Source organism: Camellia sinensis, chromosome 1 (genome assembly GCF_055761805.1).
Source record: "Camellia sinensis isolate YWXY chromosome 1, ASM5576180v1, whole genome shotgun sequence".
Classification (NCBI taxonomy): Eukaryota; Viridiplantae; Streptophyta; class Magnoliopsida; order Ericales; family Theaceae; genus Camellia; species Camellia sinensis.
Window position 1 is genome coordinate 70,775,314 of NC_138961.1, and position 72,089 is coordinate 70,847,402.

The following is a 72,089-nucleotide window of genomic DNA, read 5'->3' on the forward strand; positions in this document are numbered from 1 at the left end:
CCACGATCGGAGTGAAGTTAGCTTTGTCATAGTGTTTGAAGCCAAGGTATGATGGTTTCACACGGTGGACCTCGCTTTGGTTAGTACGGTCGTTGCAGGCCGTAGATTAGCCCGATTTCAACAGGCTACTGAGGTACAACTGAACGAGAGCCAAGCTAGCTTGGCGTTGTGCATTGGAGCACCAAGCTTGGTTAGCTCGGTCTTAAGTTAACAGCCCGGTTGGAGTATGCATAACCAGGGTACAGGCACTGAAGGGAAGATCTGAGCTGGGTTAGCTCGGTCGTACTGCCATCCAACCGGGGTAAAACCATCTCACTTGGTTTAAGCAGTAAGGGGGGTGTTGAAAGATAAGCATTATCTTTCAGGAGTGTGATTCCTAGGAGGACTTTGCATGGAGGAATAAGAGTCCTACTAGGATTATGCCATGCGGAACCTATAAAAGCTCATAACATCACCTATGGAGAGGTAACACAACTTTGATTCTCGAATACACAGAGCTTTTGTCTATTTGTCTATTTTGCTGACTTAGGCATCAGAGAGGTATCCGGCACACATCCGCTGGCTAGCTCATGTTTGTGGTTTCAGGAAGTAAAGCGACGATGTTTGGAGGAGCGCAGACTTGATCAATAGAATTATACGAGAAGAATTATTTCATACTCGTACAATTTCTATCATATTTTAAAAAAAAAATTTATATATATAATATATATCATGTTATAATAAAAAAAAAAACTTATTTTCTCGTTCAATCCACTGATAATAAAATTCTAATTCCCTCCTTATTTCGCAGGAGCCGCATGGACCACATTGTTGCCAAAAAATAATATTAAAAAAAATAAAAATAAAAAAATTGACTGGCAGTTGCATGCTCTACTATCATTTATCGTTTTGAAAAAGCTAGAGCACCTGCCTGATAGGGACAAAAAAGTATCAAAAAAAAAAAAAAAAAAAGTACTTATATGTAAGTTTTAATAAGTGAATTTATTATCTAATAGGTCCTATAAAAAAAATTTGTTATAAAAAAATTCAGTAATTATAAATTTTAGCAATAATTTATAAAAATCATAACAAAAAAAATCACTAATTATCAATTTTTAATGACATATATAAAAAATTATTACAAAAAAAAAATATTTAATTATAATTTTACCAAGACTTATTTTCAATAGGACTTAATGAGAATTACGTCCAATTATTAGGACGTATTGATAATTTACCAAAAATAAAACAAAATAGTGGCTATACTTTGTCCAAACGATAGGTAATGCTATCACACGCCTCGCAAAAAAAAAAAAAAAAAACCGTGTACAACTAAATTATAATATTATAAATTATCTCAACTAAATTATTTTCTATCATAATTTAGGTTTCATTTGACAATTACATATTTTAACTAAAAAATTAAAAAATTATTATAAGTAATCACATCATTCTCTCTATATTTTGTACATTTTTGTATAAAAAAATTAAAAAATTATTAAAATAACTTGTGTTCCTAAATGAGGCATTGATAGTTTATAATTAAAATTATAATATAATGTGTATGATTAACTACTACATGAGATATAACTTGTTGAGATTTATATTACATCCCACCAATATGAATGGAAGCACATCATGCAAACAACAAGGAGAAAAAATCAATCATTCACGTATTTATGTGGTTTGATCCAAATTGTCTATATCCACGAGAGAGAGAGAGAGAATTTGTACTATAAATAAAATAGAGAATATATGTGAAATAACCAAAATACTCAAAACTCACACCATTACCCGAACCCCATACGCCAATGATAGTTGAGCCCTCGCTCACCCCATGCCCGTGGGTATTTTTTTTTTCTCTCTTACATTTCTATTTTTTTCCCTCACTACTCTCATAATCTCTCTGTCGGAGAAACTCTATGACTATTTATAATAGTCTATCCATGAGAATGCTAATTTCATACAATTAACTAACCAAATCCTACCTATATCAAGTTTTCTAGTGGATTCCGAACTGTATTATCCTAACCCAAATATATATAAAAACCAAACTAATAATTATATGAGACTCACACTCATCACATAGGTGACTAATCCTAATATAACTAAAAACCTCTTTGGTCATAATTAATCAAAATAATAATCACAATAAGTCATAACTAAGTTATAACCAGTACCATAATGAGTCATAATAACAAATACCAAAATAGGTCATAATCAAATATGCTACCCGCCCTTTTCAAGGGATATATTATAGAAGTTTTCCTAAATAATACAAAAATTAAACACAAAATTAGACACAAAATACACATAGATAGATAAGATTTTACCAAATTTGTTGGTGGAATTCACATTTAAAAAAACCTTATCCCCCAATTTATTTTCTATGTTTGATTTTTGTGTTCATAATTTTATTGTTTTCTAAAATCAAAATGTTACCATTTATTCTATATTAGTTTTCAATAAAGAATATTTATCAATCAGTCATATTAATTAAATTATTTATCTATAGATTCTGATTTATAAATTTAACATTGTAAATTTATTTATAAAAATAAAAAAAATATTTACTAAAAAAGCATAAAGCTTAATGAGTAATAAATTTAAAAAATAAGACTTATTGATAATTTAAAAACCTATGGTCTTTCCAACTAGTTCTGTCCAGGTCGATGGTTGGGGTGCCTCTATTTACACACCACATTTGGTCTCAAAGCACATCACTACTCAGTTCACACATTTAATAATTTGAAAAAACATAATTTTTCTCAACACACACCACAACGTTCCATTTTTGCTCAGTCCCACACCACTTAGTTCACACCTCAAATTCTATAAATAAATAATAAAAAAAAAAAAAAAAACCTAACTGTTAGACATAATTTTTGCCCCAGCCCTCCTCCTCCTCCTCTAAGCCCATGACGACTCTCTTCCTCACCGACCACTAGCTTGAAGCTAACGAGAGAAACTAGAGAGAGAGAGAGAGAGAAAGAAAAAACAAATGTCTCTGCTTCCATATTCGATCCACAAACTTTGATTTTTTTACACAGATTTGTTTGGTTACTTAGAAAACTCTAATGTATCTATCTTAATTCATCCAATCCATTGATTGGCAACAAGAATCGTACCCAGAATATGAAGATTTCGCAGCTCTTCCATTATTTGCTCTGTTCTTCCCATCTGTTCGTTTCTTTCTCGACAGATTTATATTCAAAGTACTACATATATATATAAGTTGTATAATCACACATGATTCGAATTGGGTTTTTGACTGTATCGCCGCGTTTGAAATTTAGATCATTCCACACACAAAAAAAGCTAAAAGATTAAATTTTGTGTTTCAAATATATAGTTGTGAATGCCTTTTTAATATGGGTCAATCTTCAAAGCATTTGCTCTGTTCTTCCCAGCAGTGGTGGCTAGGGCTAAGGTTTGGATGTGTATTCAACTAAGGTGTGTATTCAGTTGTGGTCATTTTAGTCATTTTAAGTAAAGTCATTATTGTAATAAAAAATAATTGATTAATGGTGTGTCTTGAGACCAAATATGGTGTGTAAATAGAGGCACCTCAGTGGTTGTCTTGATCAGACAAAAGCCAAGCATGAAATTACTATTTTGCCCTTAATCGAACATGAGAGCACCCAGATACACCATGGCTAAATAGTCCATATGAAAAATCATTATAAAAAAGAAAAATGTTGCACACACCAACAAACTTTACAATTTTATTTTATTTTATTTTATTTACTTTTTATTGATATTTTTGTTAAGTAAGGATACAATATTATTATAAATTTAGACTTAATTATTCTGAAATTATTTAGAATTATCATTTTATAATTTAAATTTATTCTACATAAAGATCCCACACTATACAAATTTAATTTTCACCACACAATCTTTCACTTAAAAAAATCTAAGTGGTTAAGTATATGACTCTAGACTTTTCTGTAACGTTATGATTCTTACACTGTCATATGAAGTGACACACTAGCTTGGGTATGGTCATTGCTCTAATTGTGAAGAATGGTGACACCCCTGAGACAAGCATGCTCGATTCGTCGGCTTACATGCCTATTTTCCGTTCTCCGTACTCCTCATGTCCAAGCTGCACTTCCTTCCGAATGACCTGAGAACACAAAGATGGTGAGCTATTTGGCGGTGTGCTGCCGGAAAAACCCTCCTACTGTCAAGTTAGCACACTGAGAGAGAAAAAGAGAGAGAGACAAAGGGGGTAGGTAGCTCTGATAACTAGATGTTCCAGACCTGTGTATGGAGGCTCAATGCCGTTTATATAGTTTTTGCGCACTCTTCTCTGTCTACCCTTCTTCTGACGCATGGATATGTTCCCCTTTTACATTCCCTCACGTGTAGGTGCAAATACTACCAAACACCAAATGACAAAACTTCTGAACGATATTGACACGTACGGACGGCGGAATCTTCTTCCTGCGGTTCCATCATGCTACGTAGCACTTCCTACCGAGCTATGCTCAGCGCGGTGCCGTGCTACCTGTCTGATCTCATCCGTCAAACTTGGACGTGGGCTCAACTAAGCTCCACAATCATGACCGAGCTTTTGCCCAACTTAGCAGAATACACATCTCTACCGAGCTAGTAGCCCAAAGTTGTTGCCAACTTGACCGAACCAACTCCTCGGCCCAGTGCGCCCCAACATCTAACCAAGTGAAAACCTCAACCTCGGCCCAAACTAGCTCGGCCCATTGTTAGGTCATAAATCTCTCTCTCATATAGTTTCACTATCTTCCTATAGACAGCTTCATGAATCAAATGTTTTAGATTAAAGAATAGCAAATGAAATAAGAAAACAAGCAAATAGTAAATACAATGTAGACCCAAACTTCCTAATTACTATTAACCTTTTGAAAGGGAGTTGCATGTGCTCTTGAGTATTGATTACTTTGTGTCATGGATATGTTCCATTGATGTAGAAAAAGTAGCTAGAAGATGAAACTTGAAGATAAGATCAAATTGATGATCAAGGTTAAAAATGTAATTTCAATGGACAAACTCGGATTTGTTTCAATTATTATTATTATTATTATTATTATTATTATTATTATTATTATTATTATTATTATTATTATTATTATTATTATTTTTGATCGACGAAAAGAAAATATATCAATCTGTAGTACAATGTTCAAAGCTACATCAGAGGGCGAAGGGGGAGAAAGCATCATAGCTTGAAGAAAATGATCCCAACTAGGTTAGCACCCAAACACAAGCACAATCATATGCTAACCTAACGTGAGAAAAACATAATAGAACGCAAGATGCCAAACTATGAGCAAAGAGATTGAAGGAGAAAAACTACTAACGGAAGAATAAGAAAAATAGGCAAAAAAAAAATTAGCCGATGTGAGCAGATTGGCGCCGCTTTTTTGCTTTAATTTTTCAAATCTCATGGATGAAGATGGAAATCCTAAACTGAAAAACCAGAGAAACCATAAATGAATTTTGACCAAAGGGCCACCTGGGTAATGATTTCATCCACTAGTCTTTCCTAATTGGCCTGAGAGTTGCTAAAGATAATACTATGTTTTGCCAACCATATATTCCAACAAACACAAGGAAAGATAGCATGTTAGATGGACTTCTTTAAAAATTTGAATCTATGACGAATCCACCAGGAGTAGAGGGTGGTGATTAAGCCAAGGCTAAACCACTATAATCCCCACCAACTAAGAATGGATGACCAGATGAACCAAGAGTGGTAGCACAAAGGAAGGAGGTGATTAGGTGTTTCCACCGATTGATGACAGAAAACACAAAAATTATCAACATTTTGTGGAAGAATATATCTTTGAATTAAAAAAAAAAAAAAAAAAACAGTTGCAATTTTCCCCAGTAAAGCCAACCAACAAAATATTTTCACCTTAGGGGGGAGCAACTAATTTCCAAGTAAGGGCAAACGATTTAGAGTCATTATTTTCGGGAGAATCAAAATGACTACAAAAAGATTTGACTATCAATCTCCCAGAATTGTCAAATTTTCAAACAAGCTGATCAACAATTTATGGAGGAAAGGGGAATTGTTAAGAAGAGAGAAGAGTTCATTTAGCTTATCTGATTCCCAAACTCAAAGAGTCCTATGGAATTGTAAATTCCAAATACGGCCACCCTATGCAAGAGTAAAAATATCTGAGACTGAGGACTACTATTAGGTTGAGAGGGAGAACAAGCATGGACAAAATTCTGATAAGGTCTGGGAATTTATCCATTGGTCATGCTAGAAAAGAATATCACTGCCTAAACCAAGTTATAAAATGAGATTGTTAAAGAAAATTGACTTTAAGGTCTCACCATTAAAAAAGAAGTTAAGGATGCCCTTCCAAATATTTGAACAGTTAGATGAAGGAAGGAAAGGAGGGAGGGGGGAGGAAAGCTAGCGGTTGGCACGAATTCCATATTACTGAAATATGACTTTTCTCCAAAGAGATTGCTTTTCAGAACCAAAACGCTACCACCATTTGGCAAGAAGAGCTGCATTTTTTATTTCAAGAGATGGAACGCCTAGACCACCCATTTCCTTTCTTTTGGTGGTTAAATTCCAAAAAACCAATCTGATTTTCATTTTAACCATGCTATCTCCCTAAAGAACTTTCCTTTGAAGCAATTCTAATTCCTTGCGTACATAGACAAAGAGTTTAAACAAAGACATGTAGTAGATGAGAAGGTTCGAGAGAGTGACTTTAAAAAGGGTAAGTCTGCCACCAAGGGAAAGAAGTTTGTGTTCCCATTGAGAGAGATGCAATTTAAACCTTTTAATCATTGGTTGCCATGTACGAGGGGATCTTAGATTTGCACCCAATGGGAGACCCAGGTAGGATAAAGGTAGGCCAGAGATTTTACAATTGAGTAGGGCAATAGCTTGGTTGAGGAAAGAGGCATTAACACCAATACCAGTGACTGAGCTTTTAGAGAAGTTTACCTTTAGACCTGATAAGAGCTCAAAATTGAAGAGAATGCTTTTGATAGCTAGAAGCTTATCCAGATTTGCATTTGCAAATATCATTGTGTCGGCAAATTAGAAATGTGAAACAATTAAGCCCTCATAACCAATTGCAATACCTCAAATGAGATCTGAGGCTCTAGCACTTTGAAGGAGGCAATTCAGACCTTCAACCGCAATTAAGAAAAGGATAGGGGAGATGGGGTCTCCATGCCTGAGGCCTTTTGACATATAAAATTGGGATGTGGTTGATCCATTAATGAGGATAGAAACAAAAGCTACAGAGAGGCACCTGCTAATCCACTTAATCTAGATAGGACTGAAATTCATCATTTGCATCATTTGAAAAAGGTACTCCCAGTATATAGAGTCGAAGGCTTTCTCAAAGTCAAGTTTAAGGAGGATACCTTTCCTTTTTTCTGCGCTTCCACGTGTCAATAATTTCATTAGTGATAAGAACACCATCAAAGATTTGTCTAGCTCGGACAAAGTCAGTTTGGCACTCACCAATAACTTCATGAATAACAGATTTGAGTCTATTGGCAAGAGTTTTAGCGAGGATTTTGTAAATAGAACTCACGAGGCTAATGGGTCTATAATTGGAAAGTGAATTAGGAGAGTCTAATTTTGGGATAAGAGTGATGAAGGTGGAATTCAAACCTGTCACTAACTTTCCTTGGGAGTGGAATTCTAACATGAATCACATGATGTCATTTTGTCATAATGGGCCAGAACCTTTTGATGAAATTAAAGTTAAAACTATCCGAGCCAGGGGCTTTGTTTCCTTCGCAACTCCAGATAGCAACCATTACTTCTAACATGGTGAAAGGTTTAACTCATGAAACAAAGCTAGAGTGACGTAGCCTGAGAGCAAGATCTCCACTCAAGAGAGGATGGCAGTCCCTGAAGTAGGGTTAAGAAAAAAGAAACTACTTTAGCTTTGATCTCGGAGGAAGAGGAGAGAATGCGATTTCCAGATATGTAGTTTCTCCTGAACCTACTTTTCATGACTTTATGAAAAAATGAGGAACTTTTATCTCCATGTTGTAGCCATAAAACCCTAGACTTTTGACGAAAGAATTGTTTTTTTGTTCTGTGGGCATCCCATAATTATGAGATAAAAGACCTCCTTTGGGTCTGAATGCTTGGGGAGATGTTGTTACCTTCAAGTAAGAGATCAATTTGGTGAAATTAATCTTCAATTCCCCCAATTATGTCCTGAATATTTCCAAATTCATTCAAATTCCACTCATTTATACATTTCTTCAAATGAACTAATTTTTGGTTGAGAATAAAGCCTCCCCAGCCATCTACAGGTAGAGAATTCCACTCTTTCTTAACCAAAATAATCAATGAATAGTTTGTTAGCTAGAGATCGAAGAATTTGAATGGTTTTGGGCCTTAGTCAATCAGCTCATCAGATAAAAAGATGGGACAAGGACCAGATAAGCCTATAGGCAAGCCACATTGATTGAAAGAGAGCTCATCAGACCATAAATTAGAGATGAGGAAGTGATCCAATCTCTACCATTTTTAAGACTCTTAGTTGTTGGACCAGGTGAAATTTCTTCCCATCGGGAGGTCCTGAAGATCCATATTGTCAATGAAAAAGATTAAAGTCATTTATATCCCAACATCTACGAAGACAGCCTTTTTTTTTCTAAGACGATAAACTTCATTAAAATCCCCACCCAAGATCCACGGTTGAGAAAATAGATGCTTAAGTGCTAAGAGATCAGCCAAAGTAGTTCTTTGCCACTTTCAACAATTGGCCCATGAACATTTACAAAAACACAAGAGGTAGAGGCAAAGGAACCTTCCAGAAAAATAAAATTAGAGTGAAGAATCTTAGTTGAACCCTTCAACTAAGTTATGAGACCGCCAGAGAGACCTGCCGAATTGACTGTTTCCCATGCGAAGTCAAAATTTCCCCAAACTTTTCGAAAAGATGGAGCTAAAGGTGTGTGGGGACATATTTTGTAAATAACAACACGTGGCCAAGGTGGCATCGAAGTTCCAGCCGAGGTGCCACAAGTCCTAGTCATGACGCCGAGATGATCTCGGTGTAGCCGAGGTTATCTGCGAAGATGCCAGAATCCGGGATAAACAGATAAGCTATAAGAGTCCTAGAATGGGGGAGGACCTCAACCTAGATAGGGATAAAGATCTTAGGGAGTTTATCTTTATCTATTAGAGAGTCTAGGATGAACATTAGGTCAGAGTCCGAGGGAAGCTAGGCTTCTACAGGGATCAGGTTAGTGCTAACTATAAAAGCAAGGCACCCTCATGGGTCTAAGGTACGCTTTTGTGTTCTGGCTAGTGAGTTAAGCACTGTTTGTTATCTTTGAGAGATAATTGAGTACTGACTTGATCGTCGGAGTGCCCCCGGGTGGACGAACCACCGTCGGAGTCTCATCTTTTTGTAACAGGTCGTTCGGGCACAATCTATTCTGTCGGTGTTCTTCAGCTGAGTACCTGTTTGGCAGTGTGGTCAGAAAACAACACATACAATTTGTCGTTGTCTGTGGGAAAGAAAGAAAAATAGATGGCCAGCAACGGACAGAAAGAGAAGATTGGGGACGACATCCCTACTGGAAGTGGTAAACACATTGACCCTAACGTAGAGGAGAATAACTGTAACGAAAAAACTCGGGATCAGAATCCCGGAGAGAAAGACGTCGGCCAAGAGGGTGACGTACCAAAGAAGTCAGACCGAGGCGGGTATTATAACGAGAACGACCTCCAGGTGTGGAAAGATAGATGCCTACGGAGGGACAGAGAAATGAAGGGAATGGCAAATAAATTGGCGAACCTGCAATCGGTCGTCAATTTCATAATGCAGAACAACGTCATGCAGCCACCGTTTCTGTTACAAGATACGCCGATTCCAGCGGCCAAGAACGATGCCTAGAAAGTATGGCAGAAAACAGTCCCTGCAGTCTCCCAGCACACCAGGACCAAGGAACGCTCTCACCGGCCTTTAAGAGAGGTCGGGCGAGGAGAGTCAATGAAGGGAGATTCTCGGAGGACACATCGTACCAAAGAAGCTAACCCCAAAGGACATCGGCATGTTCAAGGGAAGGAACTCTGTTTCGACACAACTAATGGAGGGAGGTCCAAGAGGACTCATAACGACACCGGGAGTAGCACACCAAAGACGCTAAAATCTGTTGATAGCCGAGCTCCTAGACGAACCAAGGAGGATCTGAGGGATTACCTCCAGAGAAAACGACAAGATGCCGAGGTAACCTCTCTGGTTAAGCCGAGAACACCATTTTTGGTAGAATTGGACAAATTTGAGGCTGCAAAAAGGTTCCACATGCCGAGATTCTAGATATACGACGGAAAGTTTGACCCTAACTTTTACGTCGGCTTGTACCTGAACTCAATGGCACTGTACACCGGGAACGAGCCGTTACTCTGCAGAGTGTTCCCCTCATCCTTTGGGGAAATCGCATCAAACTGGCTTCATAAGTTGTCGAAAGGAACTGTGAAAAGCTGGGAGGGCCTGGCCGAGATGTTCGTGGCCAGGTTTATGACAAACAAACTATAGCCGTTGAGGGTGGACTCCCTGATGGCTCTGAGAATCGGCAAGGATAAAAGCCTTAGGGCCTATGCTAAAAGGTATTATGAGGTATTCAACCAAATACCAGGGTGCAACCAAGAGGTAACGGTTGTGTCTTTCAAGAACGGCCTGAACGATGATTGTCTGCTTCGAAAAATCACTGGCAAAAACACTACCAAAAAGTATGGAGGAACTTATGGCCAGGATAGAGAAGTATGCGAGAGTCGAGTAGGACATGCCAGGGACAAAGGCATCAAAACAAGAGAAGAGAAACGGCTCGCCGAAGCGAGACCGAGGTAATAGTGGATACAATAAGCAAGAGACAGGACTGAGGGCTACACAATCAGTCACAACTGTATTCCAAATTCCAGTTTACAAAGTCTTGGAAAGAATCTGGAATCAGCCCTATTATAGAGCACCAGAGAAGATTCCTGGTGAATTTATGGGAAGAAGTCTGGGGTAGCGTTAAAGATGGGCATCTAACTCAAGGGTGCAGAGCCCTAAAGGCACATCTGGAAGACCTGGTAAGACAGGGACATTTAAGGGACCTGGTAGATGAGGCCAGGACAAGAAAGGAGCAAGCGAGACTGCCTCAGGCACCGGCAGCACCGCAACCACAACCGCAAGTAGGCGGACCTCAAGTGATCAATGTAATTCACTCGAAAGTCAATGAGAACGATATACAAGGGGAACTCAGAAGGTAAAACACTTGCAACATGTGTATCAAGTCCGACAGAAGAGACCTAGGGCAGACAAGTGCCAGGGACTAATGGTGTCCTTTATTGAAGACGACCTAAAGATGGTGCAGCATCCACATAACGATGCCTTGGTAATATCCCTCCAGATTGGAGAGTGCCAGGTAAAACGAATTCTAATTGAATAGGGCAGCTCTTGTGTCATCATGTATGTCAGGTGTTACAAGGAGCTTGACCTTCACCAAGATGATCTAGAACAATCCAATGGTCCAATGGTTGGGTTCAACGGAATGCCGACGTGGCCCCTGGGAGCAGTAAGTTTGGAGGTGCAGGCTGGCACCAAGAAGGTAAAAACGGAGTTCACAATAATTGACACCCCTTCTCCTTACAATGTTATCCTAGGAACGCCATGGCTGCATGCAATGGGGCCTGTTTCCTCAACATTGCACCAGCTATTGCGGTTCCCAACAGAACATGGAATTGAGGAGGTCAAAGGAGATCAAGTGCAGGTAAAGAATTGTCCCATGGCAGCAATGAAATCCACATGCAACGTATGAGAAGCAGAAACAGTAGAGATTGAGGATGAGGACATAAAGGTCCTTGAGGATGTCGGCAAAGAACCAGCTGAGAAAAGTGAAGAGGCCCTGAAGAAGATTTTAGTCCAGCAAGGGGATGGAGAGCGATTCTTCCTTCTCGGCTTAGGCTTGGCCGAAGAAGAGGAAAAGGAATTAGAGGTGTTCTTAAGAGCAAACCTTGAGATGTTTTCCTGGACACCATACGAGATGTTTGGCATTGACCCCAAGGTCACTTGCCATAGACTGAATGTGGACAGGTTGGACAAACTCGTCATCCAGCGAGCAAGGAGGCCTACATTGATGCATGTTGAGGCAGTAGAAGAGGAAGTGGATAAACTTCTGGAGGCTACAGCCATTCGAGAGGTAAACTACCCAACATGGCTATCAAACACGGTTGTTGTGAAGAAAAAGAATGAGAAGTGAAGGGTCTGTGTGGACTTCACCAGCCTGAACAAGGCTTGTCCTAAAGACAGTTTCTCACTCCCCAAAATTGACCAATTGGTGGATGCCATCTAAGGACATGGAAGGATGAGCTTCCTAAACCCTTACAGGGAGTACCATTAGATAGCCATATACCCCCCAGATAAGGAGAAGACTGCATTTATCACCCTGAAAGGGCTGTATTGCTACAGAGTGATGCCTTTCGGGTTGAAAAATGCAGGAGCAACTTACTAGAGATTGGTGACTAAGATGTTCGGACATCTAATAGGCAAAACAGTGGAGGTATACATTGATGACATGGTTGTGAAGACCAAGGAACCTGATGATCATCTGGCCGACCTGAAGACAGTCTTTGATATCCTAAAGACATTTCGGCTCCGACTCAATGCGTCAAAGTGCACATTTGGAGTTGGGTGAGGAAAGTTCCTAGGATACTTGGTTACCAGAAAGGGCATCAAGGCAAGCCCAGATCAGATCAAGGCCATCTTGAACTTGAAGAGCCCAATATCGGCAAAACAAGTGTAGATGTTGACTGGAAGGGCTGCAGTCCTGAATAGGTTCATAAGCAGAAATTCTGACAAATGCAAACCTTTCTTTAGTTTAGTGAAGAAAGCTATAGACTTTTTATGGACAGAAGAGTGCGAAGCCTCCTTAGCTGGCTTGAAGAAATACTTGACCACCGCTCCAGTTCTCTCAAATCTAGTGCCTGGAGATGAGCTGTTCTTATACTTGGCGGTTTCAGAGCATGCAGTGAGTGCAGTGGTAATTAGAGAAAAAAGGGAGAACAAAGGGCAGTTTTCTACGTGAGTAAAACCGTAGCAGATGCAAAGACCAGATACTTGCCCCTGGAGAAACTGACACTAGCTTTAGTGATGGCCTCCAAGAAGCTGAGTCATTACTTTCAAGCCCACAAGATTGTGGTGTTAACTGAGCATCCTTTGAAATCTCTATTGCAACAAGGGGATCTGACAGGCAGGATAGCCAAATGGGCAGTGGTGTTGGGCCAATACAACCTGGAATTCAGACCCAGAGCAGCAATCAAAGGCCAGATTTTGGCCGACTTCGTGGGCGAGTTCACTCCAGGCTCCATTATACATCGGGCTCCATTGAACCGAGGTATATGATATCCAGGTGAACAAGGAGAAACCCAGCTGGGGATAGCAAAACAGAGGAAAGAAGAGAAACTCAAGCCCTGTAGTATTTACATTGGTGACTCCTTCCGCCTGTTTGTTAATGGAAGTTCAAACCAATAAGGAGCGAGGGCAAAAGTAGTGCTAATATCGCCAGATGGGCAGATGTTGGAACAATCCATTCATTTGGGATTTAAGGCCTCAAACAACAAAACAGAATATGAAACACTGATCGTAGGGTTGAAGTTGGCAGTAGCAATGGAAGCCGATGAGGTAATGGTCTTCTATGACTCCCAACTTATCGTCAACCAGGCAACAGACGAATACACAACCCAAGATGAAAGGATGATGGCCTATGTAAAGGAGGTGGACAGACTCCAGAACTGCCGACTATAGCAAGTTAGCTGAGATGACAACAACCATGCTGATGCCTTGGCCAACCTGGCTAGTGTAATGAAACCAGGAAAGGCAAGGACAATAATGGTTGACTATTTGTCAGGTCCAAATGTAGAACCACTAAACACAAAGTATGAGACAATGTGTGTGGAGAAGGAACCAAGTTGGATGGATTCGATAATAGTATTCCTTAGAGATGGGAAATTGCCAGATGATCATAAAGACGCGTGGTGAAAATGGTTGAGTTATTGTGCGTAATAGCTCATACGCATGTAGAACTCTTGGAGTTCTTGATTTAATGAAGCAAGGGCCTCGGCTATGGGGACGATCTCGACTAAAAAACTTGAAAAAACTTGGAACTTGGTTCTTGGTTCTAAGCATTGATGAAAACAGACTACAAGTCTTGGTCATATGGAGCCGACGAATGATGACCTCAGTAATGAATGATAGAGCAAACTTAGCTGACATGCTATAGGTTCAAATGATATAGGTTCCATCACCACAGGATGCCAAGGTAATAAAACCTAAGGGGCAATTGTGGAGACATATTTTGTAAATAACAACACGTGGCCAAGGTGGCACCGAAATTCCAGCCGAGGTGCCACGAGTCCTGGTCATGACACCGAGATGATCTCAGCGTGGCCGAGGTTATCTGCGAAGATGCCGCAATACGGGATAAACGGATAAGCTATAAGAGTCATAGAATGGGGAAGGACCTCAGCCTGGATAGGGATAAAGCTCTTAAGAAGTTTATCTTTATCTATTAGAGAGTCCAGGATGAGCATTGGGCCAGAGTCCGAGGGAAGCTAGGCTTCTACGGGGATCAGGTTAGTGCTGACTATAAAAGCAAGGCACCCTCATGGGTCTAAGGTACGCTTTTTGTGTTCTGACTAGTGAGTTAAGCATTGTTTGTTATCTTTGAGAGATAATTGAGTACTGACTTGATCGTCGGAGTGCCCCCAGGTGGATGAACCACCGCCGGAGTCTCATATTTCTGTGACAGGTCGTTTGGGCGTAATTTATTCTGCCGGTGTTCTTCAGCTGAGTACCTATTTGGCAGTGTGGTCAGAAAATAGCACACACAAGGTGATGTGAGTTTCGATTCTTGAATAAAACCATATCAATTCGGCGAGAAGACACCAACTTTCGAATCATTCGTTTGATAGAAAATGGCTCAAAGAGCAAAACTTGCTACCTTGTCATGACAAATTTTGTTATTTGGACCTCTAAATTTGCAATATTTCCTTTTATGGAAACTTTCCTTTATTTTAAGTAATAGTTTTATTTAAGAATTTCCTTTTTTAGCCTTGTTTGCTTTAATGCCTTTTAAGACTTTCTAATATCTGAAATTTTGGTAAATTCTATTTTATTTTATTATATTATTTTTTCAATAATGATATCTGCACATAATTAGTGTAGTTAAAATACACTTTGGGTATAGTATGGGCTGCACTTGAAATAAATGTCAGCCACACAATATATTTTTGTGTTCTATTTCTGTGATCGCAACACTATTGTCATTATTTTGTATTTAGCAAGAATTTAACCTAGTTAGCTATTGATTTCCTATTCAAATTAAGATTTCTCTTATTTACATTAGGGGTAAATTATACTAACATTCCTTAAGGTTTGAAAAAATTCCTTTAATTGAATTATTTTTTAACACTTACTCTCTTTTCAACAATAATTTATTAGTTATATGAATAAAAAAAATAACTTTTTAATTTTGTTTGCAAGAAAATGTATACGTTGTTTATTTTTGTATTTTTGCATAATTTGCATTAATTTTGGTCTATTTAATTTTATTAAAACAAAAATCAACATAATTATGTTAAAATTGCTAGGTTTATTATATATTTTCCAAACTGCAGGGAAGATTAGTGTAATTTACACTTACATTAAAGGTTGTAAGTATTCTTGATCACTTCCTTGAGAATTTCATTTTCCTCTCTTTCAGGTAGTTTTCTCGCGTCAAAAACTTAAACCAAACAGGATACGAAGGTATCTTTTATTGAGCTTAAGAAAGTACAAATATCAAAAAATAAATAAATAAAATAAATAAAAAATAAAAAAAATCCCAACTACATAAGAGAGAGCAGACTAGAGAATGAACTCTTTTTAAGGGCTCGGGGAGATTATGAGTTTAACTCTCCATAAGAGCGAGTTGAATTAAGAGGCGAACATTTGATACTTTACAAGGATGAAGGGGCTAATTCCTATTAGTTCTAATCTAACAATTACCTTTTTTTGATCGAAAAATAAATAAATAAAGAGAAGACTAGAGAATCCTTCTGTTCCAACCTCAGAAATGAACCCTTCATTGAAAAATGAAAATCATCTGCCATAAGAATTTCATCAACTTCATCATAAAAATTTGAAACATCACTAACTTGATAAGCAGGAAGAAAAAAGATCCCAAACAAACTATTCTAAATATAAACCACATGTTTTTCCTTCAAGTTCCGAATCTGAAACAATTTTATAATCCTTAAATTACACCCCCTTCACATTATGCTTACTTGCAACCGGAGGCATTTGATTCATCTTTAGGGGAGGACCGTAAATACTTGCACGTCATCCATATCTGGACTCCTCACGGAGTATTGAAATGTCCACCCATGACAAGCGCCTGCATGCACGCCATTTTTGTTTACTGCAAAAACAGCCCCGACAAAATCTGGGTATTTTCTTGCAATTCGCAATATAGCATCTTTGGCAGCAAGCTTGGGTTCCATTCCCAGCCTCATACTCTCCACAACCTGATAACTGAAACCACATCCATATAACAAGTCAGATGAAAATGGACTTTTTGAGGTGGTAAATCATGCCAACATCACTAGTATGCGGGCCATTTTTTGAGCTGGTATACATGCCCAAATAACTCGTGTGTTTTTATACGTGCACACGTGTGTGTGCTGAACCAGCATAAATCAGCTTCGTGTGTTATTTCATATGTGCTTGTGCACGTATGCATCAGCTGTTGTTTAAGTGCAAAGTGTGTTAATGTACAAATCTGGAGCGCAAAGTACAAGTGATAGTGAGGTTCTATCTCAATTGAGAGTTAGTTTCTTCCTTGACAGGAGTGCAGAATCAAGTTTGAGTAAGATACATTACTCTGCAGTAGGAGTTTCCTACTACTAAGGTTTTGACTACGACCACCAGACTTAACACTGAAATTCAAGACCATATGTTTTAGCAAATTACCATGGAAGGAACCGCATCATGATATCACCATCGCCAGTTGCACCACATGCTCCAACTTCATCATCAGCATATGCTGAAGATCCTACAATAGGTCCATCACCAACCCTAGAGTCCAGCAAAAGTTTTCCTTTAGCTAATTAGAGAACTTGAATGTTTATACCCAAAATATATATATATCATTGATATATTTTGCTTGCAGAATTACTGCTAAGATTGGAAGCCTTTGTACCAAATGCTATTATTACCTGCCAGGGATCTTAAAAGTGGCTCCATTAGTTGATGTACCAACAGCAACATGTCCCATCTGAAAAGAAATAGAAATTTGATTTAAGAAATGGCTAAAATTCCCAGAAATTAGAAATTCCAAAGAAGTCTTGATCTTTGACTTACTTTATCAACAACAGCCATGGATATTGTATCATGGTTGCCAAGACCTACATGAGATGATCTCCTTGTGGTAGTTTCCATCAAAAATTTGTTCTGACTTACGTACCCAGTTTCCTTTAGATGATAAGGACCACAACTATCAATAGGTAAAACGTTTTTCCTAAAATTAGGTTGGCAACCGTTCTCCTTCCATTTAATCCATTTTTCGAGTGATTCTGTCGAGCTAAGGTTTGTGGGTCCGGGAAGACCCATAGAAATGGCAAAGGCTGAGGCCTGCTCTCCAACTAGCATGGTATGTTCAGTATGCTGCATTACTAATCTCGCAGCTCTGGCACCATCTTTTACATACCTCATAGCAGCAACAGCTCCAACCTCCATTGTAACCTATGCATGTTCTTAGCAGACCCAAGATAGGTTGCCATCTATGTTACACGGACTCTTCAAAATAAATGAAATACCCGTGTTGGACACCCGACACTCGGACAAGGGTATGGGATATGTGTCGACTACTTTTCAACGGACACTTCTTATATAATTGTATATAACACTATTATTATATGTTTATATTGTTGTATAATTGCTATAAATGTCTTTTTGACACTGTAAATTACATATAGCACCATTTTATCTCACATACTTTATTAAAAATATAAAAATATAACATTTTTTTTGCCGAGTCCACGCATCCTTAAATTTATAATTTGATGAGTCCGACCTCTAGATACATACCCGCACCCGACACCCGTACCCGAGTCCATGTAACATAGGTTGCCATTTATATTTACAAAGCAACATTCATTGACAAGGGTATATAATAAATATTAAACAGTGGTTATACCCCATTCATGACCAGAGCATCAATCGTAGTTTCCCCATTCTCATCTGGACTTCCACCAGGCCCAACTGTATTATAGTTACAGGTAATTGTGAGAATGTTTAGCAGTAATCAGTAACTATGCTATCACAAATAAACTAGATATGAAAAGCACGATATTTTCAAGACATGCTTACTTAAGATTCTATGATATACTAGATAGGGCCAATTCTATGATATACAATAACATACAACTTTCAGATAAGATCCCAAATCATATCTTTCTCTGAGAACTTGGAATCTTGGATCAATTTCAAGTTTTAATGACTTCCTAACAGAAGACAAAACCACAAATCTTCTGGAAATAATTTAACCATTATTATTTCTGTTTGGAAAACATGTAACCAAAAATATCATCTCAAAGGAGATATCCAAAACAGGCAACAGATGATTCCATTGGTCTTTGAAAGTCAATGCTCTACCTATATTCGTTGAATAAACATCCTAAACATTCAATCAAAAGAATATAGCATAAAGTTACTAGATAAAATGAGTCTCCTAGTCCATGAGAAGGAAATCGACTAATCAAGTCCTCTTCGGTGCAAGTGAAACCTGACTAACAATTGCATGGCCATGTGATTGACAGCCTTAATAGAAACACAAACCAATTTAGATGATATAGTTAATTGCATATAAAAAATAGTCCAAGTCTCCAATATGTTAAAAAGTACATTCTCTGTGCTTGAGAGCCAGTCTCAATCCCAAAGAAATGCGCAGGGTTGTGGTAGGCTAGCATCCAATGTAAAACTTATAATCACACCTTGGAAACATGGATCCTAAGGAGTTGATTTGAATCTTTTCGTGCAATTGAGGGGAACCCAAAAAAGATCATAACCAAGGGCATCTTAGAAACATTTACTTGGTGCCCTAGGGAGGTCCAAGTGCCCAAAATCAATGAAATCTAAGAATAACTATGGACATTTCTAGTGCTACTTTTACAAGCATCATTGAGATGGCTAGAGGTTCTATTGATGCTTGTGTCACCAAATGTGAGTTCGGTCACAACAAAATCATTGACTAAAAAAAGGAAATAATGAAATCAGCTCCAAAAATAGCTATGACAACAAACAATCAGAGTTGACTACCCAACTTAAGTAGAAATAAAAGGTTGCATCCATCTAAAATTTGCCACTTACAAAAAAAGTAAATCAATAAAAAAATTGTACATTTTCAAATGCCATCTTTAAGTCACAATGCCCAATCGTTCTCAACAAAACTGGTTTCTTCTATCTTGCAATCCATTTAATTTGACATCTAACTATTGCCTCTTCTCTCCAAATCCAGATTTGTGATGAAAGAAACATCACCAAATCCTCCAAAAAAGTCCCCATCATATCCTCCTCAATGCAGTGATCTTCTTTAAGAAAATAGAAAAACTCATCTCTCAACATGAAATTGCCTTCCTGTGTATAGTCCAGGATTTCCATCTCCAACTTCTCCACAACCTTTTGGTACTTTTTACTATCAAAATGAAAAAAACAAAAAAAACAAAACAACAAAAAACAAAAAAGCTACCTGAATAAGAACACCAATGATCTAATATTTGCCAAGACCATCAATGCCCCAAAAAAGTCTCTTCACGTAACAAAGAGAGTAAAATAAAGTTTACCAAAAGAAGTTAAACCATATCTTCACCTTTAAAAAATAAAGAAAAAAGTAAAACCATATCTTCACCTAAAATCTATTTTTTCTTTACAGATACATCTGAAATGAGCCGCAATAATTAACTATGTTCATCAATAGGTGTTTCCTGGACTTCAGTTATGCACACATTCTACACATTCGAACAAAACAGTATGCGGTAAACTTATTTTTGGACGCAATTAACCCTTGAATAAATAAGAAGAAAATCAACTACTTTACTACCCTAGGATAACTCCAAAACTCAACCAGCCATTAGGCTAAACAAAGAAATTACAAGCTACCTCCTTTCCCCATAGAATTAACACCGACATTATAAATATTTGCACATGCAAGACACAGGCAATAAGTACACATAATAACACAAAAAAGAAGATAAAGTAAAAACAAAATAAGGTACTTCAAATAACATAACACATGTATTGGCTTCATACTCCCACCTGTACCATCGCATCTTAGGTCCTCACAAGCTGAGCAACCCTCCACAATTGCATCAACTGCAGAAAACCCACTTTCGACAGCCCTCCAAGCAGCTCTAACAGCCTCCAAGAAAGGCCAGGTACTCACAACTAAAGGGAACTGCACTGAATTCCCAACCTCATGTCCCAATGCCTGATTAACAACACACACTCACACACAGACATATATATATATATATATAGAGAGAGAGAGAGAGAGAGAGTTGAAACAGGGGAAGAAAACAGGAGTTTTTTACCAAATGTATGTGATTTGAAATCATATTTCTCAGTCAAAGGCATGTTATTTTGTGAAGTATCATTTCCAAAACACGACTACCTAAGAAGCAAAAACACGGATACGGATGCGGATACGGGACAAGGCGATTTTAAAAAAAATGAGAACACGGACACGGCGGAGACACGATAATAAAATATATTTTCATAAATTTTTTTTTGCTATCTAAATTAATATTACATTCACAAACAATCAATGTTAACAAAAACTAACTCTAATTCTATATTTTTTTTACAAAAATACTTCTAAATTAACACTTATAGTTTATGTATTTTTTTTTTATGGATAATCTATTATGCATTTAAATTTAAGAAGAAGAAAAAAATTAAAAATTAAACATTCAACATTCAACATTCAACATTCAAAATTCAACATTCATCAAAAACAATAATAAAATGGAAAAAAAAAAGACAACTTGACATGTCTCTAGTGTGTCTCCTAAGTATTCCCAATGTGTTCTCTAAAAATAAATTAATTAAGGAGACACGCCATGTGATGTGTCTCATACGTGTCCCCGCCATGTCCGTGGATCCCCGAAGTGTTCGTGTGTCCGACACAGATTCGGCACTTGTTTTGAAGTGTCGGTGCTTGATGGACGACTACAAATGAAGTTGTGGAAGTCAAGTTTTGAAAATACTACTTCAAAAGATTTTACAATTGAACTTATTTTTCAAACCCATGTTATTTTGTGAAGTCATGTTTTCAAACACGACTTCAAATAGCCTGTGTTTTGAAATTATGACTTTAAAAAATGTTACAATAAGATATTTGATGTTTCCAAAAACACATCATCAGTGTTTTGAAAACACAACTTTAAGTTAAGCAAAAGTCTCAACACGCCTTCAACAAAGAACCTTCTTTTGATAAATATGTTGGAAAGCATTTCTATCAGAGAAATAAGTCTAAAATCACAAGCATTTGGTTAAAAAAACTCAACAAAACAGATCACAACATAGTAACTCCAATTCTTGCTCTCTTTTTTTCATCAAAATTGATTGAAAATTTGTTAAAAGCTTGATCTGATATGGAACACTCCAATCTTTAACTTCTTTTTTTTTTACTCATTCAAATCTTTTTAAAAAATTCCAAATTTATCCTAAAAACCTGTTTCAATCATTTTTTTATGAAAGAAAATCATCTCCAATAATTACTTTTTTTTTTAATTTAATTTCCATCAAATTTGAGTGAAAATATGACTGTTGAAAATTTGATGAAGGGCTGATTTGGTGAAAAAAAATTGCCTCTTCAGTGATTTGATACAGATTTGATGAAATGATTGGAGCACAGTTTGTCATTTTTTCATCAAATTTGAAAAAATAATAATAATAATAATAATAATAATAATAAATAAATGAAAAAATTCATGAGATCATTTTCCAAAGATTTGAATAGAATTGAAAAGTCCCCAGAAAACTACAATCACAGCAAAACCTAGACAAAAGTATATATACAAATAGAGACACAAAATTGGAGAACCCTTAAGTGCAGAAAAAAGTTGAGTGAATATGAGATTACCATAGAGAGGAGTGTGAAGAGGACGACGATTCTGACGAGAAGGTTATTGTTGTTGTTGCTGGTGGTGGCGGTGACTTCCATTATTGAAGAATGGTGAGGAGCTCTCTCTCTCTCTCTCTCTCTCTCTCTCTCTGTGTTTACACTCGGATTATGAGACCCGCCCTCGTTTGGTACTAAAAATTTTAGTTGAAAATGTTAAAAAATTATTATAAGATTTTATATTATTATCTTTATTTTATTTAATTTTTTTAAAAAAATTAAATAAATTATTAAAATGATATATTTTCAAACGAGATTTAGAACTTGTACAATATTTTTATTTTTAAAAATTTAAATAATTTTAAAAAGTTTTTTTTTTTTATCAATAATGTTACCCCCATTAAATTTGGTCTAGTCCGAATTTGTACAAGCTAATTGCCTAACAGGTCATTCTAGAGATCCTCCGACCAGTCATTTGGGAGTATGTCAGTGGACATACCGATTGATAAGGGTGACAATCGCTGTTAATAAGGATAACAATCACGATTGACAAGAGGAAATACCTATCATCTGATTAGATGTTTGACCAATCATCTGACCCATCATTCTGACGGAATCAGGCTCTTTCTATTTCGCAAACATTTTTGTTTTATTATTTATGACAGATTAGAAACATTTAGATAGGGTCAATATATTTCTTTAAATAAGCTCAATAAATAAAATTAGCTTGTCATTTTCAGTTTATTTTTATCTTTAGTAAATTTTCTTTTAAAAAAAATTCTAATTCTTTCAAATTTATAGGATCTCTAGGGTTATTATTATTATTATTATTATTATTATTATTAGAATAAATTACACTTACTTTCTTTGAGGTTTGTCTAATTACAAATACTTTTTCTGTGATTTCAAAAATTACACAGACCTCTCTTATTTTTGAAAATAAGGGATGGTTTGGAATGATATAAATAAGTACACTTTTTGACATTTTATGAAATATGGATTGAATTTGAAATGATGTGGTAGAGAGGTGATTTGACTTAAATAAAATAATATGACTTAAATTGGATAATGACTTTTTGACTTTTTGATAATACCCCAAACAAGGCCTAAGATTCTCCCTTCTCGTTAAAAGAGCCTCAACGACGATAACTTGACAATAGAATTGACCATAATACCCTTCAACCACATTGTGAAAAGACACAACTGACCCAAAATGTAAAAAAACCTACCATTCATTCTTTCCTAGGGTAAATTACACTTACCTCCCCTGAGGTTTAGCATAATTACAGGTACCTCCCTTTTACAATATTCTGAATAGTTTTCTTTCCCAAAAAAAATAAAAATAAAATAAAAGCTTACAAAAAAAAAAATAAATACTCAAGTGATCTAAACCCAAGGAAAAAATCTTATATAATTTTTTTTTCTTTATAATTTTTTTAAAATTTTTATTTCATTACATTTTCATGTAAAATAAAAAATATATAAATAGTGGTTGCATTTATTTTTATAATCATTTATTTAATATTTTTTATTTTCTTAATGTGTTGTTTAAAAAATGTCTTTAAAAAATAAATACAATTAGTAGTTCAAAAATAATTTTTGTTTATGGCATAATTTTTATTTTTATAATCATTTCATTTAACACTTAATTGTAAATAATTTTATTTAGTTAGCTGTAAAGCATTGTCTAAAAAAATACCTCAAAAATAATTTTTATATATGGCACAATTTTTATTTTTATAATCATTTAATAATTGTGAATATTTTTTATTCAGTTAATTCAGGTATTGGTCAAAAAATAATTTGTAAACATTTAAAATCAATTATTCTTAAAGTTATTAACTATTGAAATAAAATGTAAAAAAAAAAAAAAAACAAACAAACAAACGTTTTATAGTGATTTGAAAATATGAGGCTTGGAGAATTTATTTGACAATGGGATTGAATTATGCATTTGTGGTTATCAATAACCCTACCAATGAATTGTTGAGGAGAAAGAGTGTAGAAAGAGTTTCTATAAAGAGAGAGAGTGCAGAAAAACATATATAAAAATAAAAAAGAAAAAGAAAAATAGAATATATATGTAATCACTTAGATTTAAAAGTTAACACATATATACAGGATCATATATTCTAGTTATGACATTTGTGATATTTGATTATGACTTATTGTGGTGTTAATAATAACTTGGTGATGGCTCATTGTGGTGTTAGTTATGGCTTGGTTACAACTTGTTATGGTGTTAGTTACGACTGATGTTGGTTATCATCTATTGTAATTATTATTTTGGTTATGATCCAAAATGTTTTTAATTATACTTTATGTGGTATTTGATTATGACTTTTGTTTTTAATCATGACTAAAAAAGATTTAATTATCAAAACCACAAATGTCATAAATTGCATATAGTATATTATTTTAAGAATATGTATTATAACATGATTCATATATATACTCGATATTTATATGTGCATATATAGATATGTATGTGTTTATATATATTTATATATATATATATATATATATGTAGGGGGAGGTAAGTGTAATTTATTTTAATATGTTAAGTAGCTGAAGGGTAGTATTGGAATTTGTAGAATAATTATGGATAACATCAGCAAAATCTATTTGATTTTGGATGGATAGGTAACAGAAAGGGGGTCTTTGTATATTAGTTTCAAAAGTAAAGGAGGTCTGTATAATTTTTGAGACCACAGAAAAATGTATCTATAATTAAGGAAAACCTCAGGGGAAGTAAGTGTAATTTACCCTTATTATTATTATAAATGGTGGAAGTTAGACAGTTTTAAAAAGTTAAAAGAGAAATTCCTCGAAATTAAAAAGAATTCACTATAAGACGATCTCCGATGGTTGCTTGGACTTGTCATCAAATTTGAATTTGGTGAAAATGACTCTTTTTCCTGCTCCAACGATCTCATCAAATATGTATCAAATTCAGAATTTTACTTTCGTTTTTTTCATCAAACTGAGGACAAATGTACTTTTCATCAAATCATTGTTCATAGCCGTTTGATTTTCACCACCAGATGTCCCCTGAATGTCCTTCTGGATAATCACTTCAAGGCAAAAATTTGTGAAAAAATTACACTAGCCAGTCGATCACCTAGTCATTCCCCTGGTTGACCGTCCAGTCAGCCACCTCCAGGCCAAAAAAAAAAAAATTACACCGGTTGGACATCCGCCCGGTCAACCGGTGTTCTGACGAAACTTCAAAATCCTCCGTTGGAACACTTGATATCAAAAGAAACTTTTACTCAAATTTGATGAAAAAATTGATGCACCATTGAAAATGCTCCAAGTCAAAAAAACTAGCAATGTTACTAAATAATCCAATTTATTTTAACCATTTAAAAAAAAAAAAAAAAAAGTCATTGTTAATTTGTTATGTATTTAAAATTCATATGTATATATATATATATATATATATTTTTTTTTTACTTTCACTTATTTACTAGTCTATAAGTTGGTTCTGGGATTAGATGGATAGTGGGGCTGGAAAATTGATTGACCCAATTGAACATCAATGAATTGCTTCTGTAGTAAATCCAGTCTGTAGTTGGGAACTCTCACACTACTTCTCATCTCTATCATTATTCCATTTCTTGGAAGCTAATAATCGTGATTGGTGACTTGACCTCATACCATCTTTTTTTCCGTTATAATGTATACCTCATATTCAAGGTATTCATTTGCCCTTCAGGAACAAACCAATTTGGAGAACATCTAGGAATGGGGAGTATACGGTCAAGTCGGGGTATATTCATGCTGTTGATCTATTGGAACAAAGAAATTTTGATCTTTCTAGTTTGAACTCATCATTCTGGAAATGGTTATGGAAACTCAACATCACTTCAAAATGGATAATGTTTATTTGGAAGTGCCTTCGCAATCTGCTTCTAGTTAGATGGAACTTAAGAATGTGGGGCATAGCTTTGATCGATGCTCTGAAACTATTGAAATTCTGGATCATACTTTCTTCATATGCCTAGATTCTCAAAGAATATGGATGGGATCATCCTTCGGCCTAGATTTTTCATGTGGGGAACCTGTAAGTTTTAAAGAATGGTTTAGTAGTGGGTTATACTTGTGAATGAGGAAGTTGTGATCATCCAATCTATTGTGATCCTCCGGACTATTTGGAAGCAAAGGAATAGTGTAGTCTTCAATAGCAAGCTATTTGCACCCATTTTTGCAACATTCCTGTCGATAGGTGAACAAATTAAAAGATGACACGTGATGGAGTCAAAGTGGAAGTCCTTCGTCAATCAAAGGGACAAATGGCATGAAAAGAGTGGTCATGTGCATAAAATGGTGGAGGCAACTTCGTAGCAGTTACTGGCTAGTTTTATACTCTAGTGGGCTAGTTGATGCTTGCAATGGGAGGTGAATTCTTTGTTGATATGCTTCTCAGAGTGATATGGGACACTTGGCAACATAGTGGAGAGTTAGTTCGACAAAGAAGGTTAAACATTTGGCAGAGTATGAAGATTGAAAGACAAGGAAGTAGTTATAGTGGCAGTTATGATGGATGCTAGGAAGGATCAAGCAATCATGGACCAAAAAAAAAGGAGCTAGATATAAAAGCCAAGGAGTTGACAGAGAGAGGGAACATCAACAACTCAACATTTTGTTTTTAGACTTAGGAGTAGTTCTGTAACTTATGAGGAGTTTCTCTGTAATTCGTAATTTGTAACTTGGTAAACTTTTGTAGTTTCATTTTGAAATTTGTTTGCTTTGTTTACTTCGTAACTGTCAATTGTTCCAGATAAGTCCTCATTCTTTTGAGCATTTGAATCAATTACAAAATTACCTGATTATTCTTGTTCTATTGTTTGGCTTAAATTGTTATTCAATTTCTGTCGATTGAGAAAGTATAATTTTTATTAACACAAGCCAATGACTATTGTTCAAGATGTGGATCGTGCCCAATAACTCGTAACTAGTTTATATAAAAAAAATAATTATGTTTTGTTTTTGAATATAACTAATGCATATAAGGATGAAGAACAGGTTCGGGTTATTTTTTTTTGTTGTAAATTCGTCGTCTAACCTAGCAACTTCTCAGGTCTGGACCTTTGTTGTCGATGGATCATGGATACCTGAGAAGTGCACTGCAGGTGTTGCTTGGGTTTGCTACAATGAGGATCAGGTCTTGGTTGATCAGAAGGCTTTTCTACTTCATCTTCCTATTCCTTTGGCAGCAGAAGCGTGGTCCTGTTTGGATGCATTGCAATGGGCGATGGGTCGGAAATTAACTAGGGTGTCAGTACTCACATATTGCCAAATTTTGATAAACACTCTAAACGGCAAATGTGATCCAAAATGGAATGTGGCTACAATTATTATGTATATTAAATCTATTAGTAAATATTTGGAATCTCAGTGTATTTTTAAAGCATCCATGTCTACTTAGCCCATGTGTTGATTAAGTCTGTAAACAATAACCCTATATAATACTTTATAATATTATTATTTCCTAAAAAATAAAAACAACAACAAAAACAAAAACAAACAAACAAACCAAAGAAGCATAGTGCGATCCACCATATCATATACATATATATAATCATAATAAGTAGTTCGTAAAGTGGTAGATCAATTGATAAGTTATTATGGTTTCTGTTTGTGAATGGTGTGAAAATGGCCTATGCCACTTGTGCTCATGAACACCATATTATTTATCTATGCGTAAAATAGGACTAGCCTGACCCTGAATAATTATTTAGGTAGACATGAAAGAACACTCAGGCCCGTTTGTTTTGGGTGTAAAGGATGAAATGAGATTAAGATGGAGGTGAGCTACTTAGTATTGTGTTTGTTTATAAAGTCGGGAAAGAGATTAAGATAGAGGAGAAAATTTAAATGGAGGTTGGAAGAGGGATTAAGATGAAAGAGCTATAAGTGATATTAAAAAAAATAGTGAAGGGATTAGAAATTTTTTTATTTTATTTATTTTTTACATATTGGGAACTTGGAACTCAGCACTTGGACCTTAGAAATTGGGAACTTCGAAATTTTTTTATTTTTTTATTAGAAATCCTCCCCAACAACATCCCAACGGCATTCCAAGTTGGAACTTGGAACCATAAGCTATGATACTCATTGCTATTGTAATAATAAAAAAATCACTCGATGATGATACAGTCCTCTAATTTAGGGAAAACTCAGCACATCATACAACATTTGACAAATACCCTTCTAATCAGTAGACAGGTCAACGGCAGCAGCCAAATCGCTCACCTTATAAATCAGTAGAGGCCAATGAATGGTAACTTCCAAATGTAAGAAATGTCCTTTGGCATTTTCATTCTCTTTCTTCTGTTCTTCTTATGGAAAAGGTATATGTTTTCTTATTTCATTGTTCATGGGGGGCATTTACAAGCAATTTAAAGGAAAAAAATGGCCTCAACCAAGAAGGCCCTGATTAAGAGGAATCTCTAGACAGACATTCAAAGGAAACCCATGCAAAAAGCAAATAAGCTTGAGGGTCAAATATTTCACATGAATTATATACGAGTCTCGACAAAATAGAGGGGGAAGAAGATACATTTTTAGACACAAACTTAAATCTAATGCTGACTTAAATCTAAAAATATATGCCCACACTATGAAAACACCCAAAGCTAGCGAAAAACTTTACATCTGTGCTATTAGGCAACGACCACAAAGAGAAAAAAACAGTCCATATTGTGAAATTATTGGCTATACAGTCCAATATAATGGGAAAAGAGGAAATCTAAAGTCATCTCCAGACAGTCTCATTGGCATCTGTGAAAATTGCATTGTGATGTTCGATTAAGCAGTGAACAACCTCTATAGCACTGAAGTCAATTGGCAAGCCATCATCCAAAGGAATGAGGGAGGATGCATCTGCATCTACACCTTCACCCTCTTCTGCAGGCACATATCATAGGATACAAGAAAAGAAAAAGATAAGAACCAGTTAAATTGCAATAATGTTTTCAGCTGAAAACAGTGAAGGAAAATGTTCACTTAAAGATATTCCTCAATATTTCCACAGATCAAAAGAAAAAAATCACAAGAATGTGAATGAAAATAAATTATACTCGCAAGAATGGTTCACAAACAGAAAATGTGGAGCACAGTTTTTTAAATTCTGTAGTTCAAGAGAAGAAGAGGATAAAACATCTCAGTTACCATTCCGTGTTTTCCACCTTGTTTGGTTTAGTTTCTGATAACTATTTTTGAGTTTCTTTGTTCTTTTTTTTTAGTACATTTTTTTTAGACTTATTGACAAATATTTTACTTTTTAGGTGCATCCAGTTTGAGTTTTTTTGTTTTTAGTGAACTTTTTTCATATTTTAGTTATTTTAAAAAAAAAAAAAAAAATTAGATGCACCTAAAAAGAAAAATAGTTGTGAAGAAATCTGAAAAAGAAAGTTCACCAAAGACCAAAAAAAAAAAACACTATTTTACTTTTTTGGTGAATTAAGTAAATTTGACTATACTAAAAAAAACTTCATGAAAGATAAAAAAAAAAAAAAAAATGAAAAACAATTTTGAAAACCAAATACAGTCCACTAGTTATTGTATCAGACAAATCAAGAAAAGAAAACAATATATTATTTCCCAGAAACCCACGTGAATTTTAACTAATAAAATTAGACTATGTTTTATGTTTCAAAACCAAGTAGATCAGAGTTAACTATCTTGAACTTCATAATAGAAAACTATCAATCCTCATCCAAATCTCAAGTTCCTGACAAATTCTTGCGATTGATCCCTTAGATTTTCTACCTGTCCTCCATGTGTATTTCCCGATTCAACCTTAATTCAACATCTCTAAGCAACTTGTTCAGATTGGCTTGTCTATAAAGACAACTCTGAGGTACTAAATTCCTACTATAATTCTCTCAATTGTTTAATTGTAAAAGTTGTAACAACCTCTTCTCTCCATGCATCTCCTTAAATGGCCTTGTTTACTATGAAGGGTCCAACTACCTATTTATTTCTTTCAAGCTAATTAACTTCAACTACATTACTCTGTTATTTTACAATCCTAGAGTAACTTTTCAATCTCCTGATCTTTTGAAGGGGCTTCACCGATATTCTCATTAACATCTATTTTTGGTCTTGGTTATTAATCTCCTATGATCCATGGTCCACAAGACAACTTCAATTTTGAAGGGCCTTCACTGATATCCTCATGAACATCTATTTCACGTCTTGGTTATTAATCTCCTATGACCCATGTCCACAAGCTGAGAGACAACTCCAATTTTCAAACAAGTCCAACAACTAATGAAGTTTTTGCATGGGCTATTGCCCCAACTACATGGCATTGTCTAGATTGATCTATTCCCCTAGTTAGCTATATTAGAAGTCATATCCTTAATTAAATCTAAAACAATAAGGTACTTTCTCATCGCCTCAACCCATTTTCTCATTTGACTTCCTCTACTTATTTTACCACCCAAATGCAATCACTATCCCTTGCAGGCATATTAGTTTTACCTCATTTTACCTTCAATTAGTCGAATTCTAACTTATTTGGATACGTTCTTAGTCTCTCTTTCTTATGACACCAGTCTATATCAATATTCTCATCTCAATTGCCCTCATGTTTTGAAAGTAAGAAGCACAAATACGGTTACGAACATGAACACGGGACATGGATATGACACGATACAAATAGATTGACACAACAATTTTAAAAAAACAAGACACGACCCGCACAGGTAAATTTATATTTTTGCGTGCACATGAAAATAACAACTATTTTTTTCATTTTTAAATTACCAACCATTTAGCTCTTTGCCAAGGGCCTGTGCACCACTGGGGATTAGTCGAGTTTTGATCCGAATACCCAGTGCCATTGCAAAAAAATAAAAAAATTAACAACCATTTATATTTTAGGGTAAATTACAAATACTCCCCCTGAGGTTTGATTAAAATACGAATCGCCCCCCTGTGATTTTAAAAATTACGTTCCACCCCTGAGGTTTCTAATTTCATAACAAATCACCCCTTTCATTAATAAATCATCAAGTCAATTAACAATTTTTAATGATGTTAAAAATATGTTTCAATTAATAATTTACGAAATTTTATTATTCTATGGGAGAGTAATTATGAATTTAATTTTTTTAGTTAATTCTGTTATATAAAATTTTTTAATAAAGAGGTATTTGTAATTTTTCAAACCACAAGGGACAATCGGTATTTTAAGCAAACCTCAGGGGGTATATTTGTAATTTACCCTATATTTTATTGTATCTGTTAATGTACACCTAAACCTACTCCACTAAACCTAACCCACTACACCACTCCACCTCCACTTCACCTACTCCACTACACACTCCACTTCACCTACTCCACCACTCCACCTCCACTTCACATCTCCATCTCCTATATAATGTACATACAATACATCAACATAACATCAATCAATAATATACATCAATTTATTTTTACATGGTATCAGAGCTATAAGATTTAGGCCTATATTTCTTTCTCACCGGCGGGCAGTCGACCGGCAACCTTACCTTCACTGCCCGCTGGAGTTTTCTACACATACCTTCACTCCGCTGCATCTTCAACTCTCTCTCTCTGTATTGAAATTCAGGGAGAAAGACAGACACACACACATGGGCTAGTCTCTCAGTCCTCTCTTGGTGTTCGAACTCGCCTCAAGTCCCTCGCTTTGCAGAGACTCCGATCCTCACCACCACCCATAGAAGCCATAGCAGCAAGCAACTCACACCAGTCTTCTTCTTCTTCTTCTTCTACAACAGCCAACAACATTTTTTTCCCCTTAAAGCAAGATGGCTTTGCCAGTTTCACCTATTGGATTTGAAGGATATGAAAAGAGACTCGAGATATCGTTCTTTGAGTCTAGTATCTTTGCTGACCCTAGAAGCAATGGCCTCCGCTCTCTATCCAAATCCCAATTGGATGAAATTTTAAACCCAGCTGAATGCACCATTGTCAGTTCATTGGCAAATGATGATGTCGATTCTTATGTTCTTTCTGAATCCAGCCTCTTTGTACTCGTACAAAATTATCATCAAAACTTGTGGGACTACCAAATTGCTTCTCTCAATTCCTCCCATCCTCAAGTTTGCTGAAATGCTATCTCTTTCTGTGAGATCCGTGAGGTACACCCGCGGAAGCTTTATATTTCCTGGTGCTCAGCCATTTCCCCATCGCGACTTCTCTGAAGAAGTAGCTGTCCTTGATGGCTATTTTGGCAAGCTTGGTTCTGGAAGCAAGGCTTACGTGATGGGTAGTGATGATGAATCACGGAAATGGCACATTTACTCTGCTTCTGCTGAATCGACAAATCATTTGCGCCCTGTTTACACACTAGAAATGTGCATGACCGGTTTGGACAGGAAGAAGGCATCTGTGTTTTACAAGACTTCTGCAAGCTCTGCTGCTGCGATGACTGATCTCTCTGGTATTAGGATGATTCTTCCGGATTCTGATATATGTGACTTTGAATTCGATCCTTGTGGTTACTCCATGAATGCCATTGAAGGGAGTGCAATTTCTACTATTCATGTGACACCAGAAGATGGGTTCAGTTACGCTAGTTTTGAAGCAGTGGGATATGATTTTAAATCGATGAACTTGACCCACCTGCTGGAGAGGGTGTTGGCTTACTTCTAGCCAAGCGAGTTCTCTATCTCTCTCTCTTCCTTTTAATTAAGTACCCTACACACCACCTCCACCCACATGGGTTGGTTCCCACTTTTCATCATCAATATGTTCACACTTCCACTTTCTTTTCCACTTTCTTCCACTTTCTTTTCTTTTCTTTTTTTATATCACCCACTCCCTCTTTTTCTTATCACCCACGAGACTACTCACATGAACCACCCACTCTCTCTTAAAATAATTTATCAATAATAATAATAATAATATATATGTATAGATAATAAAAAAAAAAAAAAAAAAAAAACCGAACACCATTGCCATCTTTCGTTTTGATTTCAACTATATTCTTATTATTTCTTTCTTTATTTTTTCTTTCACATTATTTTTAATCTTTTTCAAATTCCATTCATACCATATAGCTTTGCACACCAAACCATATTTTATTCATCTCAAGGATCAACCCCGATCACAATTTTACACACCAAAAAAAAAAAAAAAAAAAAAAAAACACAACACCCACAGATTTGTTTTCTTTTCTGCAGACGGCCACCCACCGCCCTCACTTCTTCGCCTATTCCGCCGGTCTTTTCTTCTTGCCTCCGTCCTGGGCGGTCCTTGACAGTGTTGCCTCCGTGTTTCCCACTCCACTGGGCACGATCACTACTCCCTGCTCCTCCACTGCAGCATATGGCGGACCTCCAAATCGGAACATCACGGTGGTCTTCCGCTTCAGCTCCTTATTTTCCGCCTTTAGCACACTTATCTCTGCTCGCACATCCTTATACATGCGTTGGAGTAGAGCCAGTTGGGCGTTTAACTGCTGCACCTCATTTGTCCTACTCTGCAGCCGGTGCGACAGGTTTGTGACCGCCATCATGGTCTCCACACATGACTTCAAAGTATACTGATTGGCCTCAATATCCGTTTGCACCGCCATTTTTTGCTCCACCGACCGCATCGGAAAGTTCAACGGAGCAAAACCAGAGGCGCTTGGTTGAGGTTCACTGGCCACCGCACCAGTTATCTCTCTTGTTGACTCGTTGAGGTCGGGAAAGAGAGTGAGCAGACCATAGGACGAAGAGGCCATATTCTGGGTAGCTGAACGGGAAGACGAGGCCATGTTATTGGTTGCTGAGTGTTTCAGAGAAGGGTTGGTTACAGAGTGTTTACAGAGTGTTTCAAGATTTGCAGCTCTTAGCGACAAGCTCTCAGAGAACGAAGAGGTTTCAACTGGTTTGTTATGCTTCCAAGCCTCCGCCTCCGCTTCGGTTTATAAAGACCATGATGAAGAGGCAGACACGCGCATCATGCGCCTCTCGATGCTCGCCGACAACTTGGGCGCGCCTTTTGATGGCACGTTTTTTGATGGCACGCCTTTTTATGGATTGGGCACGCCTTTTGATGGCACGCCTTTTGAAAGATTGGGCACACCTTTTGAGGGTGCGACTTTTTAGGGGTCTGACAAGACTCTGTAAACTGTCCCGACATTGATTCCGGTCAGCTTCTACAACGGTCCGGCATGACCCCGTAAACTGTCCCGACATTGATTCCGGTCAGCTTCTACAACGGTCCAGCATGACCCTGTAAACTGTCCCGACATTGATTCCGGTTAGTTTCTACAAGGGTCGAGCAAGACTCCGTAAACTGTCACAACAACTGTCACACAGTGTCTGCTACAACGGTCCGACATGACCCTGTAAACTGTCTGCTACAACGGTCCGACATGACCTCATAAACTGTCTGCTACATCGGTCTGACACGACCATACCGTGTCTCCTATCCTGTTTTATTTTATTTATCAATTTACTTTCCTGTTTTGTTACTCTCTTCAAACTCAAGTTAGTTAGTTCCTATCCTCCTTGAGTTTGAGGGGGGCTGTTAATGTACACCTAAACCTACTTCACTAAACCTAACCCACTACACCACTCCACCTCCACTTCACCTACTCCACTACACACTCCACTTCACCTACTCCACCACTCCACCTCCACTTCACATCTCCATCTCCTATATAATGTACATACAATACATCAACATAACATCAATCAATAATATACATCAATTTATTTTTACAGTATCAAATAGTAAGAAATAATTTTCCACATTCTACATATTGAACAATAATAAGTGTAAACTAATAGTCCTAATATCTATTTTAGAAAGCTCAACTCATAAATAAACTAAAAAATTTGTGCTGTACAATTTTAAACTTGTTTAAAAGACAAGGGATTAATATGTATAAATCAACATTGCTTTTCATTTTATTATCGGATTAGAAGTTTTTAACTTCAAAGTGTTTCAAATGTTTTAAGCCACCGTGTCTATCAAGTGCCTGAAGCTTGTCCTATTTATTTATTTTTTATTTTTAAATAGTAAGGCACATTGACATGTGTCAAACACGTGTTGAGAATTGTCTTACAAGCCTTACGAAAATCTCAATTTACTTTAATATATTCCCACGCTAAATTAAGAGTTTGGTGTCGTAAAACTCATTATTTATTTTTCCAGAGACATATTCAGTGTAAAATTATTTTTTAATTTTAAATCGGATAATTTTTTCCTTCTTTCTCACTTTACAAACACATTTGAGTCACTCCAAGCAGAACACATGTGAACGTCCTTTATGCATATGGTAACGTAATATCTATGCATATATATAGATGTTATTACAGTAACAACTTTTATAACAGAGTGCAAAATTCCTGCAAAAAGATGTATATTACGTGTGTGCGAGTGTGTGTGCATATATGCACTATAATGAAATAGAGAGGATTACTAACCATCAAGCATGTCCCAAGCATTTAAATTAGATGTGGAATCCATGTTCTCCTTGGAAAGGGTTTTGGCAGGCTGATTCCAAAACTGTTTATAATATTCCAGTCTATGTCCCTTCTGCCACATAATGATAGGGGCCATTTCCATGCCAAGGCTTCGAGCATCCATCTGTAAGTAATATAATCAGTAAGCCCACTAACCTGGTATAATATGATGTCTGGAATGTGAATGTTGCTCAGAAGTTACTTTAAATAACAATTGCACACCAAATGGCCATATTGAAAAGAAAAAAAAAATAAAATAATTTGATTCCACTGTATTATGATGAAAGCACAATCAAACACTCAATGGATATGAACCTAAAAGGCCTTCTTTAGAATGACCCTAAAGAAGAAAGGTTAACCATTACATGAGTTTCCCTTTCAAATGAATACTAAATCTCTACCAACGGGAGAGGCAATTAAATCTATGGAAGTGAGATCCAGGAATATCAGTCTTCTAGTTGGTTTAGTTAGTTATAATCATAAACCTAAAAGATATTTGTTTTCTTTTAAAACAAAGTTGAATGAGTAAGTCAACCAGTTATCAGTATCTTCTTAAATGTCAACCCAAATATAGAGCTTGTTATACCAAAAAAAGGTTACAGGAATCCTATCTAGGGAAAGCTAGACCTTCGTTAGCATGTTATAACTTAGTTTCAAAATTTTGTGTAATGCCCGATAATTGTTGGGATGTTTAGGTTTATTGTTTCTCCAATCAATTGGACATCTTTACAACAATTACAAATGCAATAAAGAGAGTGGTTTCATACTCAAGTAATGGAATGGTCTCTCAGCTCATGGGTAATGACTAAGCTGATAAATAATTGCTCTTAAAAAGGAGGTTCATTTGTCATTTCCATGTTCCAGAAGTAGATGAACTTAAATCAAGCTAAATCCCTCAGACACCTCCCCCAATTACTTGGGTTGGATTCATGGATCTATTTCATTCAGTTGGTTCTTGTCCTCAATTAAGTCTAAGACAATTATGTGTTTTCTTACCACCTCCACCCATATCCTTCTTGACCTTCCTTTATTTCTTCTAACATGCTCAACATAATCAAAAGTAATGCATGCACCTATGAAATGCACAAGTGTACACATGAGAGAGAGAGAGAGAGAGAGAGAGAGAGAGAGAGAGATGTTCAGCCTGCCTTGTTTAGAAGTGACTTCTGGCTAACACGGAGCAGTAGTGCAGTGATTAATTCTAGTGTCATGTAGTTAACAGTAGGAAGCTTCTTCAATATATTTCTCATCACATTTATGCTTGAGCGAGCATCTCTGATTTCATTATATAGCTCAAATGTGGTCAATGGCTCAGGAAGGCTTGCAAGGTAACACTTGACCAGGGCTGCCACATCAACTGGATCTATCCCCTCTGGCAATGATGCATTTGAATCTGTAGAATACAAAAAACACCAGTTGGTAAAGCACGATCACATAGAATTACACAAAAACCAAATATGATATCAAACGTTCGGATACCTTGGTTGTATAATGAAACCAATTGCTGAATAACCTTTTTGTCTCCTTCTGACTTGAACAACTCTTGCGAGTTTAGTCCTAGATCAAAAGAAAAATGAGAGTGACTACAAGCATTAAAATGAAGTATCAAGATGGAATAAACTATACTTCTATGCAATCTCATGCAAATACCTGATAATATGAGATAATCTGCACATGTGACCAAAATAAGGGGAATGGGCTTGTTGGATTGTTGTCGCTGCACAGCCATCTGAATTGGAACTCCAAATACTGATTACAAAAAACGAAAGGAGTGACTATCCCTACTATATTAAGCTAGATAATAACAAATACAGCTTAGAGTTCATATATCATCAAAGGTTTGGGATGAATAGCACCCAGTGTATAGGTGCTAAAGTAGAATACCATATAAATACAGCTTATCCCCACCTTTTGTAGATAAATCTATTGCAAAAACAGTTATTTCATGCTCTACTCAGTAGAAAGCTAATGAAATAGGCAGTAATGACCTGTGATAACCAAATTGGCTTAGCAAATGATGTGTCATCAAATTGTATTGGTGCAACGGACCCCCTTCCATGCATTGTACTAATGCATGGATGACATTTACGGTGCCACGTCAAATGGTAAGCAAATTTGGTACAAAAATTTGGACATCCTAGCATTACTCTATAAACAACACACACTTAACTGCAATCTAAGCCTAGACAAATAACTCCAATACACCACCGCAAGATAGGATGAAGTATAAATTAACCTTGCCAAAGTAGGAATATCCATTTCAACGAATCATTTGACAACAGAAATACATTACTTCTCGACAAATGTAAGATCAATATCACAACCTTGTAACACAGTGTGGTAGAGCAGGTCATCTAATCACTATAACGAAACCACATGACGTGTGATATTTTAAAATTATTTTGTTTTCATTAAAAAGCACATGATTGCTAGCAATTCAGAAGAGCTGAAATATGCAAATTATAAAAACACACAAGGCACTTGAATCATTTCCTAACCAACAAAACAATAATCAACCCTAGCAGAGAACTGCCAAAATGAGTTCTAAGGATCATTCAGTCTGGATGTAACTACTGGTCCAGGACTCACAATGAAATGTTATAAAACATGACACACACTAGAGGCGTGGCTTATGACCTCTCAGATCCAGATAACCTTCAAAGCCTATTGGACTGGTACATTTATTGAATGCTGCTACTTTATTTGGTTTCAAAAGGTTTGATGGTTTCAGTTCTAAAATTAGTCTTATAGTAAGAATTTGTACTGCAACATAAAAATGGAAGTAGAAACACATAATTGAACACATGTTATGACAAAAGTTTAAACCCTGACACCACTCCACCCAAACATGAAAGTTCTGAACTCCACAGGTAATAAACTATGAACTTTTTCATGACAAACTCCCCTGATCCTCTGACAAACTCCCCTGGTCCTCTTCTCTCTAATAATATGATGTAAGACAAGGTTTGAAAGTTCATTATTAAAAATAAAAAAATAATAAATAAATAAATAATCCTGGTGCCAGTCAATTTTTCCATTTTTCTTTTTTAAGAGTAAAAAATCCACTCAACCATTTTGCAAGTCACTTTTGTTTTTCCTTTTCTCAACTTTTTCCAGACAGTTACCAGGAAATTAGAAGAATCATTAAATATAAAAGCACCAGGCTTACTTGACATGCCCTTGTGCCTTTGATGCATATCAAGCTGTATTTAGTATTCCTGCTAAGTAACATGAATTTTGGCCAAATAAATAAAGACTTAGGTCAGATACATTGTTATCTAACTAGCACAAATAACTATATTATAATTCCTTGATGATATCATCAGTGTAGCACAGGAAACCAAAAGGTTTATTCCTTCCATGCAAATTCTATAGGAGCAGAGACAAATATCAAACTAGGTTAATATGCCAATTGAGTAGTAAAATATTGGTAAGACAAAAACATATCATATTAAAATCAGATTCCAAGATGCTGACAAGGAACATATTAACTTTTTTTGAAGTAAAAAAATGGCCACCCATCTATATTATCCTATAACCACAAACAGAAGTGAGAAGTGAGCCTTCTTCCAACACAAAAGACTAACAAAAGGACAAAAATGCTTGAAGGATGATGAAAATAAGCAAGCACAAAATGTTAAGCAATTTGACCTTCTTTTTCTTATTTATTAAGTAAGGATTTGACAATCACAGGAAGAGAAAGGTGCCGCATAGAAACCTCAACAACAAACAATAAAATTGTCAATTGTCAAATTATGACAAACTTACCATCAGTGCTTGCAACTCCCTGCAAAATCAGAAAGGCAAAATATAAGAATTCTTAAACTTGCAACTGCATCCAGAGAGAGAGAGAGAGAGAGAGAGAGAGAAGAGAGGAAGCACATACCTTCTGCCATCGCTCAATATCAGTTAAAAGAGTCTTACTTTTCTGTGCAGTTTTCTTTGCTACCTGAACCAAAATTACCAACTCAAAAATGTTGGTCATCATGTTAAGTTACAAATTTAGTTTTTCATTAATATATAACCAAACTGTGTATGTATTTGTGCAATTTAATATATGTGTCTACATAAAATATATTATACTATGTATTTCATGCTGTTGTTAGAGAGTAGCACTACCAAAAGCCTTAATCAAACGGAGTACATTTAAATCCAGAAGTGCAATAAAATTTGGCCCAGCTAATGTACTTTTCCCAGCAGTTGTGAGTACAATTATGGGTTCCAGGGGGAATTCTAAAACTTTAAAGTTTAAAAAATAATAATAATAATTTAAATTTAAAAAAAAAAAGAAAAAAAGCAAGCAAGTCAAAAGAAACCACATTCCTACTCTATCTACATAGTATGCATCTAGGAAGGGGACACACACACACACAGTATTTCCTAAAACAATTCAAATGCATTCCCTTTTCTTGTTTAGACTGGAATGAATCGATTCATGTATACATTGGGCTGCTTGCCTATCTCAACTCGAGTGAGCTGTCACTTAGTTTTGCTAGCAAAAATGTTAAATGTAATTGTGTTATTTGTCTAAGGGAAATGTAAAAAATACCTAAATGAAAATAGATCATGGAAAACATTGTCTCATTAATGCAGCCCACTTGAAAATAAAAAAAGGGACAACAGTATATTTGGCAAATCCCAAATTTAAGAAGGCTCACACGCAAATCCATTTAATAGAACCTCTTATGTCAGCCAATTGGGTGTATTATCAGTTAAAAAGAGAAGAGAAGAGAGGAGGAGGACTATGTTCATTCAGACCTTCTTCCTATTGTTTTATACAACTGCTTTGATATGAAAAATGAATGTTTTGAATCTATTGCTTGGCATTAATAAATTTAGGTAACAGAAATATCTGTCCAATTCAGCTTTTATTGAACATGAATAATATCTAACAAATTCCAAAATTCAACTTCATCGTCTGGATTACCTCTTCAACTTTCGTCTTTCCAACAACAACCTTATCCTTTGTTCCTGAATAACCCTTCCTGAACAACATGCCAGTAGAAGCGGCTGCAGAAATAAGACGCTCCTGCATGGCATGTTTTGTAGACGGCTGCTGAAGGAGAGACCATCGACTTTTGACCATTGACCCAACTTTTCCTGCCACACCAGCAACATTTCCTTTTGCATCCTTTGCAACCTCCCCAACGAATGTCCCTGCAGACTGACCAGCTTCTTTAAGCTTCACCCCTGCATCAAAAAAGTTAAAATTAGCATAAAAAGGTTAGAAAAGAAAAAATGTTTTAGTGAATAACTCATATTACCTGAAGATGAAAAAAAACCACTAGCTTTGTCTTGCCACTGAGGTGAGACGGCCGAAGGCATTGAACTGTCACCAAAGATCAAGATTAACCCAAAAAATTGATCAAGTAGACCTGTAACCTGTTCTTCAATGGATGCATAAACCTATGCCCAGGAAGATTGATAACTAATTAGCTTTATTAATGGATTTTGTTAGCGGGGCAGTAATTAACAAGATTGACATAGTTGTACATTCTTTATGAAAGTGCATGATGTAAAGAAAGTACAACTATTTAAACCTTTGTTAACCAATGCCCTTAGGGCACTCGCTAACAAGACCCCTTATTAATTTTATAAATTTAATTAAATAATGCCACGAGATCAACAACTCACTTCCTCCTAGGCTCTAGTTGTTTGCTAAGACAAATTTTTATCTTGTCCCACCTTTTTTTATATTAAATATAACTATTAAGGGGACAGACAACACATATTAGTTAAAAATAATACACATATTTTCCTAGGCTCAAATGTTGAATATTATCATTAAATATAATTTGGTAAAATAAGGGACAGACAACTCTATTAGTTCAAACTAATACACATTGTTTGCTTGGCAAAGTAAGATTATTGTCCTAAAATAAAACCAATGAAAAATCAATTTGGGTTAATTACACTAAGGTCCCTCAACTATTAGTAAATATCAACTTATCTTTTGTCTATGAATCTGTACACACTATTAACTGCATCACCTCACCCCTCCAAACCACCTTCAAAAAGGGTATTAATACGGTTTTATAGTTATGGGGTCAATATGTACTGTACACATATGAGGACGCAAAGTGATATTCACTAATAGTTAAAGGGCTCTTGGTGTAATTAAGATAAATCAATTCTTTGCTCCCTGTTATTTATTTTTTTCCAATTAACTAAACAGAGGGTGAATACAGAAACATTTAGAGAACACTCTAAATAATCACATGCTCTTAATTTCCTCAGTTGACACACTCGCAAGATCAAAGAATTCTCTAAGAATCATATACTGATATTTCCTTCTTTTTTTTTTTTTTTTTTTTTTTGGTATTGAGTTTAGAGTAAAAGAATTAAATTACAAAAAACAGAAGCCACCACATAATCAGGAGAATCAAACAACTAATTCGAGTATTTCCTTTATTTATATTCTCTTTTTCTTTACTATTTTCTTTTGATTTTCGCAGCAGCCAAGCAAAGCGTTAAACAAAACCAGAGAATCATAGCAACTTCAGATAAACCCTAACTTTGAGTAAGCGAATTTACCTTCAGAAGTTCCAACTTATCAAAGTCAGCGACAATTGGTGGAGAGAGAGAGAGAGAGAGAGAGAAGAGAGATTTTTTGTTCAGTTAAGAGAGTTCTTCGATGATTCGATGTGAGGGAGAGAAGAGTCGCATCAAAGACCAGGAAAATAAATAAAAAAATATGCCAATGTTCGACAGGTCAGTCAATTAGACTTTCGCTAACACCAATGATATTACGCCACGTGTGTAGCTATAGGGGCGCGGTTTTGGTGCAGGAAAAATAGTTGAGGGCCATAAAAGTGATACTTTAATGAAAAATGAGTGAGAGTATTAATTAGTGCTACGATTAATGATGTGGTAGTAGGTTTTATCATGAATAATTTGATGTTTTGACTTTAGTGTTGTATTTTTTTTTTATTTATTGAGTGTCATGTTATTAGTGGTCTTTTTAGAACTCCAAAATTAGTGGTCTCTATTATTGTTGTACTTTAATAGCACCATGGTGTCCTTGTTGTGGTGTTGAATTGGAAACGTTGGATCACATCTTCTGCTTCGATGTCCTGGTTCACAACTTGTTTGGAAATGCTCTCCGCTTCGATTGGAATGGCCTTCACATATTACGTTGGATTGTTTCTCCGAGTGGTGGCACTATCTTGAACATCATCTAGCTAGTGCGGAGCAAGGGGATAAGATTCTTCATTTGGCCTGTTATATTTGTTGGGCCCTTTGGAAGTCTCGGAATGCTTGGGTTTTCTCCCAAATTCGCCAAATGCCACCATTCATCTCCAGCTTGGCTGTGGCGGAATGGATTGAATTTTCTGATGTCTTGGATTTGGACTCTCGTGAGTAAACATCATCCTTGCCGAGTGTTTCTAGCACCGCACTGTCCCATGACATTCCTCCTATTAACCGTTGGGTGTGTCTTCCTTCTGGTTATATCAAACTGAATGTAGATGCAAGTACAAGAGAAAGGGATTTTCAGGCTGGAATTGGCATTGTGAGACGAACTTCGATGGGTGCCATTTTGTTCATCAAATCTATCCCTTTATCTACTTGTCCTTCCCCTAGAGTGCTTGAAGCTCTGGCAGTTTGAGAAGCCTTACAGCAGGTATTATTTGGTCAACATCGCCATATAATTGTTGAAGGTGATGCTAAGACAGTATATCAGAGCCTTAATGGTGAAATACACCCTCCTCAAGACATTGTTGTGATTGTGCAAGACTGTCGAACATTAAGTCTTTCTTTCCATTCAATCTGTTCTCGTTTTGTTCCTCGTATTTGTAATGGTGTAGCTCATGATATTGTGCACCATGCACTGTCAATTGATAAGACTCGAGTGTGGGAAGTTTGTTTTCCATCTTGGTGTTTACACTCTCATCAATCTGATATATAGCGATCCCGATTTTTTCCCTTGGTTGTTTAACTGTAATCCGAACTCCGTTCTGTGGTTGTGTTGTCGTCTTATTATCGTATCTATCCTTTACTCTTAGTGTTTGAGTTTTAGGATGTGTTGGGCATGTTCCGAACAGGTGGATTGAGTTTTGGTCTCTAGTGTTATTGCCCTGGATTTTGGTGTTACGCTCGAGCGGATCATTCGGCGCTCGAGTGGAGTTTGGTTTTTGGTTGTCCGCTCGAGCGGGTCTTATTACGCTCGAGCGGGGTTTACACACTTCCAGTATTTCGTGGCCCTACAGAACTTCTGCAGGTGTGTTTTCTACGCTCGAGTGGGTTTCCTTGCGCTCGAGCGAGTCGTGCTCGAGCGGGATTGTTGGCGCTCGAGCGGGTAGTTCTTTTTTTGAAAAGTTCTGGGAGATGAAAATCTGCGCTCGAGCGGACTGGTTCTTCACGCTTGAGCGAATGTGTTTTGCTTTTGTTTCTTGGCGCTCGAGCGGTCATCCTTACGCTCGAGCGGTACCAGATATTTGTGCTTAACGCTCGAGCGTTCTATTCTCCGCTCGAGCGGGTCGTGCGTATATGAGTTATCCGCTGGGTGATTTTAAATCACTTTTCACTTTTCTTTCTCTCTCCTACTTTTTCTAAAACCCATTTTTGAGAGCCTCTCTCTCTAGAAACTCCCTTCTCTCTAGGGTTTGATCTAGTTAGAGTGTCCTCCTTCTCTTCGGCCTTTGTTAAAGTTGTGTTGATCGTCGAGGGCTATCTTTTGATCCGAAAATATTGAGTTTTGAAGCACGTTGAGTTTCTTCGTCTTCTCCATTGAGTATCATCTTTTGAGGTAGGGATATCCTACTCCTCCTTATGAATTTTGTCTTTAGATTTTAGCATTTTGATATGTTGGGTGTTGTTGGGTAGATTTGAGAAAGTTTGGGCCTTTTGTGTAATTTTACAAAAAAATTGGGGTTTTGTTTGGAATAAACCTATATGCAAGTTTGGTAAAAAAGGGAAAGAGTTGGATGATGGATTGTGGATGAAAGTGGAACCTTAGAATTGTTTTGTTAATTAAGGTAATTTGCCCTAATTGTTTTAATTAATTAATGTATATAATTGATTAAAGGAAATGAGGAATTGAATTGGAAATATTGAAATTGGGAATGTATGGGACTAAAGGGTGTAGTTAAATCACTTATTGCTGACCTAATTGAAATGTTGATATACTATCCATTTGTGCATTTATTTCCTGTTTAGAAATAATTGCTCTGGGTTACCGGTAGAGGATAGTATTGATTGTTGTAGACAATGCATGATGATTAGGCAAACTAAAACTAATCAATCAGATATGTCATAGAGTATGACGGTTGATAGAATACATTAACTTTATGTATTGATTGATTATGTATATGATTCTGTGTTTATATGCATTGCTTGTGTATGAGAGGAGATGGGGGATGTACTCCACGGTTTAGGGGAAGATGGGGGATGTACCTCTAAGCCGGTTAATGGTTAAGGGAAGATAGGGGATGGACCCAGGGATGCAGCTCATATGCTCTCCTATTGAAGTGTTGATACAGCTCATATGCTTATCTGTTGAAGTTTTGATATAGTTCATATGCTTATCTGTTGTAGTAGTGATATAGCTCATATGCTTATCTATTGAAAAGTTTGTTTGATTTGATATAGCACTAAAATGTATATCATCATCGTTTGGGAAGTATAGAAGTAGTTTATGTGTTATTGATACAACACCAAAATGTGTATCCGCCTTGAATTTCGAAAGTGTTCTAGTGATGAACTATAATCTCATCAAATGTTTTGGCCAGAGTACTGGGCCTTGTTTTCAAACTCAAAGTTGAATGAGAAATGGAAAGTGAATTGTAACATAGACTTGACTGTCATGGAAGTGTAAGTATTGACCATCTATCAGTTGCTAATCTTTTAGGCTTTGTTCATATTCGGTTTAGTATATTTCTATTGAGCTGTGGCTCACCCTATATGGGAACATCATTTTCAGGGTACAAGTAGCATGCCACATCTGAGGACATAGCTTGGGAGGCTAGAGGCAGACATACTTTTGTTGCCTTATTTTTCTTGATTGTATTACATATAGATTTAAGCCAGGACTTTATGTGTAATTAAGTTAGCACTCTCTTTTGTAACCAAGTGTTAACTTGGAAAGCTGTAAGCCCGTAGGGCATTTGCTTTTGTTATAAACATGTAATACTTTTGTAATGAAATACTCTGATGAATAGATGAATGTGGACTTTTATGTATCAATGCATGTCTCTATATGGATGGGTTTAATGTTATTATTTTGAGGGCGTCACAACTTGGTATCAGAGCATACCGGGTTCGAATACTTTGGGTACGTAGGAAGTGATTAGTATCACAATGGGTTTGTCTCGCTTGTTAGAGACTTAGACGTAATGTTATGTACTTATGTGATAACATGTTTATGTGATTATTTGGGTATGTAATGTAGTTTCTTGGATGTTGATTGGATCCTTGGGTTTCTGGGAGTCCTGTTGGAAAGGCACTTGATCAATGTTGTTTCTGACCGGAACTCTAGTAACGCCTCGGGACTATCATTATCCAGAAATGAAATTCGTAAATGCTTATGTGTTTATGTGCTTACATGGAGTGAATTACAGTTGTCCATGTATTAGGACGTGAGTGTTTAGCTTCGGTACATGTATGAGTGTGCTAACGTGTCTCTATTACTTTTTCTAGGATGCCTAGACGAGAAAGTTGCGATTTCCCTCATTCCGCTCTGGAAGAGTTGCGGAAATAGTTTGTGGGGTTACGCCAAGGTACTACACCTTTGGTGCGGTTTGAAAGATGGTTTGCTAACCTGTCGAGGTTTGCTCTAGAATTGGTGGAGACGGAGGATTGTGTTGTTTCGAGTTTGAGAGTAAGCTGCATGACGACATCCGTGTAAGGATAGCGGGGTCTTGGCATAAAAGATATAGTGTGCTTGTTGAGGCAGCTGCCCATGTAGAGGTTGCGGTGCTAGCAATGGGGCAGAGTGGGGAGGGAGCCATCTCGGCAACTCCCGTGACTCAGGGTGTTGGTAGGCCTTTCAAGAGGCAGAGGGGTTTAAACCCGCAACAGGGAGGTCGGACTAGAACTACCCTTCCAGTGTCGGATTTGGGTTCGGGAGAATGTAAACAGAGAGGTGTCATTTGTTTCAAATGCGGTCTACTGGGCCACAAGGTTTCGAGTTGCCCACAGAGGAAGGGGGCAGGGTTAGCAGTTCAACCAGTAGTTGTACCTCCAGGATCATCTAACCAGCCGGGTTTTGGGCCGATCAAATGCTCAGTGGAGAGGCAGTTGTTGGGGTCTTCATCAGCCCAGATTCGGAACCAGTCTCGTGCTCAGGCACCGCCTACTTGTTGGGGGTGTAATCAGCCGGGTCATATTCAACGTTTCTATACTCAGCCGGGAGCTTCTTTAGGGGTTTTGCAACCTAGCCAGGCTCAGTTTCATTCGACTGGGCAGGAACAGCATCGGTTTGGGGGACTAGCAGGCCAGATTGTGAGGGCCTCAGTAGAGTCGAGTTCCCAAGCCCCAGTTGGGGAAGTTTGTAGTTGTTCCAGGTGTGGACAGAGGGGGCACGTCAGTAGTTCTTGTCCGTGGCTTGTAAGCTCGTAGGTTATCTTATGTTTGGGGATGACCAACTTCGGCGGTCCAGCAAGGGACGGTAGTGGTAGTAATACCGATGGGATGGTTTTGTTTTGACTAATCCGTTTTGTAATCAGTGGATTATTGTTTTGTGATCATTGGGTTATGTTGTGTAACCAATGTGTTTTGGGAATGTTGAAACATTTAAACTGTTTGTTTATCTATATATATATATATATATATATATATATATACGTATATGCTTTGTGTGTTAATTTCCCTAGATTAGGTGAATTGGAGCATGTTGTAGCTCTAAAGTTTTATTAATGTAATAAGTTGCTGTAAAACCATAAAACTTTGGTATCAATGCCCTTTTTATGCGTGCGTTTTGGTTTGGGAGAAATGAGGACTGATGAGCCATGCGTTCAAATTCGAAAGGATTACTGAGAGATGTTTATCTTAATCAGGATTGCAAGGAGGCGAGAACAGTTATACTTACCGGGTGTTCGAAATTTCATTAGCGTTATCTATTTGACCTTATGTGCGTGAAAGTGATGTTGATCTACTGTCGTGAGGACTCCTCGAGGGGGATGTGAAGTGTGCGAGTAATACTAGGTGTAGTATGTATTTAACATGGTGCTTTACGAGGGCATAGTGCATAACCTTATTAGGAATAGACTTGTACCGTCGTGGTAGATAACGCTGCCGAATTGGCGTATGTACTGGTTGGTTGTTTCGATTGAGGGAGTGTTAGCCCCTACATGAGGGTATGGTTGTTGGCATCAGGGAGTGATGTATTGTAAGCAGTTGGTGCTCGGGTAGTAGTATATGAGTATTTCCTAAGTCTTTGGGCCCCTTTATTACGATCGAAAGTGATAGATTTGTACCTTAATACTGGTTAGGTCGGGAGATGCTATCGTAAGGGTTGATTGGGTGTACAGCCCGCAGTTAGGGTGTGATCCGTAGATGGAGTCACAGTGGTATGGTATTTGTGGATAGAGATGTGGGTTAATAGTGAGGAGGGTGAGGACCTTTACTCTGCTGAATAGTTAGGATGGTGAATCTTTGAAAGCCTAGTTGGCGACATGCGATAGTGTCGGGGTTGGTTCATGGTGGTTGCCTAGCGATAGCTTTGACTAGTGGTTTAGCACGGAGGCCGGGCCTCTAGAGGGTACTCTCGAGATGGGTGGCAAGTAAGATGTGGAGATTTGATGTGATGGTTAGATGTGAGGGTTGCGAGAGTTGCGTGGTGTTGGCAAGGTTATGTGAGGGTGTTCGAGGGAATGTGAGAATTGTATCTCGGGATTAGTGGAAATAGTACCTGTATGTTGGTTCGTGTTTTGGGTCTTGCTAGTTAATGAGTCCGTGGTGACCCCATCGGTTGTATAGGGGTAGTGTTCGTATTGTGATTGGTTATCAATTGTTGGGTGTGGGTTGTGAGTGGATGCTGACAGCATTCTTTGAAGGAAGAGCAATTCGTGTTCTAAAGTAATGAGTATAGCGTGGGTCAAAGTGGTCCTTCGTGTTTGGGTTGTTGTGATTGAGGTTGACCATGTCGGTCTTCGGTCAAGGAAGTGAGCAGGCGTGCTAGATAGCCATGGTGGGGGATGGTGATTCTCTTAGACGCAGTGTTGATGCGGTTCAATTTTAGGAGATCCGGTGAGATTCCAAAATTTGTGGTTTGTGTAGAGGGCTTCGTGGTTTGAGAGGCACATCAGTGTGTGGATTACTGAGTGTGGAGTTTATTGAGTTGATTAGTCAGCTTGTCGGTATCGGGTTTTGGGTTGGCATTAGTCACCTCGAGTTTAGTCTCGTTTATTGTAGACTTTGCATGTTGGTTAGGGAAAACTGAAACTAATCGAACATGTTTCGTCGTTGAATCTGATGGTTGGAATAATACATCTTCTATGTGTATTGATTGATCATTGTGAAGGATTGGCTTTTTATACATTATATATGTATGATGTTTGGTTTGATATTGATACAACACTAAAATGTGTACCATTTGTGTATTAAAGGGGGGTATTGTTGGGATGAGATTGCAAAACCATGATTTTCTTGTGCCTTATGTGTTGTTAGTACTGTTGTTATTTCTATTAACCATCATTATAAAAATGTTATATTTTGTGTTGGTTGTGGATAATACTGTTTTAGAAAGGAATGGAAGACAAAATTTTCCCAGTGTTTGGGCCATCTAAGGGCGTTGTTGAAAAGTTAATTTAATTCTAGGATTTTAAAGAATTCCAGATTAATCTTTTGGGCAAATAGACTGTGGATGACTCTGCGTTTTGGTTAACACCGTGTTTGAGAAAATTTTTTACAAAACTTCTGGGTTTTCTCATGGAAAGTGCAAGATTTATTCCGGAACGTTAACGTTGAAAATTTAAACATCTTTGAGAAATGCCTCTTGAACAAGAAAATGTTTTCTTATTATCTACTCTAAAGATTTGCTTTGGTCGTGTTGTTGAGTAGTGACTTAGCTTGAAGCACTGGTCGGTTATTGGTGAATTGTTTCAGGGGAGGTTTGGTTTGTTGAGGCATGCGTACCTAAGGTGTTGTCGTTTAGAATATGTTCCCTTGGTTAGTCTCTTCCTTGGTATGAATGCATCGAAGGTTTGTTATGAGAGTAATTTCTTTCCTTGGGGCTCAGGTGTTGAGTGCTCTGTGATCTGTTGGCCTTGTGTTTAGGTGTCTCCTTAATTTTGGGGACGAAATTCTTTAAGGGGGGAGGTTATAGCGATCCCGGTTTTTCCCTTTGGTTGTTTAACTGTAATCCGGACTCGGTTCTGTGGTTGTGTTGTCGTCTTATTCTCGTTTCTATCCTTTACTCTTAGTGTTTGAGTTTTAGGATGTGTTGGGCATGTTCCGAACAGGTGGATTGGGTTTTGGTCTCTAGTGTTATTGCCCTGGATTTTGGTGTTACGCTCGAGCGGATCATTCTGCGCTCGACCGGAGTTTGGTTTTTGGTTGTCCGCTCGAGCGGGTCTTATTACGCTCGAGCGGGGTTTACACACTTCCAGTATTTCGTGGCCCTGCAGAATTTCTGCAGGTGTGTTTTCTACGCTCGAGCGGGTTTCCTTGCGCTCGAGCGAGTCGCGCTCGAGCGGGATTGTTGGCGCTCGAGCGGGTGGTTCTTTTTTTGAAAAGTTCTGGGAGATGAAAATCTGCGCTCGAGCGGACTGGTTCTTCATGCTCGAGCGAATGTGTTTTGCTTTTGTTTCTTGGCGCTCGAGTGGTCATCCTTACGCTCGAGCGGTACCAGATATTTGTGCTTAACGCTCGAGCGTTCTATTCTCCGCTCGAGCCGGTCGTGCGTATATGAGTTATCCGCTGGGTAATTTTAAATCACTTTTCACTTTTCTTTCTCTCTCCTACTTTTTCTAAAACCCATTTTTGAGAGCCTCTCTCTCTAGAAACTCCCTTTTCTCTAGGGTTTGATCTAGTTAGAGTGTTCTCCTTCTCTTCGTCCTTTGTTAAAGTTGTGTTGATCGTCGAGGGCTATCTTTTGATCCGAAAATATTAAGTTTTGGAGCACGTTGAGTTTCTTCGTCTTCTCCATTGAGTATCATCTTTTGAGGTAGGGATATCCTACTCCTCCTTATGGATTTTGTCTTTAGATTTTAGGATTTTGATATGTTGGGTGTTGTTGGGTAGATTTGAGAAAGTTTGGGCCTTTTGTGTAATTTTACAAAAAAATTGGGGTTTTGTTTGGAATAAACCTATAAGCAAGTTTGGTAAAAAGGGGAAAGAGTTGGATGATGGATTGTGGATGAAAGTGGAACCTTAGAATTGTTTTGTTAATTAAGGTAATTTGCCCTAATTGTTTTAATTAATTAATGTATATAATTGATTAAAGGAAATGAGGAATTGAATTGGAAATGTTGAAATTGGGAATGTATGGGACTAAAGGGTGTAGTTAAATCACTTATTGCTGACCTAATTGAAATGTTGATATACTATCCATTTGTGCATTTATTTCCTGTTTAGAAATAATTGCTCTGGGTTACCGGTAGAGGATAGTATTGATTGTTGTAGACAATGCATGATGATTAGGCAAACTAAAACTAATCAATCAGATATGTCATAGAGTATGACGGTTGATAGAATACATTAACTTTATGTATTGATTGATTATGTATATGATTTTGTGTTTATATGCATTGCTTGTGTATGGGAGGAGATGGGGGATGTACTCCACGGTTTAGGGGAAGATGGGGGATATACCTCTAAGCCGGTTAATGGTTAAGGGAATATAGGGGATGGACCCAGGGATGCAGCTCATATGCTCTCCTATTGAAGTGTTGATACAGCTCATATGCTTATCTGTTGAAGTTTTGATATAGCTCATATGCTTATCTGTTGTAGTAGTGATATAGCTCATATGCTTATCTATTGAAAAGTTTGTTTGATTTGATATAGCACTAAAATGTATATCATCATCGTTTGAGAGGTATGGAAGTAGTTTATGTGTTATTGATACAACACCAAAATGTGTATCCGCCTTGAATTTCGAAAGTGTTCTAGTGATGAACTATAATCTCATCAAATGTTTTGGCCAAAGTACTGGGCCTTGTTTTCAAACTCAAAGTTGAATGAGAAATGGAAAGTGAATTGTAACATAGACTTGACTGTCATGGAAGTGTAAGTATTGACCATCTATCAGTTGCTAATCTTTTAGGCTTTGTTCATATTCAGTTTATTATATTTCTACTGGGCTGTGGCTCACCATATATGGGAACATCATTTTCAGGTACATGTAGCATGCCACCTCTGAGGACATAGCTTGGGAGGCTAGAGGCAGACATACTTTTGTTGCCTTATTTTCCTTGATTGTATTACATATAGATTTAAGCCAAGGACTTAATGTGTAATTAAGTTAGCACTCTCTTTTGTAACCAAGTGTTAACTTGGAAAGCTGTAAGCCCGTAGGGCATTTGCTTTTGTTATAAACATGTAATACTTTTGTAATGAAATACTCTGATGAATAGATGAATGTGGACTTTTATGTATCAATGCATGTCTCTATATGGATGGGTTTAATGTTATTATTTTGAGGGCGTCACATGATATTTGGTATCTAGACCCATTGTAATTATCTTTATGAATAAAACTCTTCTTTCTTTGGCAAAAAAAAAAAAAAAAATAGCACCATTAATGATGTGGTAGTAGAGTCCGTCCACTGCATATGTATTTTATTTATTTATTTATTTTTGGATATTCCCAATATATTAGTGTTATTAGTGGTCTTTTTTTAGTGGTATAAATCATTGTTGTTTGCTTGCTATAAAACACATGTAGTATAATGTTGTAAATGAATAGAGTAACGTTAGAGATGTAAAATATTTATAAAATATTCTATTAAATATTTCATATGAGTGTGGGACGTATATGGTATGAGTTTCACACCTATATAAGATATTTAGTAAAATATTTAAAATTCTTAACATTTTTTAAATAAAAACAAAATAAATCGACGATATAAGTTTATTTTAATGAATTGGTTAAAAATTAATTTTTTGAGTTTTTTTAAATCACATTATCGTTTTATTTTTTTATATTTTTTTTAAAAAAAAAATCATAAAAATTTAAAAGCTAACTTTTAACTTACTCTCCAAAATATGCCATAGTGGCAGTCTAAGGTGTAATCCGATATTTTTGTGATTTGACAAAAAATATTTAAAGGTAATGTTGGACAAAATTTTTTAGACCATTTAAGTCAAGTTTGGGAATCATATAAAATCATTCAAAAAAAAAATAAAAATTTACTATTAAAAAGTCAACTCTTCTATCTATTTTTCTGTATGTTTTTTCGTAAAAAATTAAAAAAAATGAACTAAAATAATTAGTCCCCAAAACAACTTTAATTTTTAGACTAAGCGTAAGATAAGAGTTTTAGCCCAAACCAGCCTGACCTGCCCATTTAAAAAGTAATTAGTTTGTTTTTTTATTTTTCATATTTTTTTGTTTCTAGTGAATACTTTTTAAATTTTAAGCATTTTTTTTTACTTTTTTAGATGCACATTACTTAGATGTATCAAAATAATAAAATATTTGTGAAAAATATTTTTAAAAATTAATAAATACACAAAAATATAAAAAAATGTACTGAATTTTTGTGTATATATATATATATATATTTTTATATTTTTTGGTATTTAATGTATTTTTAAAAAAAAATCACAAAGATTATACTTTTTAAGTGTATTTATATTAGATATGTCTAAAAATTAAAAAAAAAATTGCTTAAAATATTAAAAAAATTCATTAAAAATATTAAAATATGAAAAATAAAAAAAGTAAAATATTTTGAAAACTATTTTCTGAAAACCAAAAGTAAATAAGCTAAATAGTATTAAATTTTACAATTGTGCTACATAGCTCGACAAAACCAGGGCTCAAATGACCCGAATTTTTTTTTTCTTTTTCCTTTCCCTTCCTTGCCTTCTACACAGTTTCCTCTCTCTCTCTCTCTCTCTCTCTCTCTCTCTCTCAAATAGAATTCCACAATCCAAAATCAATCCTAAAATCAAAAACAAAATCAGAAGATGAAGAAAGAAGAGGAACTGAGAGAAAGAGAGAGAGAGAGCATCAACATCAACAACAACAACCAACAATCACAACATATCACATCAACAACAACATCACCATCATCAACAACATTTCTTGCTCTTTTTTTTTTTTTTTTTCTTTTCTTCTTCCATTACTTAGAACAGAGAGAGAGAGAGATATACACACAAAGAGAGAGATGTACAGAGAGAGAGAGAGAGAGATCTATACAGAGAGAGAGAAAGGTACACAGATCTATGTATACACAGATCTATGTATATACACTGACGATGGCGATGTCAGTGATGGCGCGCCGATGATGGGTGCTCTACTTCCCTCTCTTTCTTCTCTTTCTCTTCTTCTCTATTCTCTCTTTTCCTCCATCTGTTCAGCAATAAGAGGGAAAGAAAAAAAGAAAAACAAATACAAAAACAAAAACAAAAAACTACCCAAAACGACCGTTTTGGGTAGTCGAGCCATATGGGCCAAAGAGATTTTGAGCTACGAAGGATTATTCTAAATTTTATATTATTTAGTTACAAAATAAATTTTAGAAAAATAATAAAAGATAAAGAAAAATATATACACATCTATACTACTTTCTATAACTTAAATTAAACCACTTTTTAAAAGATCATATGTATTTTATTATTAAATTTTATTACTATTTTAAATTCAAATAATCATTAAAAGTGCTTAAATAATTTAATAGTCCTTAAAGACAAAAACAAAATAAATAGTTTATATATTGGGTTAAGTGGGAGGACTTAAAATTTAGAAATTCTTAGGGTCAAACTTGGGATGACTAGATTAGAGGGTCGATCTCGAGCCAAACCGGGTTTGGAATAACATACATACTCTTACTAGATAGTGTCAACCTAGCCTGAACTTGGTGTAGCTCGATGTTTATCCACCAATAATGGAGATTGCCTTTTTTAAATAATTTTTTAATTTTTTTTATAAAAAAAATTATAAAGAATGAATCAACTTTTGTAGTGTTTTTTTACTATTTTATTTAGTTGGCAAACGCCACCTAAGCCCTCGTTTGGCATAACAAATTTTTGGGCTAAAAGATTAAAATAGTTACAAAAAGACGAAATATGCTAAAAAGTCAATAAGACAAAATATCACATCCAAACTATAATTATTTCATTTTTTCTCTCACTAAAATCAAAAAAATTATCATGAACTAGATCTTTTAACCCCAGACTAATAGCCAAAAAAATCAACCCACACCCTAAACAAAACCTAAGTCTCTATCTATTCTTTCTTCTTCTTTTTTTTGGAACGACAAGTCTCTATCTATTCCATCACCCTATTTCCTTGTATAATACTTCTCTCACTTTCTTTTTATTTTACTTATTGTTGTCTCTCATTCTTCTCTTATATCTATTTGTACAACCAAAAACCATGAAAATTCTATCATTTCGTTCACAAAGCATTGCAAATGTAGATGACCATATCAAAAGTGAATCATTTCTTATTTACAATTGCAATTTGATTTTAATTATAGAAGAACAGTACACAGTAAAATTAACTCTCACACACACACACACACACACACACACACACACAAACACACACTCTCTCTCTCTCCCTCTCTCTCTCTCTCTCTAAAGAACAATACCAGTAAAAGGTTGTTTGAAGTGATATAAATAAGTATACTTTTTAACTTTTTATGAAAAGATATGCAAAAAAATAGAAATATAAAGGTCTCTTTTGGCAAAGAGGTTAAAAATATTTTTTTTGACTTTTTGACTTTTTTGGGTCATATCACCTCTCTAATTTTTTACAAATTTTTTTCCAAAAAAAGTCAAAAAAATCAAAATACTAACTTTTGACCTACTTTCCAAAACAAAATAAATACACTTTTTTAATATACCCCAAACAACCTATAAGATTATAGGAAAATATAAATTGAAACTTGCACAGATTATAATGTCTCCATTTCATTTACAACATTACTTGTACGCAACAATAGCAAGCAAACAACAAGAAGTTATTGGTTGGTCTTGAGATATTGCCATGTGATATTCCAATAGTATTTTGATTGGTGAAGGAGTGGAGTCCACGGATTTATATTGGGTGATTGGAGAATATGAAGGGATATAGAGGTTTGTAAGGCTATAAAAATGGCCCGGCGCTCGTGGGTGGACCGAGATAGGCCCGGCTCGTCCTAGCTTAACCCGAGACCTCGGTCCTAGGCCTGGGGCGTTATTTTGAAGTCCAGTTCGGCCTATGGGCCTGACTTGCCTAGCCCAACCCATTGGTCCATTTAAGGCCCAGTCCGCCTAAGACCCAATGCCATTTTTAGTAGGAAAGAATAAAATTTTGGTAGAACAAATAGAAAAAAAAAAATATATATATATATATTCAGGCCCATCAGGACCTGGTCCAAGCCCGAGCCTAAGCCTGCCCGTTGGCCCAAGGCCCGATTACCTTTTAGGCCTGGGCCTAGTTTTCTAGCCCGTAGGTTGGCTCGGCCCTACCCCAATTTTGGCGAGAGTCCAGACGATCTATCTTGGATTGGCCCGAGCCTAGGCCCGGGCCCAATTTACACCTCTAGAGGTTTGTAATTAGTGAGGGGCACTAGGGGTGTAAAAGTGGTCCGCGGCCTATGGGCGGCCTAGGGTAGGCCCGACCCGGTTAGGCTTGGGCCTGAACCCAGCTTGGGACTCTAGATTTAGGCCTAGACCGTCATTTTAAATCCTGACCCAGCCCGCTTACCCTGACCCATGGCCCGATCCATCAACCTACTCAAGGCCCACTTAAAGCCTGGCTCAAGGCCTAGCCCGCCAAGGCCTAGTGTCATTTTTAGTAGAAAAGAATAAAATTTTGGTAGAAAAAATAAAAAAAAATAAAAAAAAATATGTAGGCCCGCCCAAGCTCGGTCTAAGCCCGAGCTCAGTCCCAAGCCCCCCGGCTTGCCCAAGGCCTGATCCCTATGCTTGGGCTGGGCCTAATTCTTTGGCCCATGGACCGATTTTGCCCTAATTTTAGCAAGAGCCCAGGCCGGGCACGATTTATACCCCTAAGGGGCACCATCATGTGGTGCCCCAGGAGCACCAAATAATTTTTCTTAAACAACAACTTGGTCGACTTCATCAAAACCTCACCCAGATAACGGTTCTGCGAGATGTCCTCCTATTGTTGTTTTCAAACAGAAAATAATTTTTTTTAAATAATGTTTTATAAAAGTAACGTTACATCTATGTAAAATCTTATTAAAAGTATCCATATCCAAACATTATTGGAGATTTATATATTATTATTTTTTTGACAATTAATTTCATTTGATCATTTATATTTTTAGCAAGATTATTAATATGTATATGTAGAAATAGTAGGTGACCCGTGTGATGCATGAGAATTTATGTTTAAAATGAAAAATTGATTTTGTCTTAATACTTTATGTTAAATTTACTAAAAATCATGAATTTCACATGCATCAAAATATTTTTTCTGAAAAAAATAAGTGTCTGACAGATACCTCAGTAGATTAGGACAAAAGTATGGTTCATGCCCCTCGTTTAACAGATAGCCCAGTCAAATGTACTCTTGCTCCTAATGTCCAGTCACTATTTGCATTTTTCAACATTATGTAGATGCCTATGATGGGGATCATCAGATCATAGAGCAACTGCCAACCAACTCGACTCATGCTTCTCCCATGCCCCAAAGTGCGGACTAGTCCCCGAAGTAGTGATAGATTTCTCCTATATATTTTGCAATGATCATCGACTTGATGCCCTTTGCATTGGAACTCTCAGCTTGTTTATGACTTCCACACATGGACTCGTTTTGAATTTGGAGCAAAGATTCATGTATGGAATTTTGACTACATCACTCTATTGAACTTTGAGCCATGCACACTTTAATAGACACATGAGAGACTTGATGAGCGCAGACCGAGACACACACTCAACACGAAAGCAACAAGACTCGCAAATAACCCACAAACAACAGAAGAAGAGAAAAGACTCAAAGTAGTTTATTATTCATTGTGCCCCTAGTTTTCCATATGTTTCTTCATTTATTCAAGAATCGCCTTTAGAAATAGATTTTGCAAAAGCTCAAGTTGAAGATTTCACTGATAAGTTCAAGTATTGAAAACTTCTCCATCTGTTGATTCAAATTTGATCCTTCTTACCCAATGCAAATATGCTATGTACGGCAGTCATTGTAACTCATAGATAAATGTGAAGCTAAAGATGTGAATTGGGCAAGGATATTGGGTTGAACCTTAGAGAGAGGTTACCTATGTATCTTAAAAATGAGAATCAGACCTCAAATAGTTCACGGTTAAGGTTCACTTGGGTGTTAACACTCTTCTTTTGTAGTTTAACTTTTACCAAATTCACCATTTTTGGTTTTCGGCCCTACAAGCTCCTATTTTTTTTTTATTTTTCATTTTTTCATGCTCTAAGTTTTGCCTGAGTCGCTGTCACGACCCAAACCCACTCCTAGAGGTTTAGGCCGTAACCGGCCAGTAATCCCAGATTACTCGGACTCAAAGACAGAATTTTCAAAATATATAGTTAAAGATATGGGGCTTGAAGCAGAAGCAGAATATAAAATTGTTTGTTGAGTTGTGCATACATGCTATGAATAGAAATATACAAAACATATCTTATATCATACATATAATATTTACAAACATTTATCTTGTAAGAAACTATACAAAACCAAAGTTACACAAGCTTGGCCAGAACAAAACTAAGGCCTCAACACGGAGGCATAACTCAGGTGGCTTCACAAAAAGGTTGACTCCAAAGTGGCTTCTAATGTTGAACTTCTTGATGCGCACTTACATATATATATATATATATATATATATATAAACGGAGTGAACTAGAAGGCCAATGAGTATTCTCAATGTAAATAGGTTAAATGAATGAGTCCCATACTTATCAAAACAATATAAAGTTCTTGACATGATTAAAGCATGTTTCAGAAACATATAATAACAAATATAGTTCATCAAACCTTTCAAAGCTTAACACATTGCGCAGTACTCAAAAGCCTTATTTAACTTGTCGAAATGCCATATGGAACATTCTTATAGAATGATTTCATTTAGAACTCTCATGTTTGTGATTCATACAGAACATCACACTTGATGACTTATGCGGAACATCACTTTGATGACTTATATGGAGAATCACTTTGATGACTTATACATTTGATAAGCTCATTTAGAATATCTATCACGTGTAGATACCATATAGAACGATTGCTATCGAAGTCATATTGTAGACACCCCATTTTTGACCGGCCTTAAGACTCAGACGTCATCGATTGAGCGCTCGGTGATTGCGCATGTTGTGCTCGTTTCGAGGTTTCGGAGTTTTGGCTGAGAGCCTTGCCTCCGGGTCTCTAAACTCTTTGCGCTTTGGCTCGATTTACGAACCAAGCCATGTTTTCCTTGCCTGAGGAAGGGAGAGGTCTTGTAGACCACTCTTTTGTGGTCGTAGACCACTTTTCGTGGTCATAGGCCACTTTTCCCGTTTGGAGACTAGTTTTCGATTTTCGGAGCCTTCGGCCGCGCGCCTTGTCTCGGGACCGCTTAACGTTCCCCGTTTGGCGTGGTTTTTGAACCACACCTTGTTTCCTTGGCCTAGAGGGCCACTGTGGTTTGGGAGACCACTTTTGTGGTCGTAAACCACTTTTGGTGCTTGTCAACTAGTTTTTCGAGGCTCCCGACTGCGTGCTTTGCCTCCCGAACTTTCGTCTTGCATCCGTTTTGATTTGTTTTTGGTACAAACCTTGTTTTACTTGTTTGGAAGGTGGTACAAGGGTGGGAGACCAGTATTTCCCCTTGGAGAACACTTTTCCTCCTGCCAGCCAGTTTTCTGGTCTGACAACTAGTCTCCCTGGTCTTTGGACCATCAAAAGTGGTCGGCCACCACACCATTTGTTTGTTTTCATCCTCTGGACTCTCTCCCACCTTGGCCGACCAGTTGTTGTTCTAGGAGACCACTTGAAGTGGCTGGCCGACCAAAAAAATTAGCTACTTTTTGGCACCTTTTTGGAGATATTTTCCTCCAGCTGGCACAGTTGGAGGGCACCAGAGCCATCCTCCATACACATGTATGGAGGGATTACCTTGGCCCTTAGCTTCTTGGAGAAGCTTTGCCTCTTTGTTTCTATAAGAGGGAGGCTCTTCCTCCCTCCTCTAGGTTTAGAAAAATTGCCCTAAGACATATAGATATAGTTTTGTATCTATCTTGCCCTTTACTTCATTTTTGTGCTTAAAAAGTGTAGATTTGTCATACTTTTATACACAAACACACACTCAAACACCTTGCTTGTGTTGCTGAGGCCTCTTAAGGTTGTTCTTGAAGTTCTTGGGCTAGTTTGAGCTCAAAGAGGTTGCTGGAGTTGCAGTAGTAAAGAAGGTCTTCAAGGGTGAGTTTTTAACCCTTAAATCCCCTATTCTTGCTTAAGCTTTTAGCCCTTCTTGCATACTTTTTTAAGCTTAACTCTTAACTGGAAAAAGTTCTTTTTTTGTGTGTTTAAAAAGTTTGTTTAAGGTCACTTTTTCATTGGGGGTGATCTACCTCCTCTTAGGCCTTGTTAGGCCTTATTTTGAGTCATCCCTTTAGGCTCTTGTTGTTGCCTTTGCATGACCTTTCTACCACTGAAATCCAGAGGATTTTTAGTGGTGTAAAGGTAGTTTTGGAGTCCTAAATAGGAGAGGTCATCCCCTCTCCTTGTGTCTTATTTACTTGCTTCATGTGCCTCATGATTGAGCATGTGTTTTAAGCTTGTGTTGGCTTGTTCTTAGCATGTATTTGTGGTTATTTTGTTGAGGCTTACCACTGTTTTTGCTTGGTTTTGTCATCCCTTGCATGCCTTATACACTTGTAGTGTAAATCACACACACTAGTCTTGTATGCTTCATGAGGTAGCATGCCATTCTAGCTTATGTTGACTCCATTTCAGCATGTTCTTGGGCTTGTTTTACCATGTCATACCTCTGTTAGGGTTTGGTTTGGTCACCCTTTGCATGCTCCATGCACTTGTAGTGCATTTCCATGAAATAGCCTAACATGCATCATGTTGTAACATGTCATTCTAGCATACTTTTGGCTTAACTTCATGAAGCTTTTGTCCATGTTTTAACATGATTTAGCTCTAATTTTGGTTTTTTTGGCCATGCATGACTTGCTTTGTATAGCCATGGTTCAATCTAGCTTGTTAGCTTTGTGCATCAAGTCCATTGGCATGCTTTACTTGGACTATTTGAATGATTTGGCATCTTTTATTATGTGATTTCAGTCCATGTTTCATGCTCATGCACTTGCATTTATCATCCATTCACTGCGTTGGAGGGTTTGCCCCTTTATGCCTTAACATGAACCATTGCGTATGCTTTCATGCCTTAGCTTGCGAGCCATCATTTCAGTGCTTATTTGGGGTTATTATGCCATGATATAATTCTGATTTTTATTAGTTAAGTCATCCCATGCTTGGTCTTAATAGGTGTAGTATAATCCACTTTATTTGCCTTGTATGCATCATGCCTTATGCCCTCCATGCTAGCTTATTTTGGCTTCCTTCCATGCATGTTTTAAACTCATTTTAACATGATCTAGGACTGTTTTGGGTTTCCTTGATCACATGCTTCATGCTTTATATAGCTGTAGTGCAATTGGCCTTACTAGCTTTGTGTTTTGTTGGCTCATGCATGCTATCTTTGAGCTATTTAGATGATTTGGTATCATTTAATATTTCATTTCAGAGCTTATAGCATGCTTATGTTCCCACTTCATTTACTCTTTAAGTGTCTTTGAGTGTTGTGCATTCTTGCCTAGTTCATGGCTTAGCTTGTATGCTTGCATGCCTAGGTCTTTGAGTCCTCATCTCAGCGTGTTTAGGTCTTTGTCTTGACCTACTTGAGCTCTGTCCATGCTTAGTTCATGCTTATTTGCCATGTATTGCATGCCTCATTTGTAGTCCTCTTTATTAGCTTTCATGCTTTAGGACCCTAGCATGCTTTACTTGCATTGTTTAAGTGATTTAGCATTATTTCTTGTCTAATTTCAGTGCACTTAGTGTTGTCACACTTGCACATTTGTCACTCTTTGAGCCGTCTTGAGGGTTGTGCTCTTGGGCCTAGTTGAATGGCCAATGCATTGTGCATGCATACCTTGCCTTTTGTGCCTTTATTTTCATCATTATGGCCTCTATTTTGGACATGGCTGAGGTCTATCCATTTTGGTTTAAGTCCATTGAGCATTGTGTATGCCATGTTACATCACATCGTGCATGCTATGTTATTGTTTGCATTACGCATGCCATGTTCTTCATTGCATTGTGTATGCTAGTTGTCATGAGCATTGTGTATGCTACGTAGTTCATCGCATTGCGCATGCTTATGTTGTCTTGCATTGTGCATGCATGCATTAGCATTGTTCGCATGCCATTAGCCTTGTTAGGTTGTTCATGTTGCATTGCATTTTTGCATGCTTAAGTCATATTGCATGTTTGCATGCTTGAGTCGCATTGTGTATGCCATGTTATGTGTTGCATTGTGTTTGGAATAGGCATTAGTCCAAACATGGGAAAAGAGGGACGTTTCATACTTCAAGTGATGAAACGTGCTTTAATTCCCGGTCGCCGACGCTCTTGATCATACATGATAGAGTTCTAGGCTTTTTGTGTTTACTTGTGCATTCATTTTACATTGAATTGTGCAATTTGACTTCTCAGCCATCATGCATTGAAATGCACGATTGGTGGCCCGAGGGTCGAGAACCACACTCCCTTGAGTTCATTACATGATAGGGAGGGTGGTTGTGCACACATATTTTTCAAATACATTGCCATGCCCTTTCTTGCTCTCTGTTGCAGCAAACTGGAATTCAGCAGCAACAACTGGTCGGCCAGCCAGAAAAACTAGCTGGCCGACCACTTTTTCTAGCTTTCAACAAAGAAAGTGGTCAGCAGGTGGCTTCAGAGACCAAAACTGGTCGGCCACCCTCCCACAGGATTCCCAAGGTGAAGTTTCAGCTTTCTGAAGCTTGGTGCAAGTTTCTGAGGACAAATGAAAACAGAGGCAAATCGGGGCATCGCATTGGATTTCTGAACGAGGCGACCAGGCATTCAGTCTTCTCCCTCTGAGAACCTCCTGCTTTATTGCTTTCCTTAGCTACCATGCTTAGGTAGCTAGTTTATGCTTTGGGTTATGTACTTTAATAGTTAATGCTTCAATTTGTTTTGTAATAGTTAGTTAACTAGGATTAGTTAATTAGCTTATTCATTGTGATGTAATAATTAGTTTAATTAGCTTAGATTAGCTAGTTAGCTTCTTATTCGGTCCCTCCGTCGAGAGGGCGTATTGTTGTAATAAGCATGCGTGTATGTGATGCATGTCTTCCAACCCTCATTTCTTTCTCCATTTTACTTAACTGCTTACAATGGTTAATTTTAGGGCATATTTCATTTAGCATACCTTATGCTTGCATGTGTGCATCCATTCATCTGTATTGCATACACCGAGCTCGGCGCATCATACTAACTTGCATTGTATTCCAATTCCAAGTTGAATACATGTATCAAGTTGTATTTCACATGACATTCTAGGTAGCCGAGCCTATCTTAATTGCATTCTCGCATGTGTTGCATTAGCCATCTTAAACATGAACTAGGATCATGCATGGTTTCTAACTAGTTCTTTGTTTTGGCTCGGAGTACACTGTGAGTGTTTACACTTTAGCATACTACATGTGTGTTAATGTTGCCATGAAAGCATGCTTGCCATGAGGCTAACTGCTTAGTTGATTAGCTACCTGAATGCCTGTGGGTGAAGGTTGGATTACTTGAATTGGAACAATTAATTGAATCCCGAATTTAGCCTACTTGCGAGTAGCAAACTTCAAACATTTTTTCAAACGAACATGCAATGTTTTGTTTCAAATTAGGCGATCTAGTCTATACTTGTATGTTGTGCGCATCACGTAGTAAAGATTAGCTAATTAACCAGAATAAGAGCACATGTGTTTTCAAAAACAAAATATCATGCTTAGTACAGGCCGATCTTTGATCGGGCAAGTGGGGGTGCTCATTGTATGACCTTCCCCTCTCGTACCCAAGTTCCCAAGCCGAGGCAACTTTGGTAATGACGGATACGTGGCCTTAGGCACGAGTCAGGGTTTCCTAAATTCCCCCAAAACAAAATATTTAGGTGGCGACTCTGTATCTGGCAAAGCAGTCCATGTTTGGCACTTCTTTATTAAAATCAGTTTTCCAAAACGATTTGCTGGATTTGGACTCTTTGGTAATTTATCGGTCTTACATCGTACATTGTAAGATTAGATTCAAAACCGTGACGTTTGAGTCCGAACTGTAGTAGCTCAGAACAAAATGAGATATGGCGCCAATCGCGCACGCGGATTTTGGGGAGTTCCCAAGAGCGCGTCTACACATATGGAACAATTATCAAAGATCGACATCATACGGAACATTTACAATGGGTCAATAGCTTATACATAATATATATGACGGATCAGAGGCATAACAAAAGTTATCGGAGATCAAAATACATTTCCCATATTGACACAATAGTCATTCAAAAAGGAAACTCATTCATTCTTAGAAAAATCTCATTTTCAGAAAACACATCATATCGTACACAATTCGCGGTTTGAAAGCATAACTTAGCATCTCAAAAGTACTTATTCGGAAAACTTATCATTTCTTATAACTTGTAATGAAGTATAGATTTCATAATTCATGGTATAGCAAAACCAAATTCAAAATAGCTTAGACAAAGACATTACTCACCTTGACTAGTTCGATATTCTTTCTCAACGTTTGAACCTACACATAACGATACACATTGTAACACATATTCGAATCAAATAACCCTTGTTATCCTTTTCTAATTCATTTACTCATGTTAGTTTCTTACTTATTACTCCTTAATGAGTCATATATCATGCCTAATAATGCTCAGAAAGACATATGGATGGAAATGCGAACGCAAAACATCTTTTCAAAATATGCTGAAATAGGGTCCTTCGCTCGAGCCAACTTCTGGTTGCTCGAGTGGTCACAGAGGTCTGCAAAAGTACTGGATAGGTCTGAAATGCGCTCGAGCCAACTCTTCATCGCTCGAGTGAATGTCAAACATATACTCAGTTCGCTTAAGCCAACCTTTGGTCGCTCGAGTGGTCTGCAAAAACTATAAAGATGCTGGAAGCTCGCCAAGTTCGTTTAAGTCACCACTGCGTCGTTCCAGCGGTCTGTGAAAATTCTGGGTTTCAAAACTGAAAGTTTTAGCTTCCAAATGCAAATTCAAAGCCTTGGGTCATGCATGGCTTGTTCAAAATCAAAGAATTACTTTAGAAAGCATGTATACATGACCCTTAAAAACCATTTGCTCAAAATCTCTTTAAATTCACCAAAATTGAAATCAAAAGCTCATGTATGCAAGATTTTCCAAACTCCTTTCTCAAAACTCATAACTTTAACCAAATTGAGCTTAAAAGCTCCATGTATGTATAAAACTCTTTTCGAAAACATGAATTTAAGAGTCAAAACATGATGAATCAAAGATGCAAGTACAAATTAACACTCAAACTCAACAAGGATAATCAAAACCAAACTCAAAATGACAAAATATCACATATTCATGCATGCATGTGAAGCTACAACACTTTCTTGACCTTCTTTAACAAAATACATACAAATGATCATATCTACTCCATGAACTCAACTCATCTTCAAGAATTAAGGGTAGAAAACTCACTTAGAGCCTTCAAATACTCTTGTTCTTGCATAATCTTAATCAACTCTAGCTAATTCTCCAAGTTCTCATTCAATTGTTCACTTTCTCTCTCTATAATGAGAGTTCAATCTCTCTCTAACATGTTCTCAGCACAAATGAAGAAGTTGAACTCAAAAATGAGCTTAAGGCTCTCATACAACACATATATATAGCTAGGAGTGGGTTAATACATTAATTAGAAAATTAGGCTAATTAACACAATGTAATTTATCAAACTGAACCAATTTTAACCAAACTTCCCAAATCGTTCTAAAAATTCCAATTAGTTTATTCCACTTGTTAATTTCATTTTCTGAAATCATTTAAGCCATCAATTTCAAATTTTGAACAGAAATCACAACAGATAGTTTTCAAATCAGACAGATATACACAAGTTAATCACAAAGCATACATCACAAGTAGATTTTAACACATAATTAAATAAATGTAATTATGATATGTGCGCGTTGGCATCGTCACAGTTGCCTTTTTGGGTTTTCGACTCAGCGAGCCTCTCAAGGGTAGTGTTATAACATATGCAATAAATTTGATCAATAGTTATCCTTGCCTTAATAATGGAACTTGTTTCGCCTTGATTTGAGTTTGGTTCTCTCATCACTTGTGCATGCCATCTTCCTTGTTTCAACTATACTTTCAAAGTTAGCTCTCCTCACAATGTGGTACCTTCTTGCATTGCCTTCTTTGAATTCGGACAGAACTTCATTTCTTCACAATTCGTGGGATTTCGTCCTATGGATGCCCCTAACTTTAGGGTTGATTTTTTTTTCCTTTTTTTTTTTTTTCATTTGAATGATAAAAATGCCATAGAGAGGAATTCTATGATTGTGAGGATTGAGAACCATTTTGTGCCCACCAATATGATTGCTAGAGTGTGAAGAGAATTCCCGAAATAGTGTAGAACACCACATGTGGTTCTGAATTCATCCTTGCAAGTTTGCAAAAAGAAATTGCTTGAAATTTTGGAATGATCATGAAGAGCATTGTGATGACAATTCAAAATTCATTCGAACCATTTGTGTCACAACCCAAACCTGGTAACCAAAGGCTCGGTATCGTAACAAGATAAAAAAGAAAATAATTCTAATAATTTTGTAGTCGTAGCACAAGCGGACAAATTAAATAAATTAAAATAAAATAATTAGGTACAAATGTGTATTTAAAACGAGAGAAGAATAGCCATTTAGGCTTTTATTTATTATAGAGTCTAATCAAAATATAGGTAGTAAAAAAAAAAAAAAACACTGTGAATTGTCCCCTATCTTGATCCCGTTAAACCTCGTCACCTGAAAGAGGTAACAGCTATAAGCACATAGCAGAGTGAGAAATATTATACTGTGAGCATAGGGGTACAAAACAGCCATGGATAGTTATTTAAGCTAAAACATTAATATAATTTAGGTTGCATAAATAAATTATTTAAGTGGCAGAAACTGAAATAAAAATTACGTAAATAACTATTACCACGGTACAGAACAGAACGGAACAAGAGTCACTGAAGTGACAATCAGAACAGGGGTCAATGGATCCATGACAAATAGAGGACCACTAAGTGGCCAAACAGAGGCCAATGGTTATTTAAGTCCCCCAAGGCATGGGACCTGCGTAGTGGTACTTACAGAACATAATTGTTTATAAAATCTTTGTCAAATAATTTCTAAAATTTAAACAAACATGTTCATGGGTTTTAATTTAAGCAAATAGGGTTCAAAAAATAATCCACATAATTGAAACATTAACGTAACCATAAAACATAAATTATATAAAATAAATTATGGTAACTCAAAACATTCGTAAAATATATTATGGTAACTCAAGACATATTTAAAACATATTATGGTAGCTCAAGATATAATATAACTCACCTTTAATATAAATTTATTCCTATTTTTCCCGTGCTACCGAACCTTCCGTGCTATTCCTTCTTCTACTCTTCTCGTTGATTGCCATCCTTGCTTCTATTTTAACGCTCTATTTATATGCATCAATTCTTGGTGCTCAAGTTGATTACGTGTTCTCAGAAGGCGCCACCTGGCCTGTCCCTTGACTCTTACCTCACCAATTGTCCAAAGGTCATCTAATTCATTGGCTCTAGGAGATTAGAGTTGGCTTCTTATAATTCTAAGGGTTGTCACCCTTTTTGGTAATTCATAATGATCCCTAAAAATTTCGTATGATTATAGGTTAGGTTCGTGTCTAAAAACCTCACTACCAAACTATAAAACATCATTTACCACTTCCCAAACTATTTAATATTAAAAATGCAATGTCCCACAATCTACCCCTTTAAACAAGGATTTCTAATATTTTAAAATTAATAACAGCTAACGTTGTAAATCACAAGCTTTCACTAAGCACCTTTTGATATACTAAGGCACTGAATTTATTATTTATTTATTACTATTATTATTATTCTCATTATTTATTATTATTATTTTATATGAATACAAAAATTCGAGTGTCACAATTTGGGAGATCTTTCTTAATATTCAAGCTTATTAATGAAATCTCATTCTCATTAGGCATTTGGATAATTTACACATTTCCACTGCTTAATTATTATTTTCAAGTCTTTTCTTGTTTTCGTTAGATTCCATATGGATTACTGAAGGCACAATCAAAGGATCAAAAACTTGACTCTCTTTCTCTTATTGAGGGACGAAGAACGAAGAGTGCACAAAAGCAACTTAAAAGAAAGAAAAATACTCAACTGACACAAAGACTCTAGAAAAGACCAAGAAAACAAGACTCTAAACTCGACACACGACTCAACCACCCACAAGATACCACTCAAGCATCCCAAACACAAAAGGGGTTTTTTCATTTTTCAAGTCCATCAGCAAAATTCACGACAGACTTCAAGTAGCCCATTGGTAGGTTCCAACCCGCCATCATTTCAACATCACTATCCAAACCCGCCTAGTAGCCTCCGAACTTCTCTTTGGCCGAAGTAACTTCCCTATGAAATTTCTCACACCATGCTTCTAGTTCAGAAGGTCCTTTCTAAGTGCTTCAACAATTGCCCCTAGTTTATTTTGAGACTCATCATTCCATCCATCATTGCTGGCAATAAGTAAGGGAGTCTACCATTTAATTTAACACCATTAAGGTTGAGTTCATCAAGATTGAGTAAGCCTTCCACCTTTTAAAAGATTTATTCATTCTGCTTTTCTTTTTCAAAATTCTTGACGAGGCAGAGATCTGAAGATTCAGGAATGAACACCATAGGTTTGGGCTCAATGGCGAGTATGATGTATTGGCTAGGATCGAAGTTGATTGTTGGCTAGACACGTATGGAATTTATGTTATGGGGTGGTAACCTGTCATGGGAAAAATGGGTTGGTAGTGACATTGGGCTTTTGATGTGGAGCAACTATTTCATTGTCGATGAGATCTTGAATCTCATGACGAATGCAATAGCAATGATCGGTGTCATGACCTACTGTTGGTGAAAGGCACAATATTTGGTAGTGTCATGTCTGGTTGGGAAAATATCAAGGAGAGGTCGGGGTCAAGGGGTTTGAGGGACCCTTTTTATACCAAGACCTTCATGGCACGGGTTGGGGTCATATGGAGATGAAGGTAGGTTCTCTTCTGGGCTTGGGTTGAGTTGGCTATTTGTGGGCTGGCATTGGTGAAGGGATTGGACGTGTTGGCAATAGTGGTAACCGTATTTGAGGGCTCCGCATCTATGCCACTATTAATAGTAGCATTGAAACTGTGAATAAAGGTCTTCCCTATGGGCTTCTTTTCATCTGTTATAATTCATTATTTAATAGCATCCTCAATCTAGACCCTCATTTTGTGCAACTCCTTAAAAGTGAAGAGTGGAAGGGCTATCACTTTTTGCAACATCTTTCTACATTTGGTGATGAATGCCACAAAATTTTGATTGGGCTGTTGGCGAGTTGTCTCTAACTCTCAGGTGGTTACCTCGATTTGTGTGTTGTAGGAGTACTATGCAATGAATGTTTCAACCAACTCCTTCCAGTTTTGTTTGATCGAATCATCTAACTTGGCATACCATGTACTAGCTACTCCTAACATGGTTTTTTTAAACAAAGAAAGCTTTTGGGCCCGAGTCAAGCCTATGGGCTTCAAGATGTGAAGAGACAGATGTGAACCATAGGGTCTCTAGCCCCATCGAATCTATCTACGTACGTGTGGCTTGCTTTTCATGTTCCTTTCAGATACGATTAGCCCTACAATTCGAACTTCTGTGATTCTGAATCTGATTCCACAAGTGTAATGTGAAATAGATAAACACAAATGAGTCCAAATCCAACAAATCTTTTGAAAAATCAATTTTAAATCAAAATGCCAAAAATGGACTGCTTTGCTAGATTACAGAGTCGTCACCTAAATATTTTTGGAAAATTTAGGAAACCAGAGACTCGTGCCAAAGGCTACTTATTTGTCATCACCAAAGTGTCTCGGCTCAGGAACTTAGGTACGAGAGGAGAAGGTCATGAATTGCGCAACCCACTCGCCCGATCAAAGATCGACCTCTACTAATCATGATGTGATTCTTATTTACATTATATGCTCTTGTTCCGATTTATTAGGCTAATATTACTATGTGATGCACACAAGTATAGACTAATTTTCAAAAGTTGGAACACTTTGATTTTATGTTTGTTTTGAAAAGTGTTTTGAATATGTATCACTTGAAGAAGTGACCTCATATGTACATTAATCAAACTATCCCAATTTGAGCAATTAGCCTTCATCCACAGGCATTCAAACAAGTATATCATTTAAGCACTTGGTCTCATGGAAAATATTCTTGATATGACAACAATCACACATATGCGATATGCTGAAGCAATAAACGCTCACCTAGTACTCCAAGGCAAGCCAAACAAAGCAAATAATTAGAAAATATACACGCCTCTAACTAATGCAAAATGACTAATGCGACACATACAAGATGCAATTAATAGGCTCGGCTACTAACATGGTATATGATCCAATCCAAGACATGATAAATCATGTATTCGAGTAAGAATTTGAATTTGACATCGGGTAGTATGATGAGCCGAACCCTAAATACATGTGAGGCGAGTGTATATGAACATGGAAAAATGCTAAGCAAACATGATGTTACATGCGATCCATCATAAGTAGGGAAATAAAAGGGAGAAAGAAATGGGGATTGGAAGACATACACATTATTACATATTTGCCCTCGCACAAGAAGGTCTGAATAAATATCCTAATAATAATTATTACAACACCAATTAGCTAGTCCTACTTAACCAATTATTACAAATCCGACTAATGAGCTAAATTAACTAAGTACAATGAGTTTAAAGGAAAGTAGGTAATTAAATGACAACATATTGCTACTAAAGCAATTAAACCAAGAGTATGAACAAGCAATGGAGTGCATGCGCATGAATTTAGATTTTCGCCCGAAAACCTCTCTGTTTTTCTACTGGAACCATTCTATTTTGTATTCAAAAGAAAAGATCTATTTTGGCCGCCAACCTCTGCTCTATTCTGCCAAAAAAGGACACTACTAGTCTAAAATAAATGGTTGGCCGGCCAAGAGAAGATGGTTGGCCGACTGATTGATGGCCGGTCGACCGGTGTTTTAAGGGTCTACCCTGCTGCAATAGAAAAGAGACAGATTGCAAACAAAGTGCTTTTAAGAGGTGTTTGCCCATTCTGCCTCTTCTTATCATGTAGGCAGGTCAAAGGAGGGGCATAATCGATTCACAAACCATCAATATGCAAAGTTATCGCGTGATGATCAATGAGTCAATGGGACAAAGTTTAATAAATGAAAAGCAAAAACCGGCAAAAACCCCCTCCCTATCATGATTTTGATCAAGGGAAATGGTTGACTATGAAACTTGAACCATTTCATCACTAACAAGTATGAAATGATTCAAGACTCAAGTGGTTCAATTAACATCCGATTAACCCAAGTTGATATTATTATCTTGTTTATTTTAGCCCCAATTTTATTACTTCATTTTATTACCTTTCCATTCCTTAGCCATTTTAGTCCAAAATGAAAGTTAAGTCCACTAATGGAGAGAAGTGTCAAACAAAGGGTTGTTTTGGGCATGTAAGAGAGATCATGCCTTTGGTAATAAACCTTCGGAGAGATTAAACCATTAAGCATAAGGTCCCATCTCAAGCTTAAACAACACTCACTTTGAAACGACTCTCAAAGTAATAAAAAGCCGAGAAAGGAGGGAGGGTGCAGAGGTGATTAGAGGTGAACACAAATATGGGAAGCAATAAATAAATGCTATCAACTCAAATAGGTCGATGGCTAAGGCCTAAACCACCAAACCTATGAGGACCACTGCACTACAAGCCAACTATGCAAAGTATAAATGAACTAAACACATAAAAAGGGTCCTAAAATAAGTTTAAACAATGCTGTAAATAACATAAAAAAGCTTAAAAAAAGTTAGCTTAAACAATGGAGAAATTAAGCTAGTAAACAAGCATAAGGAGGGGTGGCTAACCCCTCCATTTTTGGGACGTCAAAACAACATTTAAGCCTCTGAAAAACTCTGAAAATCAGCGGGAAAAAGCTCAAAAAACGTTGATGAAGAGATGAGAAACACAAGGGTAAAAGCTTAGGAAGTAAGGTGCAAAGAAGGGTAGTTAACCCCTCTACCTTTGATAGCTTTTAACCA

At 36.8% G+C, this 72,089-nt stretch overlaps 2 protein-coding genes, 1 long non-coding RNA gene and 1 pseudogene across 4 annotated transcripts; 2 read left to right on the forward strand and 2 right to left on the reverse strand.

The window, feature by feature from the left end:
* Positions 1 to 16,046: 16,046 nt before the first annotated feature.
* Positions 16,047 to 22,313, reverse strand: LOC114260381 (N-terminal nucleophile aminohydrolases (Ntn hydrolases) superfamily protein). Its single transcript, XM_082879342.1, has 7 exons — positions 22,132 to 22,313; positions 20,304 to 20,475; positions 18,187 to 18,251; positions 17,352 to 17,732; positions 17,207 to 17,265; positions 16,962 to 17,066; positions 16,047 to 16,523 (listed from the first exon to the last, which is right to left on the reverse strand). The coding sequence occupies exons 1-7, from the start codon at positions 22,210 to 22,212 to the stop codon at positions 16,304 to 16,306; spliced, it is 1,083 nt and encodes a 360-aa protein (XP_082735468.1). The 5' UTR covers positions 22,213 to 22,313; the 3' UTR covers positions 16,047 to 16,303.
* LOC145795302 (uncharacterized) lies at positions 17,631 to 22,248 on the forward strand. Its single transcript, XR_014336032.1, has 2 exons — positions 17,631 to 17,762; positions 18,116 to 22,248. It is a non-coding gene; the product is annotated as an uncharacterized LOC145795302 (long non-coding RNA).
* Positions 22,314 to 28,609: 6,296 nt separating the features above from the next.
* On the reverse strand, positions 28,610 to 42,285 carry LOC114260365 (small G protein family protein / RhoGAP family protein). Of its 2 annotated transcripts, none has more exons than XM_028200453.2 (10): positions 42,102 to 42,285; positions 40,832 to 40,896; positions 40,495 to 40,757; positions 39,454 to 39,516; positions 39,336 to 39,354; positions 37,218 to 37,316; positions 37,047 to 37,124; positions 36,716 to 36,960; positions 35,529 to 35,691; positions 28,610 to 29,022 (listed from the first exon to the last, which is right to left on the reverse strand). In XM_028200453.2, exons 2-10 carry the CDS (start codon positions 40,890 to 40,892, stop codon positions 28,871 to 28,873), a joined length of 1,143 nt encoding a protein of 380 aa, XP_028056254.2. In that variant the 5' UTR covers positions 40,893 to 40,896; positions 42,102 to 42,285; the 3' UTR covers positions 28,610 to 28,870. The 2 variants fall into 2 exon arrangements, with proteins under 2 accessions (XP_028056254.2, XP_028056258.2); XM_028200457.2 differs by having other exon boundaries at positions 40,832 to 40,973; positions 42,102 to 42,261.
* Positions 31,882 to 32,811, forward strand: LOC145795307 (S-adenosylmethionine decarboxylase proenzyme-like; annotated as a pseudogene).
* Positions 42,286 to 72,089: the final 29,804 nt, after the last annotated feature.

Excerpts from the sequence above, each read along its gene's own strand:
- LOC114260381 (XM_082879342.1), bottom strand. The coding sequence starts at position 22,212 with ATGGAAGTCACCGCCACCACCAGCAACAACAACAATAACCTTCTCGTC. Across the intron at positions 20,476-22,131 it reads TCTTCACACTCCTCTCTATG|GCATTGGGACATGAGGTTGG; the intron begins GTAATCTCATAT and ends GTTGTTAATCAG. Across the intron at positions 18,252-20,303 it reads CCTAAGATGCGATGGTACAG|TTGGGCCTGGTGGAAGTCCA; the intron begins GTGGGAGTATGA and ends ACTATAATACAG.
- LOC114260365 (XM_028200453.2), bottom strand. The coding sequence starts at position 40,892 with ATGCCTTCGGCCGTCTCACCTCAGTGGCAAGACAAAGCTAGTGGTTTT. Across the intron at positions 36,961-37,046 it reads GGTTTCATTATACAACCAAG|ATTCAAATGCATCATTGCCA; the intron begins GTATCCGAACGT and ends TGTATTCTACAG. Across the intron at positions 29,023-35,528 it reads TGCTTGGGACATGCTTGATG|AAGAGGGTGAAGGTGTAGAT; the intron begins GTTAGTAATCCT and ends ATGTGCCTGCAG.